Genomic DNA, 72,089 nt, shown 5'->3' with positions numbered 1-72,089 from the left:
CTCTTATTATTTTTTAGCAAATTTTTATAAGATTTTGTGCTTGGTACCTTGGGTTTTTATTAGAAGTTTCGTAAGTATCGCTATAAGTTTCATGCACTGTGTTGTAACCATTCCAACCTGTTTTTCATTCCATTTAGCTTACCATTGAAAAATGACATTCACTGGAATTGGCCTTGTTTAATTCATTGTTGTGTTGTGCACTTAGCTATTGTTTTGGACGTACTTGAATTTGCATTTGAGTACAGCATCAAAAGTAATTGAGAAATCAGATTTGCTTGTGTGCTTTGTTACACTTTACTTGCTACGATACTTTGCCATTGGAAGATAGAATATCTTTTGTTCTGTTTGCTTAACCTAATTACGGGTGGAAAAACAACTATAGAAGGATTAAAGTTGGGCAAAGTAACGTTTGGATACCCTAAACACGAGTAAGTTCTACGATGCATGTTCCTCGGTCTTTAAGCTCTCTGCCATAGGAAGCGGTATATGGGCCTTGTCATTCCCTTAGTAACAGTCTGAGTGAGTCTGTTAAGAAAATAGGATGTCACTCTAGCCTAACCTAAGGAAAGAGTATTGTTATTTTTAGCAAATATTTTTAGTCGATGAATATCCAACGGGTCCATGTTTAGATGAAGATCCCATATGATCTAAACCTTCGACATGACTTCTTAAGGCTCTGAAGGGCCCAATTTTTAATCAATTCAGCCAAGATTTATGTTTGTGATACTTTCTTATGATTATCAGAGAGCAGAGAAAATGGAGGACATGTTGAGGTTTTTGATGAAAACGCATTTTCTACAGGATACGACGGGACTCACGGAGACCCCGGAATCTTGGAATAATGACGTTAGTCGAAGGCTTATAATTACAGAAGGAAGCCTTCAAACCATTTATGTCACCCGAACCTGATGGAATATTTCCGGCGTTACTACAGAAGGAGGCCGACTATCTGGTGCCTCATCTGGCCACTATTTTCACAGCGTACCTAGGACTTGCATATACTCCGAAAGCCTGGCAGGAGGCAAGGGTGGTATTTATACCTAATCCCGGCAAGGCAAGTTATGAGACACCAAAGTCCTACTGACCTGTAAGCCTTACGTCCTTAGTAATCAAAACTATGGAACGTATTGTATTGGGTTGCCCAAAAAGTAATTGCGGATTTTTCATATAGTCGGCGTTGACAAATTTTTTCACAGCTTGTGACTCTGTAATTGCATTCTTTCTTCTGTCAGTTATCAGCTGTTACTTTTAGCTTGCTTTAAAAAAAAAGTGTAAAAAAAGTATATTCGATTAAAGTTCATTCTAAGTTTTATTAAAAATGCATTTACTTTTTTTAAAAAATCCGCAATTACTTTTTGGGCAACCCAACCCAATAGATACCATGATAATGAGTAGGACATCCAGCGAACTGCTCAGATACCAACAGCATGCCTATGCCAAGCGAAGGTCGGTGGAGACTGCCCTACACGAGGGTGTGCATAAAATAGAAGAATCCTTCGATGCCAAAACCTACACACATTCCGCCCGTGTGTAGACCTCGAGGGGGCTATTAACAATGTGCAGATCTACACACTGATCAAATCCTTAGACCAGCATCGGGTGGACCCGGTCCTTAGAGACTGGATAAACCATATGCTAAGGAACAGGTGGATAAATTGTAGGTCTCATGTCACAAATATAAGAGAGAAAGTGGAACAGGGCACGCCACAGGGGGGCATTTTATCGCCACTCCTATGGGTGATCACCATAAATGACTTATTACGGATGCTCACTGAGGAGAGATTTGAGCCCGTCTGCAACGCAGACTATGTTATGATACTTCTAAGGGGTAAGGATCCGAACGAGCTATGCAGAAGGGCCGAAAGGGTCTTGCATATGGCATATCACTGGGCCACCATAAATGACCTTTTACGGATGCTCACTGAGGAGGGATTTGAGCCCGTCTGCAACGCAGACTAAGTTATGATACTTCTAAGGGGTAAGGATCCGATCGAGCTATGCAGAAGGGCCGAAAGGGTCTTGCATATGGCATATCACTGGGCTAGACCCAGAGGTCGCAATGTTGACCCAGAGAAGACTGAAATATGCCTGTTCACGAAGAAGACGAAAGCGGGCAAATTGGCCGCACCACGTTTCCTCAATATAACGATTTCGATATCTGACAAGGTCAAATACTTGGATTTTGGACCGGAAATTAAATTGGAATTCTCACATTTAAGAGAGTACTGAGAAGACTCACAGATGTTGGGGCACTATGTAGACGGTTCATAGGCTCGAAATGGGGCTTGAATCAAAGGATAGTCCACTGGCTCCATAGGAGTGGTTTGGTGGACTGCGATGGAGGAAAAGTGCAATGTAAGGATAATACAACAGGTTTAGAGAATAAGTTGTCTTGGCATAGGCGGAGCGATGAGGAGCAAGCCTATCAGGGAGACAATTCTAGATATCCGACCCATTGACATACAGATTAAGTGCGAGGCAGCCACAGCGGCCAAGAGACTTAAGGCGATGTGAGAAAGGATAGAGGATAGGTGCAGGTCATACCATCGCGGTATAATCGAGGATTAAGGATTAAGGACTGTAAACTAACCATCAGGGTAATAACAACCTGGACGGTAAGGTCACGAAACAGTCTTCCAGATGTTGGTCACGAAACAGTCTTTCGGTGAAAATATTGGGTTGCCCAAAAAGTAATTGCGGATTTTTTAAAAGAAAGTAAATGCATTTTTAATAAAACTTAGAATGAACTTTAATCAAATATACTTTTTTTACACTTTTTTTCTAAAGCAAGCTAAAAGTAACAGCTGATAACTGACAGAAGAAAAAATGCAATTACAGAGTCACAAGCTGTGAAAAAATTTGTCAACGCCGACTATATGAAAAATCCGCAATTACTTTTTGTGCAACCCAATAGGAGATTAACGCCTTCTCTGAGGATGTCACAATCCACATCTTTTTGTTGCCGGTTAATAGCGGGGTAAGGTGGAATGAAAGAGCAGACGATTTGGCAGTGAAGGACAGAGGACTGCCATCAATAAACTTGGTTAACCCTCTTCGGGTTTACGCAGTCCGAGTTAAGGGCGTGGTCGTGGAACAGCGAAATCGTCGGTAGGACGGCGAAAATCCTAAGCGTAGATCCGGAACCGATCGAGATCATTAATAAAAGGAAGTAAGAAGGAGGGCAGTATAGAATCGGTATTATAACGGGGCACATAGGATTACGAACTCACTTATGCAACATCTGTGCGGCAAGTGGAAGCATATGTAAAGCATACGGGGAAGATGATGAAACATTGGAGCATTTCCTATGCCATTGCTCTGCTTTTTCGGCTTATAGACATCGGCACTTAGGTTGGGACACAATACCAGACATGAATCAGCTTAAGGGCGTGGTATGGAAAACAATGAACGATTTTGTTAATAGCACGGAATTCCTAACTTTGATTTTCTTTTTCGAGATTACTTTATAGTGTTTAGAGCGCACAACAAGCCGAATATTGTATTAGGTGTATGCCCATGATGGCATGGGGCGGATTAACATCCGCAACCTCCTTTCAATCTAACGTCACCTATGAGTATCCGTGCCAAAAGAAGTTACAATCGGTATAACATCAAAATGACCAAAAATATATACATTTTATGCAAATTTGAAGATTCCATTAAGAAACAGCAGGAACAGTCCTATACAAGTTCTGGCTCAATGACATCGTCATTATCAACATCATCGAACGGACCGAATCTTATATACCCTCCTCCATGGATCGCATTTGCCAAGTTCTTTGTTTGGTATCGCTTTAAAGGCAAACGTGGTAATGGATTAGAATTGCTATTCTATTGAGGCTGTATCAGGTTATGGACCAATACGGGTCATACTTTGTTTGGATGTTGAAGATCATTGTACAAACGATTGTGCTAAGTTTTGGATAAGAAGTGCACACTCTGGAAGCTCCAGACGTATAATCAGAAGATTTATATGGGAGCTACATCAGGTTTTGGAACGATTCAGGTCATACGTGGCACATGAAATAGAAAACGTCACAGCACAAAATTTCAGCCAAATCGGATAAGAATTTCGCTTTATTGTGGCTCAAGAATTAAATTTGGTTTATATGGGAGCTATATCAAAACAGAGACCAATATGGCCCATTTACAATCCTTACCGACCTACAAAAGGAAGTATTAATGCAAAATTACAAGCGGCTAGCTCGTCTACTTCAAAAGTTAGCTCGGACGGACAGACATGACTAGATCGACTAAGAATGTCTTACTTTATAGACTCTCTGGTCAATATTTTGAGGTTTTACAAATGGAATGATGGTGGGTATAATAAAAAATACTTCAAAGTGTTGCAAACGGAAAGTCGAGATCACTATACCGCATCATATAATGTTGGGTATAACAATTAACACTCTAAGGCAAAAGGGTCCATGACTCTAAATTCGAATGAAATTAATTTTTTCATTTACGAGCATGTAGTATAAGTAACATTCGTTGCAAATATCGCATAGAAAAGTTGCCTGGAGATGTATTTCGATTGTTTTCTTTTTTGGCATGCCACAGCAATCGATGTCAATTGTCGACACGAGTTCGCTAATGTAAAGTCAACAGTTTTAATTAAACCCAAACAATCCCATTAACAATTAACAATGATTTGTAGCAAATTGACCCACATTCAAGTTGAAATGTGCTTGATCTAGAAGATAGCTGTTAAATTTTAAAATTTTCCAATTTGTTGACAATTTTCTAACAATGTGATTTGGAAAATTAAATTTAAATATTTACCATATGTATGTAGTTTTAAACTAGTATAGAAAGGTAAACGTAGGGCGGTGACCGACATGAATCGACTTAGGGGCGTGGAATAGAAAACAATTAGGAATATTGTAATCAGCGCGGAATTCCTGGCTTAGATGTTCTCCTTCGAGGTTACTTTTTATACCCTCCACCATAGGATGGGGCTATATTAATTTCGTCATTCTGTTTATAACACCTCGAAATATGCGTTTGAGACTCAATAAAGTGTATATGTTGTTGATCGTCATGTCATTTTAAGTCCATCTAGCCTTCCGTCCGCCTGTCCGTCTGCCTGTCCGCCCGTCTGTCTTTCGAAAGCACACTAACATTCGAAGCAGTAAATCTAGCCGCTTGAAATTTTGCACAGATATCGGCCTATGTTTTACTATAGCTGCCATATAAACCGATCTTGGGTCTTGATTTCTTGAGCTTCTAGAGTGCGCAGTTCTCGCCCAATTCGACTGAAATTTTGCACATGGTGTTTTGGTATCACTTCCAACGACTGTGATTAGTATTGGTGCATAACCTGATATAGCTGCCATATAAACGGATCATGTGTCTTGATTTCTTCAGCTTTTAGGGGCGCAATTTTTATCCGATTTGGCTGTAATTTCGCACGAAATATTTTGTTATGACTTTCAATAACTGTGCTAAATATGGTTCATAACCTGGTATAGCTGCCATATAAACCGATCTTGGTTCTTGACTTATTGAGCTGCTAGAGGGCGCAACTCTCATCCGATTTGGCCAAAAATTTTGCATGAGGTCTTTTGTTATGTCTTCCAAGAACTGTGCTTAGTATGGCGCAAATCGGAACATAACTTGATATAGCTGTTATATAAACCGATCGCGGGTCTTGACTTCTTCATCTTTTAGCGGACACAATTGATATCTGATTTGACTGTTGTTTTACACGTTGTGTTTTGGTATCACTTTCAACAACTGTGCTAAGTATGGTTCAAATCGGTTCATAACCTGGTATAGCTGCATATAAACCGATCTGGGTTCTTGACTTCTTGAGCCTCTAGAGGGAGCAATTCTCATTAGATTTGGCAGAAACTTTGTACAACGACTTCTCCCATGACCTTCAATAATACCCTGCACCTACCCTATAAGTACAATGTGGGAACTATATCCAATTCTGAACCAATTTTGATGGACCTCGGCGAGCAAATATGTTCAAACTATAATAACTACAGTGGACAAATGACAACATTATTGCAAATTACCCAAAATCTGACGACCATATATATGGGAGCTATATCTAATTCTGAACCGATTTTGAGCAAACTTCTTAATAATGTGGTAGTCGAGGGAGAAAGTGTTTTGCAAAATTTTGGCAAGATTGATCAAACAATGCGCTTGCAGTGACTCTTGGGGTGAAAATCAAGCGATATACATATATGACAGCTATACTTAAATCTGGGCCGATTTCTATGAAATTCACCAGTAATATCGAAAGTCATAAGAAAATCCTTCCGGTAAAATTACCTGCAAAATTTCGAGAACATCGGTTAAAAAATGACCATATTATTGCATTATTTATCAAAACCGAACTAACATATATATGGGAGCTATATCTAATTTTGAACCGATTTCGAGCAAACTTCTCGAGGAAAGCGTTGTGCAAGATGGGTCAATAAATGAGCTTGATGTGACTCTAGAAGTTAAGATCTGGCGATAATATATATGACAGCTATATCTTAATCTGGGCCGATTTCCATGAAATTCACCTTTAATGTCGATAGTCAAGAGCAAATCGGTCCTGCCAAATTTCGAGAGAATCGGGTAACAAATTACCATATTATTGCAATATTTCTCAAAATCGGACTAACATATATATGGGAGCTATACCTAAATATGAACCGATTTCGAGCAAACTTCCCGGATACTGTGGCAGTCACCGAGGAAAGCGTTGTGCAAAATTTTGGCAAGATGGGTCAATAAATGCGCTTGATGTGACTCTAGAGATTAAAATCGGGCGATAACATATATGACAGCTATATCTTAATCTTGGCCGATTTCTATGAAACTCACCAATATTATCGGGAGCCGTAAAAAATCCTTCCTGCTAAATTTCGAGAGAATCGGTTAACAATTGAACATATTATTGCATTATTACTGAAATTCGGACGAACATATATATGGGAGCTATAGCTAATTCTGAACCGATTTCGAGAAAACTTCTCGGATACTGTGGCAGTCATCGAAGAAAGCGTTGTGCAAAATTTTGGCAAGATGGGTCAATAAATGAGCTTGATGTGACTCTAGAAGTTAAAATCGGGCGATAACATATATGACAGCTATATCTTAATCTGGGCCGATTTCCATGAAACTCATCTTTAATATCGAGAGTCAAGAGCAAATCGTTCCTGCCAAATTTCGAGAGAATCGGTTAACAAATGACCATATTACTGCATTATTACTGAAAATCAGACAAACATATATATGGGAGCTATATCCAAATCTGAACCGATTTCGAGCAAACTTCTCAGATACTGTGACAGCCGTCGAGGAAAGCGTTGTACTGGGAAGTTTGGTCAATAAATGCGCTTGCAGTGGCTCTAGGAGTAAAAATCGGGCGATGTATATATATGAGAGCTATATCTAAATCTGAACCGATTTCTATAAAATTCACCAATAATAAGGGGAGCCGTAAAAAAATCCTTCCTGCCAAATTTCGAGAGAATCGGTTAACAAATAACCATTTTATTGCATTATTATTGGAAATCGGACGAACATATATATGGGAGCTATATCCAAATCTGAACCGATTTTTTCCAATTTCAATAGGCTTCGTCTCTAGACCGAAAATCATGTCTGTACCAAATTTGAAGACGATCGGATGAAAACTGCGACCTGTACTTTGTACACAAATAACATGGACAGACGGATAGACAGGCAGACGGACGGACAGAAAGACAGACGGACATAGCTAAATCGAATCAGAAAGTGATTCTGAGTCGATCGGTATACTTATCAATGGGTCTATCTCTCTTCCTTTTGGGTGTTTCAAACTAAGTAATAATACCCTGTACGACAGCGGTGGTGTAGGGTATAAATATGTCATTCATTGTACTATGAAACGAACTCATTTTCAACGAGCAACACTAGCAAATATGCATTTTTGACGAAAATCTTTTTGGTGGTATATTTTGTTAAACCCAGTTGGGTTTTTCATCTTTTCTTGAGCATTATAGCCTATTGAAAAGAAAATCTTCCAAATGGTGCTGCAACAGAAAGCCAAACTAATCCTTATTATTGATATATTCGTATATTGCCATTACAAAATATTTGAACTTATTATGAAAATACAATGAAATCGCTTTGATTTCATAATTTTGCCATAGATTTTTTGTATTTGCCAATCTGCATGTGTATGTGTTTATGCGCATATGCATACGCTTTTTATGGGCTATTGATTTTTATTTTATTTCGTAAAAATGCTACACAAACGGAAAATAAATGTGAAAGTTCCAACCTATTTATAGGCCATTATCTATGTACCATAAATTTTTAATAATTTTTGACTGGTGTGCCCGGCAAAGGGGGGAGGGGAGTACTGCAGTTAGGCGAATAATGTTTTCTCAATCGTGATATGGAGCGTTGTGCAAATGGCAGGTCTGCTGCTGCTCTGCATAAATCTTTTGTAAAGCATATTGTTCAGCAAAAGTTTGCATGCTTTGAAAATGCTGGGCAAGTAGGGCTTTATCAAGAATTCGACAAAACTAACGTAGGAGGGAAGAGATAATAGTGGGGTACTATGATAATTTCTCTTACAAGGGCCTCAAACATTTTGAATGTGTTTTTAGGCAACCTAGATGGGGCATTTTAAATACTTTTTAGGTTTAAAATGTCAAAGCATGAGAGGTCACAGCGAGTGTTGGCTATGTATATCTATTTACAACAGCGTATGCTTAATACAAACGGTTGCTAAAATTTGCTAAAAGATTTGTTCTTTTCTATTGAGAATTTAAAATGGCGGTAAAAAAAAAACAGAACGCAGTTTTTCAGCCTTGGGGCTTAGAAAGCGGAATGTTATACAGAAACCAATTTGGTTCACAAACACCATGGAGAGAATTTAACTAAAGTTTGGTACGTGATTTAACTAAATTTTGGTACAACAAGTAAAAAGGCGTTAAGTTCGGCCGGGCCGAACTTTGGATACCCACCACCTCGAGTATATATGTAAACCACCTTTCATCAAAATTCGGTGAAAATTTCATACTTTATATCCCAAAGCAGTTATATCAAAATATGTTCCAATTTGGATCAAATACTAATAAATATAGTAGCTAACTGTAAAAATATACCGATCTGAACCATATACGACACGGATGTCGAAAAGCCTGACATAAGTCCCTGTGTCAAATTTCAGTGAAATCGGATTATAAATGGCCCCATAGCCAAGATTTTAAATCGAGATATCGGACTAAATGGCAGCTATATCCAAATCTGGACCGGTTTGGACCAAGTTGCAGAAAAATGTCGAAGAGCCTAGCACAAAGCACTGTCCCTAATTCCGATCTGGGCAAAATTGAAGAAGAATGTCGAAGGGCTCAACACAACTCACTGTCCCAAATTTTGGCAACATCGGGGTCTTTTATGGCCCCAAAACCTAAAACTGAGAAATCGGTCTATATGGCAGCTATATCCAAATCTGGACCGATCTGTGCGATATTTCTGAAGTATGTCAAGGGGATTAACCTAACCTAACCGAATTTCGGCGATATCGGACAATAAATGCGACTTTATGGGCCCAAAACCTTAAATCGAGAGATCGGTCTATATGGCAGCTATATTCACATCGGGACCGATTTGGGCAAAATTGAAGAATAATGTCGAAGGGCTCAACACAACTCACAGTCCCAAATTTTGGCAACATCGGACAATAAATGTGGCTTTTATGGCCCCAAAACCTGAAACCGAGAAATCGGTCTATATGGCAGCTATATCCAAATCTGGACCGATATGTGCGATATTTCTGAAGTATGTCAAGGGGATTAACCTAACTCACTGGCCCAAATTTCGGCGAAATCGGACAATAAATGCGCCTTTTATGGCCCCAAGACCTTAAATCGAGAAATCCGTCTGTATGGCAGCTATATCCAAATCTGAACCTATCAAGGCCAAATTGTCGAAATATGTCGAAGGGCCTAAGACAACTTACTATCTCAAATTTCAGCAAAATCGGATAATAAATTTGACTTTTATGGGCCTAAGACCCTGAATCGGAAGATCGGTCTATATAACAGCTACATCCAAATCTAGAGCGATCTGGGCCAAATTGACGGAGCAAGTCGAAGGACCTAACACAATTCACTGTCCCAAATTTCAGCCAAATCGGATAATAAATGTGGCTTTTATGGGCCTAAAACCGTAAATCGGAGGACCAGTCTATATGGCAGCTATATCCAAATCTGAACCGATCTGAGCCAAATTGACGGAGAAAGTCGAAGGGCCTAACACAATTCACTGTCCCAAATTTCAGTCAAATTTAATAATAAATGTGGATTTTATGGGCCTAAAACCATAAATCGGAGGATCAGTCTATATGGTAGCTATATCCAAATCTGAACCGATCTGAGCCAAATTGACGGAAAAAGTCGAAGGGCCTAACACAACTTACTGTCCAAAATGGGCCTAAGACCCTGAATCGGAAGATCGGTCTATATAACAGCTACATCCAAATCTAGAGCGATCTGGGCCAAATTGACGGAGCAAGTCGAAGGACCTAACACAATTCACTGTCCCAAATTTCAGCAAAATCGGATAATAAATGTGGCTTTTATGGGCTTAAGACCCTAAATCGGTGGATCGGTCTATATGGGGGCTATATCAAGATATAGTCCGATATAGCCCATCTTCGTACTTAACCTGCTCATGGACAAAAAAAGAATCTGTGCAAAGTTTCAGCTCAATATCTTTATTTTTTAAGACTGTATCGTGATTTCAATAGACGGACAGACGGACGGACATGTCTAGATCGTCTTAGATTTTTACGCTGATCAAGAATATATATACTTTATAGGGTCGGAAATGGATATTTCGATGTGTTGCAAACGGAATGACAAAATGAATATACCCCCATCCTTCGGTGGGGATATATTCATTCTTCTCACAATAGTTGAAAGTCATAACAGAACACTATGTGCAAAATTTCAGCCAAATCGGATAAAATTGAGGCTTCCAGGGGCTCAAAAAGTCAAATCGGGAGATCGGTTTATATGTGACCTATATCAGGTTATAGACTGATTCAGACCGTTCTTGGTTTGAAATTATAAAATAACACTATGGGCAAAATTTTAGCCAAATCGGTTAAAAATTGAGGCTTCCATTGGCTCAAAAATTCAAATCGGGAGATCGGTTTATATTGGAGCTATATCATATTCTTGACCGATTTAGACCGTACTTGACGAAGTTATAACAGAACACTTTGCGCAAAATCATCAAACATGCCAACTTTGGGACTGTGAGCCACCCGGAAAGTCCTCGAATACTCCCGATGGAATATTAAAACCAGCGCCACCACGATCATTCGACAAGGACGGAAAGGATCGCTCCCCCATGGAAGCCGCATACGTAATACCAGCAATGCTGCTGGAGCTAGCTGCCACTTTAGCACCGAATTCATTCCTCCGCTTCTCGTGCTGCGCAACAATTGCCGACCAACCTGGATACTCCCTCGAACCGGCCGAACGACCCAGAACATCGCAATTCACACAGCAAACCTTCCTAGATACCACGCCCGAAGCATCCCCGTCCTCCTGCCGAATCTGATAATCAACAAGATCGCGCGGCCCACCACAAATAGCACACCTGAACGGTATGTTGCAATTCCTAGACACGTGACCGAATCGCTGGCACCTATAAGAAAGCGTGGCACCCTGTAGCGCATCCCTTTTAAATCTCACTTTACAGCGCAGCATCCTATCCATGTTAGTAGACCTGACGAGCCTGAGGACCCATTTATTCGTCGCAACATTACGAACGCCAACCACATTGACAACAAAATCAAACTGAGAAATGAGGTACTCCTCAACCACCGAACAAATTCCTTTGACAAATCCTCAACCACGACAGCATATGGGACTATAGCCCGAGGCATATATGTATGACAAGAGTAACCCCTTTCAATAAAGAGATAACAAGCCCTAGTGTAACCATCAAGCCCCCTGAATCTAACATTCAATACGTTCTTACCAACCGACTTAATGGCGAAGTCTCTTCTTCCCTCGCTGGAGTTCTCGGCAGCCTTGGAATCAGTCATACCTTTCTCCTTCATGGAGTTAAGCTTCGGAACAGCTCCAGTCTCCTTGCCCAGTGCAGCATTAGGCAAACTCTTCGATGTTGTAGCTTTTTCAGCATCCCCAATAGATTTGATTTCGTATCGTTCGGCTTGGCCGCCAAGGAAATCGACTTCTTGCCGCTGCGGAATGGTAGTCTTCAACGGCACATCCTTCTTCACAGTAACGGGGTTTTCGGCTATCCCGCCCTCCTTCTTGTTCTCATTTGTCACTTCTGTGACACTATTCGCTACTTTCATGGCAATATCATTATTGACGTTGATATTGCCAGGCAAGCAAGAATCAGTTTCCTTCTTCAAAAGCTTTTGAAGTGTCTTCCGCAGCTCGGTATTTTCGATATTGTTTCGGCTTTCTAAAGTCAGAGGGATCCAATTTGGGGAAGTTATTACTATCGGTTTTGGGAAAGTTATTTGAGATCGTCATTTTGGAATGGGTGAATGAGGCCATTGAGGAGGGGGATGTCATTGGGTGGCATCATTTTGGGGGGTACCTCCACCAGGCATGCGCTGATGGTGCTGGCGTCAAAGGTGTCTGATGGTTTAAGAAGGCGCAAAGGGACGTTAGCTGTAAGTCTGGCCTTTGAACGGGCGTTTGATACGGTAAGGCATCGGGGTCTCATTATGAATCTAGAGGGTTATGGTTTTAAACGAGAGTTGACGAGGGTGGATGCGAGTTATTTTCACGGTAGTAGCTTCCAGGTTATGGAGGAGGGTTCGGTGTCTAGAAGGAGAGTTGTTACGACAGGGGGTCTCTCTGGAGTCGGTGCTGCGACCCGTGCTTTACAATCTGTATTTGGAGGATATGTCTCTGCCACTGGGGGGAGGATTTGGCTATGGCCTACGCCTATAATGTGGCGAAAGGGCTTCGGCCACCTCGAGGGCATTTCATCCCCATTAAGGAGAACAACAGTAATATAAGTACAAGAAGCTTTGCTAATATCGCTAAGGACGGATATATATATGAGACCTCAATTAGTTGCAGCTGAAGGTCTATAGAACCCACCGCTTCTATAGACGTTGGAAATCAGGGGGAGACACAGCAGTCGTTGCCAATTGTTTGACGAACTATCTATCTAATCTCTAAGGTCTGGCGTATTGCGAGAGACCGAAATTCCCCCTACAAAGATCAAAACAGGAGAGAAAGGTGTCGGGACGGGACACGACAAGCCCCGTGTGAGTGGGTCATCCGGTTGAGTTGGACTCAAGCTGTGCGTCAGCGGGGAAGGACACAACTCAAAAGGTACTTCGATAGCGGCAGCTGGTGAAGCATCTATAGAGGAATCGTTCACACCGCAAGTATCCTGGGAAATAGTGATTCCACTACTTTCTCAACGGCCCCCTGGATGCGTAAGGAAACTCATCATGTCAAGATCAAACGAATCTTGCGAAAATAAATTCTGAACAGTGGTGGAAAATCGGAATCATGACTATGGTCCGGTTCCGTAGAAAAATCTCCACAATTGTAAGGCCGTTACGGCGGCACTTGGTATATACTGCAGTTGTCAGACCTATAATGTTATATGGTGTTGTAGTCTAGTGGACTGCACTTCACCAAGTCCACCTATTTTTCAATACTCAGCTGGATCCAAAGGATGGTTTGTGCTTGGATGGATTATTTGTGCATCAAAGCAGCACTGAAGACGACACCATCTTGGTTCACTGTATTTAATGGTACACCTTCTGCCCCTGGATATTGTGGCTAGAGAAATTGGTGCAACTACTGCTGTTAGGCTAAGGGAGCTTTCCTTTTGGTCATGCGGACATTGTGTTATCCTTGATACAATGTACAATGTTCCAGGCTGTTTCTGCTGAACAAAAAAACTTTCTAAACAATTCTTATAGAAATACTAACGTTGGAGATCAGTAATGCATCAGAAAACAAGTAATAAAAAGGCAATTAGTTTGGCCTGGAAGAATTTCGGATATATATATGAACCAACTTTCGTCATAATTCCCTGAAACATTCATCATTTTTGAACCCATAGCAGCTATGACTAAATGTAGTCCGATCTCCTCCATATTCAGGAAGGCTATGTAATGGTCTAATACAAATTGTTGCACTAAATTCGTCGGTTAAAAAATTCAACTTTTATGGGCTTAATAACATCTATATCCAAGCATAGGCCGATCTGAACCATATTGGAAGAATCTAACACAGCCCACTGTGTCAAATTTCACAAAAATCGAGTTATTAACGTGCTTTTATTGTTCTAAGAAATTTAATCGGAAGATAGGTATATATGGCAGCTATATCCAAATATACGGTACGAATCTCGAAGGATCTAACAGAACATTGTGCCAAATTTCAGCGAAATCGGTTAAGAAATGCACTTTTTTTGGGCCTTCAAATTTGGGACAATGATTTAATTGAGCCCTCTCGACAACTTTCTGCAATATGGCACAGATCGGTTCAGATTTGGATATAGCTGCCATATAGACCGATCTCTCAATTTAAGGCCTTGGGCCCATAAAAGTAGCATTTATTTTCCGATTTCACCAAAATTTGGTACAATGAGTTGTGTTATACCCCTCGACATCCTTCTTTAATTTGGCCCAGATCGGTCTAGATTTGGATATAGCTGCGATATAGACCGATCCGCCGATTTAAGGTCTTGGGCCCATGAAAGGCGCATTTATGGTACGACGTCGCCGTAATTCGGGACAGTGAGTTGTGTTAGGCCTTTCGACATGCATCTTGTTTTTGGACCAGATCGGTTCAGATTTAGATATAGCTGCCATATAGACCGATCTCTCGATTTAAGGTTTTGGGTCCATAAAAGGAGCATTTGTTGTCCGATTGCGCCGAAATTTGGGACAGTGAGTTATGGTAGGCCCTTCAACATTATTCTTCAATTCGGCTCAGATCGGTCCGCATTTGGTTATAGCTGCCATATAGACCGATCTCTCGATATAAGGTATTGGGCTCATAAAAGGCGCATTTGTTGTCCGATTTCGCCGAAATTTGGGACAGTGAGTTGTGTTAGGCTTTTCGTTATCCGTGCCGTATATGGTTCAGATCGGTATATATTTGGATATGACTACCAAAAAACCAATATTTTGTTCAGCAAAATTGAACAATTACTTGTACTTATTAGACCACTCAATATCAATTAAGCGATTTTTACCGGATTCTGACGAAAGGTGGTTTATATATATACCCGAGGTGGTGGGTATCCAAAGTTCGGCTCGGCCGAACTTAACGCCTTTTTTACTTGTTTCCGTAGCCCTTTGTAATAACCCAGTTCATGCAAATGATTTCCCTTTATCGCCAAGTTGCACTTGGTGGGTATATGTGAAGCAAAATCTAAACATATTTACTTGCATTGTCTTTTGCATAACTCTACGAGTATTTCTTAGAAGATTTCCAGTTTGTGAGCTTTGTTTTTGCTGCCTTCTTTCATCGCATGGGCTTTTGACTTCACTCGTATTCTCTTGGATGACATTAGATAGCATTTAAATGCTATAAATTGTTGCTGTTGTTAAATGGTCTAGCAATCCTTGCATCTTTGGGCACTGGCTCTTTCTTTCTCGCTCTATGCTGGAAGGCGCTGATACATCTGTGTTGGATGCCTGCAAGTATTGATTCCTTTACATAGTTTTATTCGTTCTTTTTGTTTCTGCATGCAAACTTTTATTGCCTTGATGCTGGTGATATTGTTTTTCGATTTTTTGTTTCACAATATCATTGCAGACCTATATTTCATTGGCGCCCCCAACGCATATCTGTGTAGCAGTCATAGATCATTGCTGTGGGCTTTAAGGCGGGCGAGGCTGATGCAACAGCAAAACCAATAATATGGTATTGCAATATGTTGTGGTTTAAATGGGTGTAAAAATATCGCCATTTGTTATTAAATCCTCGATGTTTATTTTTAAAAGGTCTTAACAGTAGTGCATTTTAAATGTAAAATGGATATGTGGTTTTGTGGTTCCATTCAAACTGATGCTCATTACGAAAATAGCAATTGAACAATAAATCAATTTGGTTATTCAAATAACATGTTGGGCTTGGAACAGATGACTTTCAGGCTCTGCATTATATCTTAAGATTAAATATTTTTAACAACCCATCCGGGGGAGGAAGTCTTATCTCGACCCTATAGTTCCATTGAAATCGTAATCACTCTTTGCTTCATATATCCCCAGCATTGTTTCTTGCCTGAAACCATTTTTGAAACAAATTCGTTCTTCGAGTTTCTCTTATGTTGGCAGTGGGGTTCAAGTAGTATTTAAGTTTAAACTTCAAGGTCTTAAAGTCAACAAGTTTATCATATTGGTCTTTTTCACATAAGGAGAGACAAAAGTCGAGCGGGGCTGACACATATAACTAAAGCTCACATCACCGTTTTGCCTACCTTACCTACAATAATTGGATATGACAGAAGATTTGTTTCACTAGCCGAACGTAGAACAGCGTTCCAAGCGCCTCGATCTTTTGCGCTCATTCTAAAATCTCTGAGATGTCTTCAACCACTTTATCTTTCCGTCGGGCTTTTGGTTTTCCCGGTTTGCGTGTACCACCGTGTTTGCCTTCAACGGACTTCTCTGCTGGAACTTCTTCATCCATTCCGACAACATGACATAGACAACGCAGCCGTTGTATTTTTATACGTGCAACTATGCTATCGTCGCCGTACTGCTCATACAGCTCGGGGTTTATACGATGCCTATATTCTCCATTAACGCAAACTGGTCCGTATATTTTACGAAGAATCCTTCTCTCAAATACTCCAAGCACTGCCTCACCTGCTTTCACAAGTACCCATGCTTCAGAAACATATAACAGCATGGGTAGTATCAGAGTCTTCTATAGTCTAATATTCGACTGTCTGGAGACGGCCTTGTTTCTAAACAGCTTACTTAGTCCAAAGTAGCATCTGTTTGCCAGTAGTATTCTTCGCTTTATCTCAAAATTGGTGTCATTCATTTCGGTTACGGCGGTGCCGAGGTAGATAAAGTTACTGACTGTCTTAAAGTTGTGGTTCCCAACTTTATCAATTTACTTTATCTGCTTGGTTGTACCAGGCGATTTTGGAGATAAAACCATCCATATCGTCTTATCTCCATTTACTTCCAGACCCATTTTCACTACCTCTCTTACGATTCATTCAAAGGATGCAGTTACTACTTCAGGTGACCGACCTATGATATCAATGTCGTCGGCAAAGGCGAGTAACATGTGTTCTCTTGTGATTAATGTTCCATATCTATTCACATCTCCATCTCGTATAATCTTTTTCAGCAGGATATTAAAGGGATCACACGATAAGCTGTCTCCTTGTCCGAAACCTCATTCAATGTTGAATGGTTCGGAAAGATTCTTTCTTATTCTTACTGCGGAACGCGTATCAGCAAGTATCATCCTGCAGAGTCTTGTTAATTTTGCAGGGATACCAAACTCAGACATGGCTTGAAATACCTTTGAACGTAAAGGAATATCGAAGGCGGTTTTGTAGTCAACAAAGAGATGGTAGGTGTTAATTTGTCCTTCTCGGGTCTTTTCCAGGAATCCACGATTATACTAATCGGGTCTTTTATAATCGTAGTTAAAAACAGAATGACGAAATTAGTATACCCCCATTCTATGGTGGAGGGTATAAAAAGGCGTTAAGGCCGAACTTTGGATACCCAACTCCTCGGGTATATGTGTAAAACACTTTTCGTCATAATCCGGTGAAAAATCCCCATAGCACCTGTATCGGAATGTGGTGAGGCTTGGACCAAATTCGGCACGGACATTAAATGGTCTTATAAGTACGACTCTTTGCTCAATTTTGTAGAACAAAAAACTGGTCTTTTTGGTAGCTATATCCAAAATATAGACCGACATGGATGTTCAAAAGCCTAACTGAAGAAACTGTGTCAAATTTCAGCAAAATCGGATTATAAATGCGCTTTTTACAGGGCCAAGACTTTTAATCGAGAGATCCCTCTATATGGCAGCTATATCCAAATCTGGACCGTTCTGGGCCAAACTCGCTGTCCCAAATTTCGGTGAAATCGGACAATAAATGTGCCTTTTATGAGCCCAACACCTTAAATCGAGAGACCGGTCTATAGACAGCTATATCTAAATCTGAACCGATTTGGGTCAAACTTAAGAAGGATGTCGAGTGGTCCAACAAAACTCTCGGTTCCATATTTCGGCTAAATTTGACAATAAATGTTCCTTTTATGGGCACAAGACCCTAAATCTAGAGATCGGTCTATATGGCAGCTATATCCAAATCTGAACCGATCTAAGCCAAATTGCCTAAGGATATCGAAGGGCCCAACACAACTCATTGTCTCAAATTTCAGCAAAATCGGATAATAAATGTGGCTTTTATGGGCCTGAGACCCTAAATCGGCCGATCGGTCTATATGGGGGCTATATCAAGATATAGTCCAATATAGCCCATCTTCGAACTTAACCTGGTTTCAGCTCAATATCTCTATTTTTAACAACTGTAGCGTGATTTCAACAGACAGACGGACAGACGGACTGACATGTCTTGATCGTCTATATATAAAAAGAAAATCTAATTTAGGAACTCCGTGCTACTTACAAAATCCTTAATTGTTTTCCATGCCACGCCCGTAAGTTGATTTATGGTTTTGTGTCCCACCTTAGTGCCGGTATATGTTAGAATCGAACGCCGGGCAATGACAAAGGAAATGCTCTATCGTCTCATCATCTTCCCCGCATGCCCTACACATGACATCACCAGCCAGACCGATTTTGCATAAGTGAGCTCGTAGTCCTATGTGTCCCGTTATGACACCAAAAGCTATACTGACCTCCTTCTTAATTCCTCTCAGTAATAGCCTCGTCTTCTCACGATCTGTATCCTCCCATAGGATTTTCTCCATCCTACCGACCATTTCGCTGTTCCACAGGGTTGCAGGCGTATTTATTGCCCACTTCTTTAACTCGGACTGCTTCGACCCGAAAGGCTTTGGGTTAACCAAGTTTATTGACGGCAGTCCTCTGGCCTTCACCTCCAATTCGTCTGCCCTTTCATTCCCCCCCACTCCGTTCAACAAAGACACATAGAAATGTGTGATTATATTTTTCATAATTTGTTGAACACTGTTTATTGCCTGGACAATTAAGATCAATAATCAGGATAAAATAAAATGTTGTCTAAATAGTTTGTGGTCAAGACTGTTCACATTGCAACAGATTGCATTGCAAACACAAAAGAAGATAGCAAATCATTCAAATATGTAACAATTTAAATATTGCAAACTATGTAAACATACATGAAGTGTTTGCAGATGAGTTTTAAAGGTGTGATTATTTACATTCTAACACACTCACTAAAGCAAACTTAACATAAATATAAGTAGTGATAGCTTTGATTTAATTTGCATACGAATAAAAATATGCTGACATTTAACTTAACTTTCGGATGAATGCTTTTAGAATACAGAATCTTGGGCCCAGGGATTGACTATGGGTAATGAAATTTTTTCACCTGGGGTGCGCAAAATTTGTTCTGCCTGCTAAAATTAAAACAATATTACGGGGTAAAATTGTAATGAACTTATTGTACGAGTCGAATACCCAAACTACCGATTACTTTCTTAACATAAACCAGTAAGGAAGGGCAAAAATGGGGCGCTGCTGACTGTATAATATCCTACACGTACCCTATAAGTGTAAAGTGGGAGCTATATCCAACTCTGAAACAATTTTGATGGACCTCGTTGGATGTTTTCAGATGGGTTATTAAACAATCCTTATCAAATTTGGTGCAAATTTTTTCAATATGAAATAACTACGGTTGATAAATGGCTTATGTATAGGAGCTATATCTAAATCTGAACCGATTTCGAGTAAACTCAGATATTGCGGTAGTCGTCGAGGCATTTTGGCAGGTTCGATCAATAAATGCGCTATAGGGGTCAATATCCGGCGATATAAATATATGGCAGCTATATCTATTGGGTTGCCCCAAAAGTAATTGCGGATTTTTCATATAGTCGGCGTTGACAAACTTTGTCACAGCTTGTGACTCTGTAATTGCATTCTTTCTTCTGTCAGTTATCAGCTGCTACTTTTAGCTTGCTTTAGAAAAAAAGTGTAAAAAAGTATATTTGATTAAAGTTCATTCTAAGTTTTATTAAAAATGCATTAACCTTCTTTTAAAAAATCCGCAATTACTTTTTGGGCAACCAATAAATCTTGTTGTTGTTGTAGCCGTTTATTGTGTTCTATCTTTCGTCTGCTTGATTCTGTTGAAAACTCTGCGACTAAGATGGGGTGCGTCCACAGGGATCTGGGTCTGAGTCGAGTGGGTCTGGCCGGTCATTTAAATAGGTGACGTGTATCGTGCGGTCCCTGGTTACAATCGGGACATACATCTTGCACATCGGCATCAATCCTAGCTCTGTAGGAATTGAAGCGGCCGCATCTGCCGGAACGTAGTAGACCCATAACTACACTGGTTTGGCGGGGAAGGTCGATTTTTTCAGGTGCAATGGGTGGCGGTCATTCTCCAAGGACTACATTCACCCGGTAGCCAATTACCGCATCTGCTACCGTGTCTGCATGAATGTTGTTTAGACCTGCTTGATATGCCGCTTGATCTAGAGGTTTTCTCTTGTAGCGCTGAACCTCACGCTCCAGATCGTGTAGATCTACCTTAAGGCTTCTGGGCGGTGAATATCTATCCACAAGATGATGGTTTGGATGGTTTCTGCGATAACAGCCCAAAAGGTATTGCTTGGACAGCATGTAGTTATATCTTCCCACTGTTAGGATATTTGTCTGCTGATGGAGGTGGTCCACATGAGAACTGAGGAGACAGCCCGTTGCAGTTCGAAGGGCGGCATTCTGACAGATCTGAATATTATTCCACTGCGTGTCACAAAGTTGAAGAGACCACACTAGCGCTGCATAACTTACCAGAGAGCGGCCCATTGCTTTTTATGTGGTCAACAAGGTTTCTTTGTCTGCACCCCAAGTTCTGCCAGCAAGTGACTTGAGGACCTTGTTTCTACTTTTGACTTTATCGTAGATTGCTGTGGCATGTGGGGAGAAAGTGTAAGAGCTGTCAAATGTGACGCCAATTATTTTAGGACACTTGATGGTCGGAATAATTTCTCCATCGACCATTACAGTCAGCTCAGTATTCACCTCACTCGTATTTGTAGTGAACAGTGTGGCTGAAGATTTGGTGGCGAATATCTTCAGATTTCTTGCAGCGAAATAGGAGGCAAGCTCGTTGAGGTAGACGTTCAACCTATCGCAGATGTCATCAATGGGTGGGGGGCCTGATGCCATGATCGTACAATCGTCCGCATATGATACGATCTCTATGCCGTCTGGAGGGGGTGGAATGGAGGATAGGTAGAGGTTAAACAGTGCCCGAGATATCACCCCACCTTGGGGAACTCCCTGTTTCACTCTAAGGTGTTTCGACTACTTATCCCTAAATTCCACAAATGACTGGCGACCACACAGATAATTTGCGACCCATCGTTTCAGGCATGGCTGGAGGGACGTGTTGGCGATGTCCTCAAATAATTTGGCATGGCATGGTGTCGAATGCCTTAGATAGGTCCAGTGCTACGAGGACCGTCCTATCACATGGCCGGGGCTGATTGAAGCGACGGCAAATGTGTGCGGTGATGGCATGCAAAGCTCTTGTTGTGCTGTGCAGTCTTCGAAATCCATGTTGATGCTCGGCGAATGGAAATTCTCCTACGAGGCTCGGGAGGAGTAATGCCTCAAGCGTCTTTGCCACTGGTGAGAGAAGTGAGATCGGTCTGTACGACTCCCCCAAACTCGGGTCTTTTCCAGGCTTCAGTAGCGGGATCACTCTGCCCATTTTCCAGACATCGGAAACAATAAGAGTGTTCAAAGACAGGTTGAGGACAGTGGTAAGGTACTCAACTCCAGGTGAATCCAGATTCTTCAACATTAATGTAGAGATTCTGTCGGGGCCCAACGCCATAGATTATTTGTAGCCACGGATGACATTCGTAACTTCGCCCACGGTAAATTGTGATGGCTGTTCATCGGTTCGGATACCACGAATACGGCGAATGTCTCTCCTCCTTGCCCTGTCTCTCTCGGGATGCGCAATAAATTGACGGTTGAACAACCTGGCGCATCTCTTCGGATCAGTCACGGTTATTTCGCCAAAAGTGACTGAGGTCCTGTCATCTCGTCTCCCGAGGTTCGAGAGTGACTTAACAGTAGACCACAGTTTGACTACACCGGTGCCTAAGTTACATTGCTCCAAGTATTCCAGCTACAAATTCCGCTTATGTTCGTTGACTACCCTGTTTATTTCCAGATTCAGCTCGCTGATTCTGGGGTTAGCGGGGTCCATAGCACGAATCCTATCACGCTCGTCTACGAGTACCACTGCTTGCGTCGGGAAATTGGGTCGCACTTGCGGTATTCGACCGGCTGGTATAAAGCGAGTAGCTGATGCGTTAATGATGTCTCGGAATTTCCTCTCGGCCACAAGCACATCAGAGGGGGGTGGCAGTTCACTGAAGCGGCGATTAGTATACTCTCTGTCCAATCGGCCTTCTTATGATTGATAAACGTCAGAGGTTATGAAGTCGGGTGGTCGGTCGATGGTGAGAATTATGAGGAGGTGGTCTGATCCCCAAAACGGCTTGCCAGTATACATCACTCAGGAGAAGCAATGGAGATGTCTGGCGAGCTGCTGCACCTCCTCGTAATCCTAGTGGGGGCATCCTAATTCACCGTGGAAAACGTGGAGCTTTCAATCTGCTCTGTCAAAGCTATGCCACGCTGGTCGTTACCTAGGGGAGAATGCCATGAATTGTGATGAGCATTAAAGTGCCCTAGAACCAGACGATTATGGCCAGATAGCAACCCACTTATGTCGGGGTTGTAAGCCTGGCCATTAATCGGGACACAACTACCAACCGGCGGTATGTACACGTTGTATAGCTCTATCTCGGCAGTACCAAACCTGACTGCTATCCCCATGCATTCCATGTAGGGGTCACTAGCGTCATGCGCAGGCAAGATAGGTCTACATTGCACGGAATGTTGTATTACGAAGGCCAATCCCCCACCTCCATTCCTTGAGCGATCCTTACGTAGCACATTATAACCGTGACAACTGTGCAAGCTGCAGGTGTTGGTCAGCTTTGTCTCCTGGATCTCTGCGACCAATATGCTCTTCCGAATCATGAAATCTACAATCTCATCGATATTGCCACGAAGTCCGTTGCAGTTTAACTGCAAAAACGATACAGTTCCCGGCACTGGCCTGGCAATATTTGGGCTGGGATGCTGCCGTTGCGTATATTGCCGCACGGGAGAGGCAGGGGGAGGGGGGCACATAGTCCGACGACGAGGACGCCGAAGGCGACGACGACGACGATTGTGATCCATTACTGACTATGTTCGCACAGCACCTTGCGACATAACCAGTATGATTATACTCCCGTAGTGAAGTGAGGCCAGAGAAAGATCGGAAATGTTCCCACTCCATGCACCGGTTACACCTCACCGACACCGACCGATGATGGAGGCAGTTCTGGCAAACCGAACAGAACCAGGGTCCGGGGTTCTTTCAATCCCGGCACGGACCAGAAGCGATCGAAGAAGGCATTCAGGGATGTGTCTCTCCCATGACGAAAAAAAAAACGAACACGTACACAGAGGTGGCAGCCCTTGCCGATGAGGATTCCATCGGGTCATCCCGGTGCGTATCATGGGATTGAATATAAATCTTGGCCGATTTCTATGAAATTCACCAGTATTGTCAAAAGTCATGAGGAAATCCTCTCTGCTAAATTCGAGGGAATCGGTTAACAATGAACACTTTATTCTAATATTTTTCAAAATCGGACGAACATATATATATGGCAACTATATCAAAATCTGAAACGATTTCGAGCAAACTTCTCATGTATTGTGGTAGTCGTCGAGGAAAGCGTTGTACAAAAATATGGGAAGATTGGTCAATAAATGCCCTTGCATTGATTTTAGGAGTGAAAATCGGGCGATATATATATTTGAGAGCTATATCTAAATCTGAACCGATGTCTACGAATATCAAAAGAAACGTTGAAAATTTTCAAGAGAATCGGTTAACAAATGACCATTTTATTGCAATATTACTGCAAATCGGACGAACATATATATGGGAGCTATAAATAAATCTGAACCGATAACGAGAAAAATTTTTAAATAATACAAAGTTTTGGGAAGATTGGTAAATAAATGCGCTTGCAGTGACCAAAGAAGTAAATATCGGGCGATATATATATGAGAGTTATATATAAATCTGAACCGATTTCTATGAAGTTCACCAGTATTATCGAAAGTCAAGAGAAAATCCTTCCTACCAAATTTCAAGAGTATCGGTTAACAAATGAAAATTGTATTGCATTATTACTGCAAATCGGACGAATATATATATGGGAGCTGTATCTTAATCTGAACCGATTTTTATACCCTCCACCATAGCATGGGGGTAATTTCGTCATTTTGTTTGTGACTCCTCGAAATAAGCGTCTGAGACCCCAAAAAGTATATATTGGGTTGCCCAAAAAGTAATTGCGGATTTTTCATATAGTCGGCGCTGACAATTTTTTTCACAGCTTGTGACTCTGTAATTGCATTCTTTCTTCTGTCAGTTATCAGCTGTTACTTTTAGCTTGCTTTAGAAAAAAAGTGTAAAAAAAGTATATTTGATTAAAGTTCATTCTAAGTTTTATTAAAAATGCATTTACTTTATTTTAAAAAATCCGCAATTACTTTTTGGGCAACACATATATATAAGCAATTTTGATAATTATTTCCACATCAAAATGATATTTAATGAAGTTAAATGCATCACCACCTCATTTTGAATAGAGTTCAAGTTTGGGCATTCCTAAAAACATATAGATGGATTGACAAGGGTTGACACTGATTAAGCGACATAAAAAAAAACTCAACACATAATACATTTCTTTTTAATTGGTGTTCGGGCCAACCATGCTAGTGCTTTGCCTGTTTCGTGCCAATATTTTATTCATGTTTTCTGAATTATTTCTTTTTATTTTAAAGCCTTCCATCGAGACTCTTCATTTGCATTCCTAATTGTTTCATTGGTAGTTGGAAAGAATGATGCCGTCATGGGATTAAAGTGCACATTTAATTGTTGGCAAATGACGGAAGCACAGGCAAAGAGGATCGTTTGATAATCACTTTTCTCCAAGTATCAATTACATCAATAAGAGCGTAAGCATAACAACCTTGCCTTAATCAAGCAATTCATGCAAATTGGGTCGAAAAAAGTGAAAGACCAGAAAGGAGAAGAGATGAAAAGTACGTAGGCGTTGTCCGATTATTCGTTGGAATTATTTAATTAAGAAAAAAAAAGAAATGTTGGCAAGTATACCAAAGGATGTGCAGAGAACACTTTAGCAAAAACGATAGTAAAATAACTGTGACAAGGAAACCTTTAAACCGATCCTTGGCGAGGATATAGGGTGTATACTAGAATTAAGTCAAAATAATAACAATCAGGCCAAAGAATAATAAGGCAGCAGGAGTCGATGGGTTGCCAGTTAATCCTTTTAAGATAGAACGTGAACCGCTCGAAAGATGTATACCTCAGCTTTTAAGTAGAATCAGAAACATAGAAAAGATATTTCCAAACTGATTCCTTTTGAGAATTAAGATTAGAATTTTTGAGAATTAAGAGAATTTAAGTGTATCTCATAATAGGAGCAAAAACAAGTAAAGGCGTGCTAAGTTCGGCCGGGCCGAACTTTATATACCCTCCACCATGGATTGCATTTGTCAAGTTCTTTGAATGACTTTTTCAAAGAGAAAAACACTAGTCAAAGAAAAACACCACCTTCAAAATTTCAGTCAAATCGAGTAATAATTGCGCCTTCCAGAGGCTATATCGATCGGCTTATATGGCAGCTATATCAGGTTATATAGCGAATTAGATCATACTTGAAACAGCTGTTGAAAGTCATACCAAAACGACATATGCAAAATTTCAAGCATATTGTATAAGAATTGCGCCCTCTAGAAACCCAAGTAGTCTAATAGTGAAATCGGTTTATATGACGGCTATATAAAGTAGTGGACTGATTTAGATCATACTTGACACAGTTGTTGAAAGTCAAAATAAAAAACTTCATTCAAAATTTCGGCCAAATCGGATAAGAATTGCGCCCACTTATAATGCAGCTATATCCGGTTATGGATCGATTTCAACCATTCTTAGCACAATTATTGGAAGTCATACCAGAATACTTTATGCAAAGTTTCAGACAAATCTGATAGGAATTGTGCCTTCTAAATTCTCAAGAAGTCAAATCGGGAGACCGGTTTATATGGCGGCTACATGGGGTTATTGAGTGATTTGAACCATACTTGACACATTTATTGGGAGTCACACCATAACACTTCATGCTATATTTCAGCCAAATCGGACAAAAATTGCGCCCTCTAGAAGCTCAAGAAGTCTAGAACCAAGGTCGGTTTATACGGCAGCTATATCAGGTTATCGACCGATTTAAACCATACTTGGCACAGTTATTGGAAGTAATACAAAAACACCACGTGCAAAGTTTCAGCCAAATCAGATAAGAATTGCGCCCTCTAAAAGCTCAAGAAGTCAAGACCACAGATTGGTTTATATGCCAGCTATTGGGTTGCCAAAAAAGTAATTGCGGATTTTTCATATAGTCGGCGTTGACAAATTTTTTACAGCTTGTGACTCTGTAATTGCATTCTTTCTTCTGTCAGTTATCAGCTGTTACTTTTAGCTTGCTTTAGAAAAAAAGTGTAAAAAAGTATATTTGAATAAAGTTCATTCTAAGTTTTATTAAAAATGCATTTACTTTCTTTTAAAAAATCCGCAATTACTTTTTGGGCAACCCAATATCTCAAAACATGGACCGATATGGCTCATTTACCTATGGCTCATTGGACCTACACCAATAAGAAGTATTAGTGAAAAATGACGCTGAACGAGTTCGAATCCTGGCGAGAACATCGGACAAAGCGGTGTATATCCCCTCTTAATGTTGGCGACGTTTGCAAGGTACAATGCCATTCATGGTCATTTAAAAAATTTTTTCCCAAACACTGCGGGACGACGTTCGGACTCGGCTACAAATAAAGGTTTCTTACATTGAGTTTAAACTTGAATCGGAAACCACTCATTGATGTGTGAGTATTTGCCCCGTCTCGGTTCCTGGTGGTAATGTTCTTCGTAAGGGTAATATTCTCATTAGGGGAGAGATGGCACCTCAGACATTTCGACTCAAATATGAATATCAAATTCGTGCTGTACTTCCAAATCCCTTTAATTTGGGCCCCATATTGCCATGGCCGGTAAATATGAACCGTTTAGAGGGTGTTTCGGAGCTGGTGCGGCCACCGGCACTTTGCATTGAAAATATATATCAAATTCGTTCTTTATACCCAACGGAAATGGAATTCAGTTCAAGGGATGCTGTAGGGCGTACGCCAAAACACTTGGCTCCAAAATTGCATATCAAATTCGTTTTCTACTCTCAAATACCTTTCATATTGTCATAATGGTTTAAGTTACCCATTTGACGTATCTTTAGGAGGAAAAGCGCCACCTAGACTTGAAGGCAAATTTTAATGTCATATTAGTAATCAACTTCCTTGTACCTTTCATTTGAGCCTCACATAGCCATGGTCGGCGTAGATGCCCATTTGGGGGTATTTGCGGGTGGGCGTCCACTCATCACTTTGACCAAATATTTTACGCCATATTTGTAATCTAATGCCTTATACTTTTCACTTGAGTCCCATATTGACATGAACTTCAAATATATCTGTTTAGAGGAGTTTTGGGGTTGGGTGGCCGCTGGGTACTTGGACCCAAATTTTAATTCCATATTCGTTTTCTGGTCTTCAATACCTTTCATTTGATACCCTTATTCTGCCCATCGGACCACTGTCGTTTTTGGGCTAAGGGGGAGGGTCCGCCTTCATCAGATATCTCAAAATTATATAGCCTATGTTTCCTTCCAGATAAACGTAGAAAATCTATGTAAATGTTAAGAAAATCTGTTCAGCCAAGTATAATTTAGTCATAATGGGTCTATTGGCGTTTTTGAGGAGTGGTGTGACCACCTATACTTCGATCTGATTTTGTATGCCAGATTCGAAATCCACTCCAGAATATATTTCATTTGAGCCTCATTTTGAAATGAACGTCCAATATGTCTGTTTGGGGTTGGGGCGGCCCCATGGGAACTTAGACTCAAATTTTAACACCATTCACCAATACCTTTCATTTGATACCTATATTGTCCCGATCGATCGACTTTTGATTTTGGGTGTTTTTGGCATAATGGGAAGGGTCCGTCCTCCTTCCGATAACGAAAAGTTATATAGCCTATGTTTCCTTTCAGACGAACCTACACAATATGCGAAAATTTCAAGAAAATTGGTTCTGCCTTTTCTCAGTTTATGCGGAACAAACAAACCGAGTCCCATATATCCGTGATTGGATAATGTGCCCTTTTGTAGGGGTGGGGTAACCCCTTATAAAAATCAATTTGTGTTTGTTTGTTTGTTTGTATGTTTGTGTGTTCCTTATATACTCAGAAACGGCTTAACCTTTTTACTTTAAAGTTTTACAGATGATGCAAAATGATCCCGTGGTGAAAATAGGGTACTAAATTTTTTGATATCTAAAGGGGAGGCGGACCCTCCTCCTTACCCTAATTTTCAGAAACGCCAGATCTCGGAGATGGGTGGTGCGATTTAAGCGAAATTTTGTGTGCTCTCATATAGTACCCTAAAAATAAAAATTTGGTATCCAAATATTGGGTGGGGTTCCTAGGGGGGCTGCCCCACCCTAAAACCTACCAAACATATTTAGACCAATCACGACAATATGGGACCATGGCAATATGCGACTGAAATTAGAGGTATTTGCTATTAGAATAGGAATCTAATATCCAAATGTGGGACCACGTTTCTGGGGGTCCACCCCTTTCCCAAAACACCCCCCAAACTGGACTTATTTATTGGCCGTGGGAATATGGGGCTTAAATAAAAGGTATTTGAATGTAGAATACGAATCTGATATCCAAATATGGGACCAAAAACATCCCCCAAAGGGGACAAATTTATGACCATAGCAATATGGGGCTCAAATGAAAGGTCTTTGGGAGTAAAGCACGACTTTGATATCAATATTCGGGAAAAGTGTCTATGGGGCCACGCCACCCCCACAACACCACCCAAATAGTAAGTATTTTCTGACTATTGCAATATGAGGCTCAAATAAGAGGGTTTTTAAATTGGAAAACGAATCCGATATATATTTTCAACGCCAAGTCCCTGAGTGCCCGCCCATCTCCCAAAACATCCCCAAGCCGGTCACGTTTGCCGACTATGGAAATATGGGGCTCAAATTAAAGATATGTAGGAGTAGACCACGTATCTGATATCAACATTAGGGGCCAACTGTCTAGCGGACATTCTACCACCATAACAACCCCCAAAAAGGACGTATTTGTTCACCAAGACAATTTGGGTCTTAAAGAGTGACAAATTTGCTGACTTTTGCAATAAGGAGTTTAAATGAGATTAGAGAACGAATTTGATATCCAATTTTGAGGGCAATGACAATATGGGGTTCAAATAAATTATATATAGATATATGAGAATAGAGCTCGTTGCTGATATATTTTCTGGGCTTAGTGTTTGGCGGACCACCCCACTCGCAAAACACCCCTAAATCGGGCATATTTACCGACCATGTCAATGTGGAGCTTAAAATAAAGGTATTGGGGAATAGAGCAAGAATTGATACCCATTTTCGGGACCAATTTTCTGGGGGTCTACCACTTTTCCAAAATACTCCACAAACAGCAATTTTTTAGTGACCATCGCAATGTGGGGCTCTAATTAAGGTATTTGGGAGTGGAATACGAATTTGATATCCAAATGTAGGACCATGTATTTAGGGCATCACCCCTTTCCCAAAATAACCCCAAAGAGAAAAAATTTTTCGACCCTATCAATATATGGCTCAGAAGGCGCAGCGGAGCGGGCCCGGGTCAGCTAGTAAATTATAAAGCCTATTCCTACTTCCTCACCATATTCGTAATCTACTACCGAATACCTTTCATTTGAGTCGTATATTGTTATGATCGTCAAATAACCCTATTTCAAAGGGTTTTGGGGCTGGGCCGGGCCCCCAGGAATATGGACCTTTTATTATGAAATTCGTACTCTACTCTTGAATACATTTCAGTTGAGTCCCATATTGTCCCGATCGGTACACTTTTATTTTTGGGTAGTACTTTTGGGGTAAGGGGGAGGATCCCGATATCAAAACATTATATAGTCTATGTTTCCTTCCAGACCAACCTACACAATCTGTGAAGGTATTCTGTTCAGTCGTTTTGTCAAACAAAAATTCGGCCCGGTCAAACATAGCTCGCTTTTACTGTTCTTTATGTTGTCAGGTTGTACTGACCCCTTTTTTTCATGTTGGCTATGTTCACATTGTTGTTGTTTGGATCCGTATCAGAAGCATGACCTGTATTCAAAACCTGAGGTTGATATTCTAAGAATTTTATACATTTTACGCACTGATTGTTAAGTGCACAACATAGTCAGCTTCATCAGACAGTTACTTTTCAAGGTTTTCCTACTAAAAGTTTGTGATTATTTCCTTAGGTATGCTTCATTCAATGCTCAGCAATATTAAGCATTAATTTGTTGGCTATCGATATGTGAGGACTGATTTGGTAAATCCTTGATATGTTTCAGTTGATCAAATTGCAGTTAATGAACTTTTTGCATTTGTGTTTTTTTTTATTGCGAAAACCAGTAAGGAAGTGGTGTAATAAATTGAATATCCTGATAGTACTGGAAAAGTTTACTAATATTACAAGTGGTCAATGCCAAGCGCTGTCCTTATCAAAAACTTTTCTATATATCAAGGGCACAGTCAAACTACGAAAAAAAAGAATCCAATGACTGGTTACCAATAAATGTTTGGTAATTTAGCAATATCATGCTTTTTCATATGACTTTGTATTGGAAAAGTTTTAGATGAGTAATGTTCGGTTGAAAAAGTTATCAATATGAGTTAATTGCACATATATCAGTTTCTATCGAATAAGTTATTACTCATCATGTCAATAAATCGAAATGCTTGAAGGTATTTACAATATTTTCAAACAATGTATTGACGTATTCAAATCAAATGAAATGAAATGTAATAGAGATGTTCGACAAACTGTTCCAATTTAGATTTCAATAAATCATAAAAATTTTTGAAGAGTTACATCACAATGGATATGTGTAGATGTAAAACAACAAAGTTAGACGAATAATTAGTACAGATTGGGTATAAACTTTTATGGAAGTATTTCTATATGGGGTAGATGATGAGGCGTTGGAGCATTTCTTTTGTCATTGCTCGGCTTTCGCGTCTAACAGATATCGGCACTTAGTTGTGGACACAATACCAGACATGAACCAACTAAGGAGAGTGGTATTGAAAATAATAAAGGATTTTGTAAGTAGCACGGAATTCCTAACTTGAAATTTTCTTTCTAGAGGTTACTTTATAGTTTTTAGAGCGCACAACAAACCGATTACTGGCTTAAATGTATGTCCATAGTGGCATGGGGCGGATTAATATCTGCACCCTCTTTTCAACTTCTTTACAAGACTCGTTAAATATTATGAAAGGTTGAGAAATAGCAGTTGAAAAAGCGATGGCATCATGTTTCCTTAGGATGCTGAACAAATAAGGTGTAGGCTATTTTTCTTAAACTGCTTCCCCAGTTGCTGTTGAAGTGCATTTTCGTTTTGTCACTTACTGCTAGCGATTAATTCGAACACGGCTTATTGGACCCCGAATCGGAAATTTTCTCTCCGCTTTCAATCGAGGTAAGGAGGTTTTCCGTTATACACAAATTATCCATTACAACTGCCGAATCGTCTCCGGAGTCCCTAATTGCATCTCTTCTTTAAACCTTTAGTCGCATATTGTTGAATCCGTAAGACACAAACCTTTTAAACTAGTTGAGGTCTCTAAGGCAACTAGGGTTTAACAAGAAAACAGTATATCTCCGGTTCCTATCAGCTTCAATAAATCTACCAATCTTCCAGTCGATCGCTGAAGATTGCGATTGCGGTCGACCACATATAGAGATTGGAGGAAAACGGACATCTTTCTTCTTGACCGTATCGAATGCTGCTCCAGGCCAAATTTTCACCAATCTTTTTATACCCTCCACCATAAGATGGGGGGTATACTAATTTCGTCATTCTGATTGTAACTACTCGAAATATTCGTCTGAGACCCTATAAAGTATATATATTCTTGATCGTCGTGAAATTTTATGTCGATCTAGCCATGTCCGTTCGTCCGTCCGTCTGTCCGTCCGTCCATCCGTCCGCCTGTCTGTAGAAAGCATGCTAACTTTTGAAGGAGTAGAGCTAGCCGCTTAAAATTTTGCACAAATGCTTCTTATAGGTGTAGGTAGGTCGGGATTGAAATGGGCCAAATCGGTCCATGTTTTGATATAGCTGCCATATGAACCGATCTAGGGTCTTGATTTCTTGAAACTCAGTTCTCGTCCGATTTGAATGAAATTTTGCACATAGTGTTTTGATGTCACTTCCAACAACTGTGCTAAGTATGATTCAAATCGGTTCATAACCTGATATAGCTGCCATATAAACCGATCTTGGGTCTTGACTTCTTGAGCTTTTAGAAGGCGCATTCCTATCCGATTTGTCTATAATTTTGTACGTGGCGTTTTGGTGTCACTTCCAACATTTATGCGAAGTATGGTCCAAATCGGTACATACCCTGATATAGCTGCTATATAAACCGATCTGGGATCTTGGGTTCTTGAGCTTCTAGAGAGCGCAATTCTCATCGGACTTGGCACAAATTTTGTACAACGGCTTCTCCCATGGCCTTCAACATACGTGTGCAATATGGTCTGAGTCGATCTATAGCTTGACACAGCTCCCATATGAACCGATCTCCCGATTTTACTTCATGAGCCCCGCATCGGACTATAACTTGATATAGCCCCTCCTCCTCCTCCTCCGTCCATATTAATTTTTCTTTGTTTGCCTAAAAAGAGATACTACGCAAAGAAGGTGGAGGGTATATAAGATTCGGCCCGGCCGAACTCAGCACACTCTTACCTGTTTTTTTTTTTTGTTTGTTCCGTAGAATCAAAAACAGCTGAACCGATTTTCTTACAATTTTCACAGATTGCGTAAGTTTGTCTGGAAGGAAACATAGGCTTTATAACTTTTAGATATCAAATGAGGGCGGTCCCTCCCCCTTACCCCAACTAAGCCATCCAAAACCAAAAGTGGACCGATGGGCACAATATGGGTATTAAATGAAAGTTTTTGGAGACTAAAAAACGAATATCGTATTAAAATTTGGGTCCAAGTACCCAGCGGGCCTCCCTAACCCAAAAACTCCACTAAACTGATATATTCGACGTTCATGTCAATATGGGCCTCAAATGAAAAGTATTCGACAGTAGATTACAAATACGACATAAAAAATTAGGTTTAAGTAATAGGAGGTCGTCCCACCCCCAAGTACCCCCAAATGGGCATATTAGCCGACCATGTCTATATGAGACTCAAATGAAAGGTATTTGAGAATAGATTGCGAATATGACATTAAAATTTGTGTTCAAGTCTAGGTGGCGGCTTTTTCTTCCAAAAATAAGTCAAATAGGTTGATTGACCCATTATGATAATATGGGACTCAAATGAAAGGTAATTGAGAGTCGAAAATGAATTTGAGATCCAATTTTGGAGACAAGTGTTTGGAGGTACACCCTAAACTGAACTTTATTTTCGATTTTGGCAATATGGAGCTCAAATTAATGGTATTTGAGAGTAAAGACCGAATTTAATATCTATTTTCAGGGCAAAGTGCCGGTGGCCGCCCCAGCCTAAAAACACCCTCCAAACATTTCATACTTACTGACCATGGCAATATGGGGCTCATATTAAATGGATTTGGGAGTGCAGCAGGAATTTGATATGCATATTTGAGTCCAAATGTCTGAGTGCCATCCATCCCCTAAAAAGCTCTTCTCATTCCCCTTATTTTCAAAAACACCATATCTCGGAGATTGGTAATGCGATTTGTTCGAAATCATTTTGTACTCTCACAGTCAAAACAAACATGGTTTCTATTGTTTTGGTCGGGTGCCAACCAATATACCAAATTGGTATATAGACCAATCACAAAAATATAGAGCTCAAGTCGAAAGGTGCTTGGGAGAAAAAAACGAATTTGATATCCAATTGAAGAGCCATGTGTTTGGGGAACTGCCCCACCTGAAATCACCTCCATATTATAAACAAGTAAAAAGGCGTTAAGTGTGGCCGGGCCGAACTTTGGATACCCACCACCTCGGGTATATATGTAAACCACCTTTCTTCAAAATTCGGTGAAAATTTCATACCTTATACTCATATACCTCATACCGATCTGAACTATATACGACACGGATGTCGAAAAGCCGAATATAAGTCACTGTGTCAAATCTCAGTGAAATCGGATTATAAATGCGCCTTTTATGGGGCCAAGACTTTAAATCGAGATATCGGTCTACATGGCAGCTATACTCAAATCTGGACCGATCTGATCCAAATTGAAAGAGGAAGTCGAAGGGCTTAACCTAACTCACTGCCCCGAATTTCGGCAACATCGGACAAAAAATGCGCCTTCTTCTATAAATCGAGACATCGGTCTATATGGCAGCTATATTCAAATCTGAACCGATATGTGCCATATTGCAGAAGTATACCGAGAGGCTTAACTTAACTCACTGACCCGAATTTCGGCAACATCGGACATTAAATGCGTCTTTTATCGACCCAAAACCTCAAATCAAAAGATCGGTCTGTATGGCAGCTATATCCAAATCTGGACCGATCGGAGCCAAATTGAAAAAAGGATGTCGAAGGGCCTACCACAACTCACTGTACCAAATTTCAGCAAAATCGGATAATAAATGTGGCTTTTATGGGCCTAAGACACTATATGGGGGCTATATCAAGATAAAGCTCGATATAGCCTATCTTTGAATTTAACCTGCTTATGGACAAAAAAAGATTCTGTGCAATGTTTCAGCTCAATATTTCTATTTTTAAAGACTGTAGCGAGATTTCAACATACAGACGGACAGACGGACGGTCATGGTTAGATCGTCTTTACTTTACTTTATAGGGTCGGAAATGGATATTTCGATGTGTTGCAAACGGAATGACAAAATGAATATACCCCCATCCTTCGTTGGTGGGTATAAAAAGAACTCGACAAATGCGATCCTTGGCGAAGGGTATAGAAGATTCAGCCCGCTGACCTTGGCACGCTCTTTCTTGTTACTATTCCTTTGTTTCAAATAGTGATGCCCATAGTTTTCGGGGGCATGTTACTAACCCAGCGCCCCAACCGCATGGGTTGGTAGCCTTTCGCTCCAAGATTCGATGCTCGCCTCTAGCCTCCCCTAACCTGGGAACAGACGCTGATGTTGGCCATTCGATATTTGGTGGCGCCAATAACTCGCCTTTTCATCTCGAGTATCATTGGCACTCAGTATTTAATTAAGAGCCAGTGCCACCTGACTCCTCTCTAAGACTCTCCTCTTGAAAATCGCTGACTGCTCTCGGCCGCATTTGCAGCTACTCCGTACAAAAACGGAGATTTCCACCATCCGCAACCTGTGGACGCCAGGTGGCTTTCAACTAAGCTTCCCGAGATAATGATGGACACCACACAAGTGGGAGCCCAAGTTCCAGTCAGGGTGGTGCTCATAGTTATCCCGTGTCGGCCAGGCTAATATATAAAATATTCATACTAATAAACGGACCTTTAACCCGATCATAACATTTTGGGTTCAAATAAAGTCATTTAGAAGGGAAGACATTTTGGATCAGGCATCAGTAGAGTGCGAATGCGAGGTGTGGTTTATGATTAGCCATAAACAAATTATAAGAATGCAGAGCTAGAAGAACCTATAAAGGCTTTAAAATATTTAGTCTTTAACCAAGAGAAATACGTTTTTTTGATATTTCCAAATACTCTTTGCTAATTTGATAATAAAATTTTTTAACATTGCAGGAAGCAGTTTCAACGTTTTGAACTTCTAAACAATAATTAAGGCATTTCCTACATATTAATGTTTCAATGTTCTGCGAATAAGTTTTAATGGATTTAAAATCTATAAACTAAAATGCACAAAAAATGATCCCTTGTAAATTTTCACATGAAATTTTTCATTTTTCATATCAAATGTATAACGACAAAATGTATGAGACATTCCAACCGATAGCTTTATGTTATCTGTATTGAAAAATGCAACATTTGCATCTAACAATGCAAAGCAATCAACAGCCACTTGACTACATAGATGATGCATGTGGTGCAACACCAGTTACTTGTGCCACAAAACCGCACAAAATAATCCTACTTTACCACTGAACCTGGCCAGCTCGCATGCTCTCGACTACCGTCTATTGCAAGCAAACACACGACACCGAACACTATCACCAAAAGACATGAAGGGCTTCCTGGTTTCGCGCATTCACTAAAAAACCAGTGCGGCCGTGCCGAATCTTTTTTACCCTCCACCATGGATCGCATTTGTTTCTTCCCCGGTATCTCTTTATAGGCAAAAAAAAGGATAATGTCTAAGAATTGCCATTATCCTTGCCATACTTGGTTTGGATGTTGGAGCCCATAGTAGAAATCATTGTGCAAAATTTCAGGAAATCGGATAAGAATTCCGCTCTATAGGGGCTCAAGAAGTCAAGAGCCATGATCGGCTTATATGACAGCTATATAAAAACATGGACCGATATGGCCAATTTACAATCCCAACTGACCTACACTAATGGGAAGTATTCGCGCAAAATATCAAGAGCCTAGCTTTACTTCTTCAAAAGTTTGCGTACTTTTGACAGATGAACGGACGGACGGACGGACAGACAGACGAACAAACACAGCTAAATCGCCTTAGAAGGTCAAGACGAACAAGAATATATATACATTGTTGGATCTCAGATCAATATTTCGATGTGTTACAAATGGAATGACGAAATTAGTACACACCCTTCCTATGGTATGAAAAAGAGTTATTGTGCAACTGCAAAAGTGTAGATTTGTGGAAAGGAGGTTTTTGCATTTACATTAAATACATCGTTTTTTTCCATCAGCTAGCTCATGGTGTGCTTTTGTGGTTTATTGGGTTATTTTAGGCACTATAAATCTCAATATCGTCACAAGAGTTTTTCGAAGCCAGAATATTGGCTGTACATTTAACGCAGTCGAGGTTGTATGTGGTGCAGTAATACTTGGTGTTATGGTTATTGTCGCATTCTTTACGCAGTTGTGCTCAAAAAAATAGCAAACGAAATGGAATATGGAACACAGTGGCTGATATAGCATACTAGCTAGACAGGGCCCGCTGCGCTGCGACTTCTTTTACTTTATTTGGAACCAAATTACCCTCTGAATATTTATTTTTGACAATTAAAGAGCTTTGAGTGAGATACCATGCTACGAAAATAGTATGTGTATATAGCTTGGGAAACAGTATGAATTACATATGATCATATTCGTCTATGAATTCGCTCGGAAGGTTTATGGTCATTTAAGTTTAGATGTTCAAGACTTATTTTAGCTTAAAAGAATTTATTGGAGCCCGATATTCTCATATGGATTTTGGTAGTGGGAAGTGCCCCAAGATGGTGGTTGGTGGGTTAAGGGGGTGATGTGGACCCCCAGAAACGTGGTCCCATAAGTGGGTATGAATTTCGTGTCCTACTCCCAAATAACTTCCATTTGAGCCCCAAATTGCCAAGATCGGCAGATATGTATGTCCAATTTTGGGATGTTTTGTGGGGTGAGGTGTCCCCCAGACACATGGCCCCAAATTGCTTATTAAATTCGTTTTTAAATCTCAAATACCTTTCATTAGAGCCACATATAACCATGGTCGGCAAATTTTTACTATTTGGGGGGTGCTTTGGGGGAAGGGGCGGTGCCCCAAATAAATGTCCCACTTTCGGAAATCAGATTCGTATTAAACTCCCAAATACCTTTATTTGAGGCCCATTTTGCGTCGTTCAGTAAATTGTTGTTTGTGGGTTGTTTTTGGGAAAAGGGTAGACAGCCAGAAAATTGGTTCCGAAAGTGGGTACCAAGTTCGTGCTCTACTTCTCAATACTTTTCACTTAAGCCCCACATTGACATGGTCGGTAAATATGTCCGATTTAGGGGAGTTTTGAGGACACTTAGCCCTGGAGATATATCAGCATCTTGCTCTACTCTCAAATATCATTTATTTGAACCCCATATTGCCCTTGGCCTCAAACTTGGATATCAAATACGTTTGCTAATCTCAAATATCTTTTATTTAAACCCCTTACAGCAAATATGTCCGGTTTGTGGTATGGACCTTGAAAACTATCAATAACGAGCTCCAATCTCTTAAAGACCCAAATTGTCATGGTGAGCAAATAAGTCCTATTTGCAGGTGGGACGTCGGTTAGACAGTTGGTCCCGAATGTTGATATCACATTCATAGTCTACTCCCAATTACCTTTCATTTGAGCCCCATATTTCCACAGTCGGCAAACATGACCGGTTTCAAGGGTGTTTTGAGGGATGGGACGGCCACTCAGTGACTTGGCCCTGAAATCTTATATAAGATTCTTGTTCTACTCTAAAATACCTTTTATTTGAGCCCCATGGTCAGCAAATACGTCCATTTGGGTGGCTTTATGGGGTTGGGGTGGCCCATAAACACTTTTTCCCGAATATTGATATCACATTCGTGCTTTACTCCCAAAGACTTTTCGTTTGAGCCCCATATTGCAATGGTCATAAATTTGTCCCATTTTGGGGGTGTTTTGGGGAATGCGTGGACCCCCAGAAACTTGGTCCCAAATTTGGATATCAGATTCGTATTTTACACTCAAAAACCTTTGGGGGTGTTTTGGGGAAGGGGTGGTCCCCCAGAAACTTGGTCCCACATTTGAATATCGGATTCGTATTTTACTCGCAAATACCTTTCATTTGAGTCCCATATTGCCATAGTCAGTAAATATGTCCGATTTTGGGGTGTTTTGGGAGTTGGGGTGGTCCCCCTAGCACTTGCTCCGACAATTGGATATCAGATTCGTTTTTATACCCTCCGCCATAGAATGGGGGGTATACTAATTTCGTCAATCTGTTTGTAACTACTCGAAATATTCGTCTGAGACACCATAAAGTACATATGGTAGCCCAAAAAGTAATTGCGGATTTTTCATATAGTCGGCGTTGACAAATTTTTCACAGCTTGTGACTCTGTAATTGCATTCTTTCTTCTGTCAGTTATCAGCTGTTACTTTTAGCTTTCATTAGAAAGCACGCTAACTTCCGAAGGAGTAAAGCTAGCCACTTGAAATTTTGCATAAATACTTCTTATTAGTGTAGGTCAGTTGGTATTGTAAATGGGCCATATCGGTCCACGTTTTGATATAGCTGCCATATTAACCGATCTTGGGTCTTGAGTTCTTAAGTTCTAGAGTGCGCAATTCTTATCCGATTGGAATGAAATTTTGCACAACGTGTTTTATTATGATATCCATTAACTGTGCTAAGTATGGTTCAAATCGGTCCATAACCTGATATAGCTGCCATATAAACCGATCTTGGGTCTTGACTTCTTGAGCCTCTAGAGGCCGTAATTCTTATCCGATTGGAATGACATTTTGCACAACGTGTTTTTTTGTGATATCCAACAACTGTGCCAAGTATAGTTCAAATCGGTCCTTAACCTCTTATAGCTGCCATATAAACCGATCTTGGGTCTTTAGTTCTTAAGCCTCTAGAGTGCGCAATTCTTATCCGATTGAAATGAAATTTTGTACGACGGATCCTCTTATAACCATCAACATACGTGTTTATTAAGGCTTGAATCGGTCTATAGACCGATACAGCTCCCATATAAATCGATCCCTCTATTTTACTTCTTGAGCCCCCAAAGGGCGCAATTCTTATTCGAATTGGCTGACATTTTACACAGGCCTCCAACATATAATTTAATTGTGGTCTAAACCGGATCATATCTTGATATCGCTCTAATAGCAGAGAAAATCTTTTCCTATATCATTTTTTGCCTAAGAAGATATGCCGGGAAAAGAACTCGTCAAATGCGCTCCATGGTGGAGGGTATATAAGGTTTGGCCCGGCCGAACTTAGCACGCTTATACTTGTTTAATCTTAAATACCTTTCATTTGAGCCCCATATTGTCGTGATTGGTGTATATAAATATATGGTAGGTTTTGGTGGTGAGGCGCCTCCCCTAGGTACCCCATCCGAAATTTGGATACCAAATTTTTGTTTGTAGGTTACTATAAGAGATCACACAGAATTTCGCTTAAATCGCACCATCCATTTCCGAGATCTGGCGTTTCTGAAAATTAGAGAAAGGGGGAGGGGGCGCCTCCCTGCAGATATCAAAAAATTTAGTACCCTAATTTCACCACGGGATCATTATGCACCATCTGTGAACATTTCAAGAAAATCGGTTCAGCCGTTTCTGAGTCTATAACCATCACACAAACAAACAAACACAAATTGATTTTTATATATAAGAAAATATTATTGATCGTCTTGACATTCTAAGTCGATCTAGCTTGGAATTTTACACAGATACTTTTTATTGTTGCAGGTCGTTGGGGATTGCAAATAGGTCACATCGGTTCAGATTTGCATATAGCTCTCATATAAACTAATCTCCCAATTTGATTTGACTCTGAAGCCCTTACAAACCACAATTTTTGTCCGATTTAGACTAAATCATGGTGTTCTGTTACGACTTCCTACAACTGCGCCAAGTACGGTCTAAATTGGGCTATTATCTGATGAAGCACCCTTATAAACCGATCTCCGATCGATTTCCGGTCTTGAGCCCCTGGAAGCCGTAATTTCTGTTACAGCTTACAATAACTGTGGCAAGAACGGTCCTAATTGGTGCCTAGCCTGATATAGTACCCATATTGACCGATATTTCGATTATCCTTGTTCGGTTGCCAGAAGCTTTAATTAGTATGGTTCAAATCGGTCCATAACCTGATATAACTGCCATATAAACCGATCTTGGGTCTTGAATTCTTGAGCCTCTATAGTGCGCAATTCTTATCCGATTGGAATGAAATTTTGCACGACGTGTTTTGTTTTGATATCCAACAACTGTGCCAAGTATGGTTAAAATCGGACCATAACCTGATATAGCTGCCATATAAACCGATCTTGGGTCTTGATTTCTTGAGCCTCTAAAGGGCGCAATTCTTATCCGATTGGAATGAAATTTTGGACGACGTGTTTTGTTTTGATATCCAACATCTTTGCCAAGTATGCTTCAAATCGGTCCATGATCTGATATAGCTGTCATATAAACTGATCTTGGGTCTTGACTTCTTGAGCCTCTAGAGCAATTCTTATCCGATTTGAATGAATTTTTGCACGAAGTATTTTGTTATGACATTCAACAACTGTGCCAAGTATGGTTCAAATCGGTCCATAATCTGATATAGGTGTCATATAAACAGATCTGGGGACTTGACTTCTTGAGCTTCTAGAGGGCGCAATTCCTATCCGATTTGGCTGAAATTATGCATGACTTATTTGATTCTTACTTTCAACAACTGTGTCAAATGAGGTTCAAATCTGTTCAGAACCTGATATAGCTGTCATATAAACCGATCTGGGATCTTGACTTCTTAAGCCTCTAGAGGTTGCAATTATTATCCGATTTGCCTGACATTTTGTACGACGGATCCTCTCATGGCCATCAACATACGTGTTTATTATGATCTGAATCGGTCTATAGCCCGGTCTTGAGCCCCCAAAGGGCGCAATTCTTATTCGAATTGGCTGACATTTTACACAGGTCTCTAACATATAATTTAATTGTGGTCTAAACCGGATCATATTGATATCGCTCTAATAGCAAAGCAAATTTTTTCTTATATCCTTTTTTGCCAAAGAAAAGATGCCGGGAACGTTCTTACTTGTTGTGTAGAATGTAATGATACACCCTTTGCCATTTTCAATAATATATTTGCCTGCTATATTAATACACTTCGCTGTATTGGGAGTGGTTTGCCTCAAACATTATGTGAAATGGGCTGCTGTCATTGCAAAATCTAGACGGTGTTGACTCTTGGAAGTTATTGATAGATCATAGTTGAACAACTTCATAGATTTGATTGGTGTATTTTGAATAGTTTGTCAACTGAATCACTGCCTCTGTTTGCTTTTCACAATGTCGTCAAAAATGTTTATCACAACTTGTCTCACCAGTATAAAAGCGAACACCGATAAAATCAGTTGCAAACATTTTTGCGCAACGAAAATTTTGTTTACTCAACAACTTTTAGTTTGCGATTTATTTTTCGTTGAGTTTTTGAAGTAACTTTTTTTTTACAGTGAAATATTATTTTAAGTTAAATGGTGTGTGAATAATTTGTTTTAAGCATAGTGGGAAAAATGCAAACAGATATATTAAAAGATTTTTATTCACTAAACTCAATTAAAGTTTTTATTGCGTTAATTTTGTTAAATATTTAAGTAAATATAAAAATTGGTATTTTAAATATCATGTGCAGTTTCATGTTTATATTGTAGGTAAACTTGTTGAAACAAGCTTGCGTTAGGCTAAAATTTTCGCACAAATTTCCACAGAAGACACATTATGAAACACATACAACACATACACAGAAAGCGATTCGAAATAAATACAAGTAAAAAGGCACTAAGTTCGGCCGAGCCGAATCCTATATACCCTCCACCATGGATCGCATTTGTCGAGTTCTTTTCCCCGCATCTCTTCTAAGGCAAAAAAGGATAAAAGAAAAGAGTTGCTCTGCTATTAGAGCGATATCAAGATATGGTTCGGTTCGGACCACAACTAAGTTATATGTTGGAGACCTGTATAAAATGTCAGCCAATTCGAATAAGAATTTCGCCCTTTGGGGGCTCAAAAAGTAAAATAGAGAGATCGATTTATATGGGAGCTGTATCAGGTTATGGACCGATTTGAACCATACTTGGCACAGTTATTGGAAGTCGTAATAAAATACGTCGTGCAAAATTCCATTTCAATTGGATAAGAATTGCGCCCTCTAGAGACTCAATAAGTCAAGACCCAAGATCGGTTTATATGGCAGCTTTATCAAAACATGGACCGATTTGGCCCATTTACAAGCCCAACCGACCTACACTAATGAGAAGTATTTGTGCAAAATTTCAAGCGCCTAGCTTTACTCCTTCGAAATTTAGCGTGTTTTCGACAGACAGACGGACGGACGGACGGACCGACGGGCGGACATAGCTAGATCGACTTCAAATGACATGACGATCAAGAATATATATACTTTTTGGGGTCTCGGACGCATATTTCGAGGTGTTACAAAAAGAATGACGAAATTAGTATACCCCATCCTATGATGGAGGGTATAATTATATGATACAGCTGCTATGGGTTCAAAATCTTAAATTAACCAGATTTTAGCGAAATGTTGTAATGACCTTTCACTTGTTTACATTGTTATCATGTCCTTAACGGTGGACAGTAGCACAACATTTTGTAGTATCCTAGAAACAAGTATAGCATGCGAGTTCATTATAGAGCCAAGTCTGAGCACACAGGAAAGTGTTTCACAACCTGTGCATCGGGGGGGTCTCAGAACTAGACTTTGTCCAGGCTACGTCATCTCTCTCTCTATGCTCTAAAGGGGTTTTGGGGTCCTTTGAAAGCATCCTGCGGAACATGGAGAACTCGTTCAACCCCTTTATCGATTTGCAAAAAGAGAAAAATTATTTCAACTGTCTCTTGTACTTAGTTAGTCGCTGTATGTACACCCTCGGAGCCTTGCTAAAGCCTCCGAGCCACCAAACTGTCTGAGATCTGTTACCCCTATACAACAGTTTTGCTCATAACTAATCAACATGGCCAGCAAGTTCTCGGCCGATTCTCCTACTACAATAAGTGTGGTGCATATGGTTCAAAGCTTCTCATCGGTTCCACTTCGTCCTTATGAGTTGCCTATTGGGAGATAGTTGACTGTGATCATCATCAGATTGAAAGATCTAGATTTCAATCTTTGGTTCGCAAAGGTATTCTATATTACAAAGGGTATGGCTGAGCAGCAAGGTATCTGGTTAATTTAAAAACTTAATTATAGGCAATCTTCGTTTGGTGATGTATAACGTTTTAAATTTAAATTTTCCTCTTTTATCTGTTTAAACAAATCTGCAAAAGTGTACGTTTATGTTATTGCTTAATGACCCGTTTAAATTTCAGCACCGATATCCGCAATGAAGTGAACAATGCAATCCATAACAGTTGAAAGTTAATTAAGCATAAGATTTAAATGTTTCATAATATCATCGCTTTTTAAGTGTCTCCTCTAGTATGTGAGACATATAAACAGCATGAAATGGACACTGCAATCACAATCATGGAACGGTTGTTATAGTGACCCATAAATCTGTGATGAGCTCTTCATTGGTTTCATTAGAACTTTTATGAGACCTATCTGCCATAGAGAGCAACGACTATCATGCCAGCAATGTAAACATTCATGGCATTGCTACAGTCTGACAGTATCATCGCCTTAAGCTTGCCAGATGTCAATCCGTTGTCATTAATGTCCTTCTATGAATGACCCATCATTCGGATGTTTCCTGCAAGAAAAACGCAGCCACTACAACAAACAGCAATAAATATCCTTTGCTACAAATGTCTGGAAAACAACACAATGTTACCCATGGCTTGTCAAAGGAAAAACTGATAAAGTACAACGACAAGCAACAAATGTTATATGTAGATAGACAGTTAAACTGAAACAGCATTGTAAATTTCTTATTGCATTTGTCAACTATAGCCGATTGCAGTATTGGCCATCAAGGAGAAGGATAGAAGACAATTCAATCGTCCTGCTGCCCAGCTTTATGGCATTCGGAAGAAGCCAATACAATTGTCAGGATGTATTCATAACGAGATGAGCATGAAGCAAAAGATTAAGGAAGAAAAGGCTGTAGGAAAGAATACCAAAACAAAAATTAATACTTGGAATTCATTGAGCAGACCTAAAAAGGCAAACATGATAATCATCTTCATTATACCCACCATCATGGGATGTGGGTATACTAATTTATTCATTCCGTTTGTAACACCTAGAAATAATTCTTTAAGACCCCATCAAGTATATATATTTTTGATCATCTCTACATTCTGAGTCGATATAGCCATGTCCGTCCGTCCGTCTGTCGAAATCCAGATAGCGGTCGAACGCGTAAAGCTAGCCGCTTGAAATTTTGTACAGATACTTAATATATCGGTTCAGATTTAGATTTAGCTCCCATATAAACCGATTTTCCGATATGACTTCTTAAGCCCTTACAAGCTGCAATTTTCTTCCAATTTGGCTGATGTAGTGTTCCGCTATGACTTCCAACAACTATGCCAAATACGATCTAAATCTATCCATAATCTGATATAGCCCCCAAATAAACCGATCTTTCGACTTGACTTCTTGAGCCCTTACAAGCTGCAATTTTCTTCCGAATTGGCTGATGTAGTGTTCCGCTATGACTACCAACAACTCTGCCAAATACGATCTAAATCTGTCCATAATCTGATATAGCCCCCATATAAACCGATCTCCCGATTTGACTTCTTGAGCCCTTACAAGCTGCAATTTTCTTCCGAATTGGCTGATGTAGAGTTCCGCTATGACTTCCTACAACTATGCCAAATACGGTCTAAATTTGTCCATAATCTGATATAGCCCCCATATAAACCGATCTCCCGATTTGATTTCTAGAGCCCTTACAAGCCGCAAGTTTTGCCCGATTTGGCTGAAATTTTGCATGTAGTGTTCCGTTATGAATTCCAACATTTGTTGCAAAGTTCTGTATAAATCGGTCTATAACCTGATGTAGCTCCCATCTAAAGCGCCCTCTCGATCATGCTTGTTCGATTCCAGTAAGCTTTAACTATACCCTCCACCATAGGATGGGGGTTGACTAATTTTGTCATTCTGTTTGTAACTACTCGAAATATTCGTCTGAGACCCTATAAAGCATATATATTCTTGATCGTCGCGAAATTTTATTTCGATCTAGCCATGTCCGTCCGTCTGTTTGTCGAAAGCACGCTAACTTCCGAAGGAGTAAGGCAAGCCGCTTGAAATTTTGCACAAATACTTCTTATTAGTGTAGGTCAGTTGGTATTGTTTATTTTGTTTATTTATTTGTTTATTTGATAAAAATGTAATGATAGTACAACAAGCATTACTTATAAATTACAGTACTATCCGATATATGTCAATAACTAATAGTTTCACAAAAATAATACTATTACATAGGTATTTAAGTATAAACAAAGAAATTAATGATTAAAGAATTATACAGAAGATAAATAATTATTAGTGTAATTTGATGTATATATTAATAAATGTGAGCTAATATTTAAAGGGTCAAAATTAAATTACTTCCTAAGTGAGATGATGTTTTAGCTTAAGTTTAAAGTTCTTTTCATTAGGACTATTTCTTAAATTGATTGGGAGGGCGTTCCAGAGACGAATGGTGTAAACAAAAAATTGTCTGTCACATACCAAGTAGTTACTTTGCAGTGGAACCATGCAATTGGTTCGAGAAGATCGTGAGATTTCCAACCGGTCGTAAAGATATTTGGGTTCATGTGTATAAATTAAGCGATGCATGAAAGTCAGTGCACGAAATTTCAAAAAATTTTCAAATTCCATCCCATAAAACTGTCTAGAAGCCGATGATATACTATCCGCACGTCTGATACTATAAACAAATCGTGTAATGTCATTCGAAACTACTTTTAATTTACGCTTATGGACGTAGTCACATTCTGCGTATATCTCACAACAATACAAAAGTTTAGGTAGTAAATAGGCATGAGCAATTGCGTGACGCACACTGAATGGAATATATTGGTGAATAGACCAAAGAGTCCGTAACATACCATAAATCTGTCCTATAGCCAACTCAATATGCCTATTCCAGGACAGAGTATTGTCAAATAATACCCCTAAATTCCTTGCAGTCTGCACATACTCTATGGTCTTGTCACCTAAGGCAAGCCTAGGCAAAGACAATGTATCTATAGACTTTCTCGAGATAACAATGCACTTCGTCTTATCAGGATTCAACTTCAAGCCATTCTTGGTTGCCCAATCACTGATGGCAATTAACTGCAAATTAATCCACGCCACATATGACCTTGTATCACTCGTCCTGCAAGAGAAACACAATTGCACATCATCAGCGTATATGTGTATGTCATATCCATCAGGTATGCTTGCAATATCATTGACATATAATGAAAATAATAGTGGTCCCAGCACAGAACCCTGAGGAATACCACGAGTAAGCTCCAAGAAATCAGACATCATACCGTTAGAGTAACAGCCTGTGTGCGCCTGTCCAGATATGATGCAATAAACCGAACTGCTGTGTCGTCAAAATTAAACAAGGTTGTAAGTTTAGATGCCAATATCGTGTGATCCACGGAATCGAATGCCTTAGAGTGGTCTAATAGGACAAGAAAGCTTACGTGGTTATCATTAATATTGCGTCTAATATTTTCGACTACATCAATAAGTGCAGTCGTACAACTACGGCGTTTACGAAACCCAGATTGCCTATCTGATAAAAGGAAATTCCTGTTTAAAAATGTATTTATCTGATCATACACAATATTCTCAAATGCCTTAGACAAGAATGGCAAGATCGCAATTGGTCTAAATCATTATTGGACTTAGGTACCGGAATAACCTTTGCCCTCTTCCAGCCACTGGGAAAGATCGATGACAGAAGTATATAGTTAAATATATGTGTAATAAATGGTAAAAGATTCGGTAATATTGGTTTCAGAAAGCTAGGGTCAATACCATCGACACCTGTGGCATTGGATTTTATCCTCAAAATTGACTCCAGAACGTCACATTGATCAACAAGTCGAAATCTGAATTGCTCGTCAATGCCATTCACGTCAGTCTGCAATCCGCCCAAGTAAACATTACCTTGCGCAAACGGTACATTAATGGCCAAAAATTGCCGGTTCATATCATCGAGTTCGGGTTTGGAAAGATTCGCATCTTCGCCAGTCTTCTTTCCAATTCCGATACCAATGTCTCTGATCACGCCCCATTTTTGCCTGCAAGTGACAGCAGAGTTGTACCTTTCACCATAGAACGACATCTTGTTCTCCCGGATCTCCTTTACAACCTGATTCCTGAGTGTTCTATATTCGTCATGGAGTCTTTCAGTCCTGACCTCTTCCACCTACTGTAAGCCCGATTTCTTTTAGAAATCAATTCAGTCACTCGTCCGGTTATCCAGGGCTGCTGCCTTGATTTGACAACCCTACGTTTCAAAGGCACGTATCTCTCGTAGAGGCGGATCACATTCTCTTCAAGAAATCTTACTTTCTCGTTCACATCCACGTAGTGGTATATCGCACTCCATTCCACTGAGAGCAGATCCGTCAGTAAGTTCTCGTTGTCTACATGTCTAAAGTCTCTATACCAAATAGTTTTATCCTCGTATTCCATAGTAAAATTATAATTTAAGAAAATAATGTCATGCCTGGAGAAACAACTAGCAGAAAGTTGGTCATAAAGCAGCACCTTATCCACTGACCCAACAAGAAAAAGATCCAATAGAGTCTCAGATGTATTTGTATAATGAGTTGGAGTATCCGAATTAACAGAATGTAAGCCATATGTATTAAAGTCACTAATCAAGTTATTATCTAAAAGCAAATTCGAGTTGAAATCACCTGTGATGATAATTTCATTGAACGACATAGAAACCTCATGTATTTTCTCCATCAGTTCATCCGTGCGAACCAATTTATTCGGCCTATAGACATTACCGATCAAAAGCGTTTTATTGTCTCTTCCGACTGAAATAAATATATATTCCATATTATCCTGCGGGTCTGAAACAAGTCGTATCCTAGAAGCAATACCATTCCTAACATATATGGCCACACCCCCTGCATGTCCTTGTCTATCAACCCGGTATAAATAGTAACCATCAAGCTTAGCCAATTCGTCAGGCATGTCGCTTCTGAACCATGTCTCGGTCACGCATATAAAATCAACATTGGATCCGACAAAAATAAAGCGAAATTCATCAATCTTCTTTAGTAGGCTCTGGGCATTCAAATGTATTATATTCATACCATTTTTCATTTTAGCCAAAACTCTAATCATGGCATGCAAATTATCTCTGGAACTCCTGTTATTACTATTAGCACTCATCATTGAATGCATAATTAACGATCATCTCACCTAGACTGAAAAAATATTTAATGAGGAAATGGTCAGCATTAGAAGTGACAAAGCGCGTATGAAATAAAATATATAATGCACAAATTGTCAATAAACATAGTGTTGCATTGTTTAAATAATAGGAAATGTATGTATCTTTTAAATTAAACACAAATATAAAACAATATTGATCAAAGCCTGAATTAGCGAAAAAGTCTATTTAGTTCCTCAAAAGTTCTAATGCATAAAGGTTCATCTGAATCATGTATTTTTATATAAACTATTCCACGTAATGTATAAACTGCCTTAATTCTATTCTCCTTTTTGATTTTTAATGCCGATGAAAAGATTTTATGATTGAAAGGCGTGAGGTTTTCATTGATGTAGAAAGGCACATCTCCATCAATACCAATTTGTTGAAGTTTCAAATGTCCTTTTATATTCCGCTTATACTCAGCGACTACTTTAAGTAGAAAGTTTTTTTCATATGGCGTTTGTAATTTAGCTACAATGGCTCCATCTTTTATGCCACGTATATTCCTTATATTTTTTACGCGATATATTGAAATAAGGTGTATATTGGATATATTGAGATACTTGCATATATTGTCAAAAATAACTGGCAGATTTTCGTTTTCATACTCTGGTATACCATTAATACGCACATCGTTGGCTACAATCAAATTCTCTTGTTGTAAGAGGCGCAAGTTTAAATCGTTGACAGCCGATTTTAAGTTAGCATTCTCGATACTTGCCAATTCAAGTTTCTCTATTCGCTCTTCAAAACTAGAGATTTTTGTAGTCAGTTTATCAATGACTGATTTGAATTCATTTTTTAACTCGTTTTTTACCTCTTGAATAATGTCATGTTTAACGTGACTTAACCGATTATTCATTTCATTTAGAATACGTTGCTCCATTTTTTCCATCAAAAATTGTATTTCTTCGTGCTGTTTGTCAAACCTTTTTTGAATAATATTTATAATTCGAGTTGGTGACTCATAGCTTGCCAGCTTCGGGGTTTTAGAAAGGTTTTCACTTAGAGGGGCCATATTGGTCCATGTTTTGATATAGCTGCCATATAAACCGATCTTGGGTCTTGACTTCTTTAGCCTCTATAGGGCGCAATTCTTATCCGATTGGAATGAAATTTTGCACGACGTGTTTCGTTATGATATCCAACAACTGTGACAAGTATGGTTCAAATCGGTCCATAACCTGATATAGCTGCCATATAAACCGATCTTGGGTCTTGACTTCTTGAGCCTCTAGAGTGCGCAATTTTTAACCGATTGGAATGACATTTTGCACGAAGTGTTTGGTTATGATATCCAACAGCTGTGCCAAGTATAGTTCAAATCGGTCAATAACTAGATATAGCTGTCATATAAACCGATCTTGGATCTTGACTTCTTGAACCTCTAGAATGCGCAATTCTTATCCGATTTTATTGAAATTTTGCACGTAGTGTTTTGGCATTACTTCCAACAACTACGCTAAGTATGGTTTAAATCGATCCATGTTTTGATAAAGCTGCCACATAAACCCATCTGGGGTCTTGACTTCTTGAGCCTCTAGAGGGCGCAATTCTCATCTAATTTGGCTGAAATTTTGTATATCGCCTTCTCTCGTGACCTTCAACATACGTGTCTAATATGGTATGAATCGATCAATAGCTTGATACAGCTCCCATATAAACCGATCTTCCGATTTTTCTTATTGAGCCCCTACAAGGTGCAATCATTATCCGAGTGGACTGTATTATTACACAACGACTTCTACAATGTTTAGCATTCAATTCATTCATGGTACGAATCGGACTACAACTTGATATACCTCTAATAGCATAAAAATTCTTATTCAGTACTTTTTATTTGTCTAAAAAGAGATACCGCTCAAAGAACTCGACAAATGCTTTCCATGGTGGAGGGTATATAAGATTCGGCCCGGCCGAACTTAGCACGCTATTACTTGTTAAACCTACCACCGTAGGATAGGGGGCATATTCATTTAGTCATTCCGTTTGCAACACATCGAAATATCAATTTCCGACCCTACAAAGTATATATATTTCGGATCGTCGTAAAATTCTAAGTCGATTTAACGATGTCCGTGTGTCTCTCCGTCTGTCCGTCCGTCTGTTGTAATCACTCTAGAGCCTTCAAATATTGAGATATTGAGCTGAAATTTGGCACGGACACTCCTTTTCGATGCACGCTGGTTAACTTCTTGAACGGGCTTAATCGGACCATATTTGGATATAGGTGCTATATAGACCGATTTTCCGGGAAAGGGTCTAATGTCCATGAATGCTTTATTTTTCATCCGATTTCGATGAAATTTGAAACAGTGAGTAGTTTAAGGCTTTCCGACAACTGACCCAAGAGTGGTTCAGATCGGACTATATTTAGATATAGCTACCATATAGACCGCTCTCCCGATAAAGGGTCTGAAGACCATAAAAGCTTTATTTATTACCCGATTTCGGTGTAATTTTCAACAGTGAGTTTTTCAGAGCCTCAGAATATTTGACCTTAATATGGTTGAGATTGGTTTATATTTGGATATATCTGCCATAAAGACGGATATTTTGTTCTACAAAATTGAATAGTGATATATATATATATATATATATATATATATATATTAGACTCAATGTTCCTGCCGAATATGGGTGCTTAAGTTATCCAATTTTCACCGGATTGTGACGAAATGGGTTTTACATATATACCCGGGGTGGTTGGTATCCAAAGTTCGGCCCGACCGAACTTAATGCCTTTTAACTTGTTTTTAGTTTAGATTTTAATTGGGAGAAATCGGCTCAGATTTAGATATATGTAACTGCCATATATATGCATATGGAGGCCCTCGCAGCGCAGATGTTAGCATGTCTACCAATGACGTTGAACGCCTCGGTTCGAATCTAGGCGAGATGCTGGCCACATTTCTGCTGGCGGCATTTGTGATTTAGTGTACCATTTGGTTTGGCAGCCATATAAAGACTCTCCACAAAGAGGTGCCCAATGCGGCACGCCGTTCGGACTCGGCTATAAAGAATAGGCCCCCTATCATTGAGCTTAAAAACTTGAATCGGACTGCACTCATTGATATGTGAGAAGTTTGCCCCAGTTCCTTAGTGGAATGTTCATGGGCAAAATTTGCAATTCGCAATAGGGGAATTGCCAAATTTCCTCGTATTAGGCAGTCTTAGGGTGGTATATAGTCAGCACCGCCCGACTTTTCCCTTTCTCTACTTTTTAATTTCGTTTACATTTTCGTTTGATAATAAAAATACAAAAGCTTGCTTCACCTAAGCTTCATCATATATGCGTATCGTACATGCTTTAGTTATCTTTAAAATATAATCTATTGCAGAGATAGGTTCAAAGCACAGACTTCTTTCTATGCTAATGGTTGCATTTATATGATGCGCTTCCACACGAAATTCATACCAATCTCACTTTGTCTGTCACTCTATTGTCCTGACAGCAAAATGCATGGAAATGTTTGTGACAACGAAACCCTCTACAAAGTCGAATGGAACGAATGCATGGCTTTTTGGCATCTACAGGCAACAGGCATTTTTATACTTTAAAGGATTCCATGATGTTCGCTTAAGCTAACTATGACATCACCAGTGATTTCACTTCACTTTTCTCTTAAATATGTCACATATATAATTTAACCATATTCTTAGCGTATACCTCTGATGCATACCTGAACGAGTATGGTACAGCTTGTCTACCAAAGATTTTCTTTGAGTCCTTTGATGGCATCACAGATGCACAAACATTGTACGAATGTGGGCTGAATATAAAATGACATTTCATTTTGTGTGACAAATTTTGTGTAGATTATGGCTGGCATGAACAACGGTGTAACTGCAAGATGGGTAAGCAGTTGCATCACTTTGTCTGAAATTTCAAAAATACTGCTGTCATTTCTTTGGCTTTTGCAAAATGTTTGACATATTACACAGAGCCTGAATGAAGCGATCATGAATGTGTAGCTATGGAAGAGATACAAGTGAAATAGCCGTTAGTTTTGATAGGCCGAAATACTTATAAGGAACTAACATGCATGGAAGCTGTGAGGACATCAAAGAAAAAGAGACAATAGAACACCTTCTGTTGTGTGTCCCGCACTAACAGTCAGAAGGAGTTCCACTTTAGGTTCTCATTTCTTTGAAAACCCGTCTGATTTAGCGGATGTGAACATTCGCAAGTTATTGGGCTTTTTAAAGCGATCTGGATGGTTGAACGGTGGGAACTACAAGGCATCTTCCTTCTTCTGTTTCTGTGGACGAAAAATAGATTGAATGTGCCAAATTTTTTAACCCACCACCATTGGAGGCCACCGTAGCGCAGAGGTAATCATGACCGCCTATGACGCTGAACGTCTGGGTTCGAATCCTGGCGAGACCATCTGAAAAAATTTTCAGCGGTGGTTTTCCCCTCCTAATGCTGGCAACATTTGTGAGGTACTATGCCATGTAAAACTTCTCTCCAAAGAGGTGTCGCACTGTGGCACGCCGTTCGGACTCGGCTATAAAAAGGAGGCCCCTCATCATTGAGCTTAAAACTTGAATCGGACTGCACTCATTGATATGTGAGAAGTTTGCCCCTGTTCCTTAGCTGTTTATGGAATGCCTATGACAGAAGACATGCCAGAGACCCTACCTACTTTTCGCTACTTAACAAGGCGTTTCAAAAATATAAGACCTTCCCTTCTCATATTCAAAGGTAGGTCTTACAGAAGACCTATGCAGAAAGAGGCTTTGAAGGTGTAGAACCATAAAAACAAGTAAAGATGCATAAAGTTCAGCTGGGCCGAACTTTGGATACCCACCAACTCGGATATATATAAACCACCTTTCGTCATAATACGGTAAAAAAAATCATCATGTTTGAACCCATAGCAGCATTGTCCAAATATAACCTGCTCTCCACTATATTCAGGAAGGCTATGTAAGGGTCTAATACAAATTATCATACCAAATTCATCGGTAAAAAAAGCACCTTTTATGTGTCAAAGGAAGCTATATCTATATATAGACCGATGTGAACCATATCGAACAGGAATATCGAACAGGTATATCGAAAAGCCTAATACAGCCCACTGTGTCAAATTTCAGCAAAATCGAGTTAGGTTGCGGATGTTATCGGCAGTAATCGGCTTGGTGTGCGCTCTAATTACAAAAAAAAAGAAAACAAGTGAGGGCGTGCAAAGTTCGGCCTGTCCGTATCTTATATACCCTCCACCATGGATCTCATTTGTCGAGTTCTATGCGCGGTATTATTCAAAGAATATTGAATAAGAACTGTTATGCTATTGCAGATATATCAAGTTATAGTCCAATTCGGACCACAACATTGTAGAAGTCATTCATTCTCTATATTAGATACGTAAAATGAAGGTCATGAGAGAAGCCATTGTACAAAATTTCTGCCAAATCGGATGCGAATTGCGGCCTCTAGAGGCTCAAGACGTTAAGATCCCAGATGGGTTTATATGGCAGTAATATCAGGTTATGTACCGACTTGCGCCATTCATAGCACAGTTATTGGAAATCATAGCAAAACACCTCATGCTAAATTTCAGCCAAATCGGATGAGAATTGCGGGCTCTATTGGCTCAAGAAGTCAAGATCCCAGATCGGTTTATATGACAGCTATACCAGATTATGAACCGATTTGAATCATACTTAACACAGTTGTTGGATGTGATACTAAAACATTATTTGCAAAATTTCAAATGTCAAATCGGACGAGAGTTGCGTCCTCTAGAGGCTCAAAAAGTCAAGACTTTGTGGGGTCTCTGACCATATTTCGGGGTGTTACATACAGAATGACGAAATTAGTATACCCCCATCCTATGGTGGAGGGTATAATAACCTCGAAAAAGAAAATCTAAGTTAGGAATTCCGTGCTACTAACAAAATCCTAAATTGTTTTCCATGCAACGCCCCTAAGTTTGTTCATGTCAGGTTTTTCGTCCCCACCTATGTAACGGTATCTGTTAGACGCGAAAGCCGGACAATGACAAAGGAAATGCTCCAACGTCTCATCATCTTCCACGCATGCCCTACACATGCTATCACTTGGCGCACCGATTTTACATAAGTGAGCTCGTAGTCCTATGTGTCCCGTTATGATACTAATAGCTATACTGACCTCCTTCTTACTTCCTTTAAGTAATAGCCTCGTTTTCTCAAGATCTGGATCCCCCATAGGGCTTCCCCCCATAGGTCCTATCGACCGCTTCGCTGTTCCACAGAGTTGCATGCGCATTAGTAGCCCACGCCCTAAACTCGGACTGGGTCGACCCCAAAGACTTCGGGTTAACCAAGTTTATTGACGACAGTCATCTGACATTCTCCTCCAAATCGTCTGCAATTTAATTCCCCTTACTCCGTTATGGAGCGGCAGCCATAACGGAGAGAGGGTGAATGAAAGGACAGACGATTTGGCGGTGAAGGCCAGAGAACTGCCGTCGAGTTATAAACGTGCTTTTATTGTCTCAAGAAATTAGATAGGGAGATCGGTATATATGGCAGCTGTATTGAAATATAGCCCGATCTTGACCACACTCGGTACAAATGACGAAGGGTCTAACAGAACTCATTATAATAAATTTTTTATTATAATGAGTTCCAATCTTCCGAGTTATATTTAACTCGGAAGATTGGAATGTATGGCAGCTGTATCTAAATGTGGAAAGATTTGGGCTGTATTGACCAAGGTTGTTGAGGAACCTAATGTCACTCGCTATACCAAATTTCAGCGAAATCAGATAATAAATACGCCTGTTATGGGCCCAACACTCTAATTAAAAGATCGGTCTATATGGCAGTCACATCGAAATATGAACCGATCTTACCCATACTCACAACGAATTTCGAGGTGCCTACCGCAACTCATTATGCCTAATTTGAGCAAACTCGGTTAATAAATTCACCTGTTATGAGCCTTAAACCTTATATCAGAAAATCGTGCCGTATTGAGCCTAACGCAACAACAAATTTTAGCGAACTCAGACAATAAATGCGCATATTATGGGCCCATGACTATAAATCGAGAGATTGGTCTAAATGGCAGCTATACCCAAATCTGGACCGATCTGGTCGAAATAAGACAAGTTAAAGCGTACTAATTTTGGCCGGGATGAATCTTGAAAACCCACCATCCAATTTAGTTGGAGGGCATCCATTTATTTTATAGTCAAATCTTTTGTCAAACCACCAAATATTAAAGCTCCTAGGAACCGAAAAATGATAATTGAGAAACCGGTTTATATGGCGGTTATATGAGGTTATAGATTGATTTTGACCGTACTGGGCACAGTTGTTCGAAGTCGTAACAGAACAACGCATGCAAAATTTCGGCCAAACCGGACATCAATTGCCGCTTGTAAGAACTCAAGAAATCAAACAAGGAGATCGGTTAATATAGGAGCTATATGCAAATCTGAACCGATATGGCTCATTTACAATCCCCAACGACCAATATTAAAAGTAAGTATCTGTGCAAAATTTCATGCGGCTGGCTTTACGCCTTCGACCGCCACTATCGTAATTTCAACAGACGGACAGACGGGCATGACTAGATCGACCCACAATGTCGAGACGATCACGAATATATATACTTAGGTCAATATTTCGAGGTGTACCAAACGGTATAACTAGATTAGTATAACCAATCCTATGGTGGTGGGTACAACAAGGATTTTGAGAGGCGTTACATAATTTACTCTCTCAAATTTTAGGGCAATCGGATAATAAATGCGCATTTTAAAGGCCCAAGACCTTAAATCAAAAGATCAGTCTATAAAGCACCTATATCTAAATCTGAACCGATCTGGTTCGAATTGAACAAGAATGCCTAGAGGCTTAACTCGACACACTGTCCCTAATTTTAATGAAATCGGATAACAAATGTGGCTTTAATTAGCCCAAGAACTTAAATCGAGAGATCGGTGTATATGGCAGCTATATCTAAATCTGAACCGTTCTAAGCCATTTTGATCAAGGATGTCGTGAGATCTAACACAACTCACTGTACCTAAATTCAGCGAAAACGGATTATAAATGTGGCGTTAATGGGCCCAAGAACAAAAATCGAGAGATCGGTGCATATGGCAGCTATAACTAAATCTGAACCGATATAGGCCATATGGAACAACACAACTCACTGCACCAAATTTTAGATCGCACAGAATCTTTTTTGTCCATAGGCAGGTTAAGTTCGAAGATAAGCTATATCGGACTATACTTTATAAATCTTCCATATAGACCGATCCGCTGATTAAAGGTCTAAGGCCCACTAAAGCCACATTTATTATCCGATCTCGCAGAAATTTGGTACTGTGACTTGTGTTAGGTCTTTTGTAAGTCTCGTTCAATATAGCCCAGATCGGTTCAGGTTAAGGTATAGCTGCCATATAGACTTCACGTCACATTACAAAATTTCAGCCATATCGGATAATAAAGGGTGATTTTTTTGAGGTTAGGATTTTCATGCATTAGTATTTGACAGATCACGTGGGATTTCAGACATGGTGTCAAAGAGAAAGATGCTCAGTATGCTTTGACATTTCATCATGAATAGACTTACTAACGAGCAACGCTTGCAAATCATTGAATTTTATTACCAAAATCAGTGTTCGGTTCGAAATGTGTTCAAATTTTGACAAATTTTGTTCAGCGATGAGGCTCATTTCTGGTTGAATGGCTACGTAAATAAGCAAAATTGCCGCATTTGGAGTGAAGAGCAACCAGAAGCCGTTCAATAACTGCCCATGCATCCCGAAAAATGCACTGTTTGGTGTGGTTTGTACGCTGGTGGAATCATTGAACCGTATTTTTTCAAAGATGCTGTTGGACGCAACGTTACGGTGAATGAACACATTTCGAACCGAACACTGATTTTGGTAATAAAATTCAATGATTTGCAAGCGTTGCTCGTTAGTAAGTCTATTCAGGATGAAATGTCAAAGCATACTGAGCATCTTTCTCTTTGACACCATGTCTGAAATCCCACGTGATCTGTCAAATACTAATGCATGAAAATCCTAACCTCAAAAAAATCACCCTTTAATTGCGTCCTCTGGAGGTTCAAGAATTCAAAGCGGGATATCGCTATATATGGGAGATGTATCAAACAATTGACCGATATTGCCTATTTAAAACCCCAGCCGACCTAGAAACCTAATAGGAACTGTCCAATCGGAAAACATACTGACAGACTGAAGGTTGCCAACAACGACTTTTGCAAAAGCTGTAGGGACATCCGAAGAAGAAGAGACTATAGAACACCTTCTGTATGTGTGTCTCGCACTAGCAGTTAGAAGGAGTTCCCCTTTAGGTTCTCATTTCTTTGAGAACCTGTCTGATTTAGCGGATGTGAACATTCGCAAGTTGTTGGGCTTTTTAAAGCGATCTGGATGGTTCAACGGTAGGAACTGGAAGGAATCTTTCTTCTTCTGTTCCTGTGGTATCACAATGGACGAAAACGTCTAAGTGAGTCTGATGCCGGAATGCCACTTAAACCTTTCCTAACCTATACTAATAGGAATTTCAAAATTTCAAAATGTACACCTCCGAATGTTGACGTTTTTTCCACAGACAGTTGGAATCGGGCTTAAACCTGATATAGCTTTCACATTAGCCGATCTTCCGATTTCACTTCATCAGCTCCTATATGACGCAATTTTTATTCGATTTGGCTAAAACTTTGCACAATGACATCTGCTATGGTCTGAAACCTCCCAGAATGACCCGAATCTAATAGCAAATCAAATTTTATCCATTATCCTTTGTTAGCTTATAATGAGTTACGGGCCAAAGAAGTTGACAAATGCTATCCATGGTGGATTCGACCCAGCCGAACATACCAAGCACTCTTTTACATGTTTAGTTTCTGTCTGTCAATTAGAACAAAAACTATGTACCGAACCATTTTAGCAGTTCGTGAGTTCTTTAAATCATTTTAATTGGTTTAACCTCCCTGTTCATGGTTGTGCTATTTTTTTTATCATAGCTGCTGTGCTAGCTAAACGCAACAGGTATGTGCCTAGCGGTCTGTCATGTAAAACACACACGCACTCATACCAACGTGCGTATATGCAGTCGCTGGGTACATACTTGTTTGTTGTTATTCAGCCAAACAAATGTTCATCGCCAACCACTGGCAGATGATATTCTTTTCTTTTTGGTAATTATTCGAAGTCAAGCTTAACTCCCGTACGCATATAAACCCCCGCGACCAAGAAAAAAAAGAACAACAAAAAGAACCTGTGAGCAGGGAAAAAGAAAGAAAAAGTGAAATTAAATTGTACACAGCAAAGAAATTAAGAACTGTTTGAAATGTGAAATTGTTTAAAAATACTTACCATCTAGAAAATAAACATACTTACCTATATTGTGAACCCTAAATACCTACCTTGAAATTAAAACAAAACAAAAACAAGAAGAATACTTACCTAAGGAAATTAGTGAAATAAAAATTGCAAGAAACACAAGAAAAATTATAAAATTACTAACTACTTATTATCTACACTGTTAAAATTTACCTACATATATTTTCTTAAAACCTAATTATTGCACAAAGTGTTTAAACTAATTTATACTGCACTTACCTTAATTTATATTGCACTTGCCTCGTTTTATATTGCACTTACCTAATTAAGCTTATACTACATTGTAAATATTGCACAGTGGAACAAAAAAAATACAAACCTGTGAAAATAAACAAATTGAATTGAAACAAAAAAAGCAATCTAGTCTTGTGGAAAAAAAAGGCAAAACCAAAGTTCGTAAAGAAACATTTTGGTCCATTCGGAGCCGAATTTGTGAAAAAAAAGTGTGGTTATTTCAAAAAATTTTTAAATTAAGTGGCCATTTCGAAAAGTGTGATTTTGGTGGTTCACAGACATTAGTTGTGTTACATCCCTTTGTGAAAAGCTAAAATACATTGGAAAAAGTAAAAAATTTTATTTTTTGTTTAAAAAAAAAAAAATAATAATAATAGAAAATAATCAAAATTGTACAAGAGACATTGTGAGCGTGCTGCAAGATCAATTAATCTACACAACAACAAAACAAAAGCTCGGTTCGGGGTCGCGTTACATAACAAGAGATTGATCCAGAAATCTTAAATCCGTTACGAGCATTCCAGCAATTCAGCCATAAGGTTTTGAGCGGACGGACATTGGAAGGCCGGCGTCTACAGACACACACACACACGTATACCTCTACACATACACTCAAACCTTACCTTCAAAGTGAGTACCCATTTACATGCGTATATAAAAGCACGACACAAGGAGAGAATACCAGGTGCCGCACTTCTTGACTCTCATTGTAATTATGTGGCAAAAAAATACTCGAAACCTGTGCATGACCCTGTATACTTACCTTTTGCGTGCTATAGACTAGTTCATGCGATAAATGCTTTGATGCCCAATGGAGTGAGTTTAGTGACCCGCCATTTTTTGACTCATATGAATTTTGTGACACACATATGCAAAGCGATCCACTGACCCTATATACGTTTGAAGAAGGGGACTCGACGGCCATTTTTGATTTTCAAAAAATTTATTAAGGAATTTCGGAAATATTTACGTCCATTTTGAATTTAATGTGAAAAGTGACCCAAATCGAATCTATGCCATTTTCATCCTGTTTTGTTTTAAATTTGTGCCTCGTTGATTAGATACGATCCTTGTGGTATAGAGGCCTAGTCAGAATTGAATTTGATTTTTGAATCACAGGGTCTTTGTTGTTGGCTCTTTATTAAGACGTGACTGTGTTTGCGATTTTTTTTTTTTTTTTTTTTTTTTTTGAAATTTTGTCGCTGGCTTAGATGAAATGATACGTTGTAGAGCAAAGTGACCTAAATCGATTGGGTAAAAAAAAGAAAAAATTGTCCCAACATTTTACAAATCGACAGAGATATTATCTGCTTTCTTGAAGACTGTCTATTGGGGCGCAAATACCACGTCCCTCGTATTGCAATTCGCCACGATTTATTGAAAGTGGGTTTCTGTTCGCCTTTCTCTGAAGCACTGAATTGATTGACCCGCTGCCTTGAGAGGAAATTTATTTGTTCTTCCATTATCATTAATCCGCCTCCACAGACGAACGAAGACTGTGCCATTTAGTTTGGGAATCCGCTTTGATAGTCGGCATCGGACCCTTCAAGGAAAATTGAGTTTTTTTGAATTTAGGTCCTGAACCGAGACAATTAAATAGTGTTTTGCTTGACCCTTCTCTGAAATTTTCTCGAATTGGAAAATTTTAGTAGCAAGGAATTTTTGGCAAAATGGAGAAAGCTATACGTGATAGATTTGCAAATAGCGTCAATGACTTGGTGGATTTCGACAGCACATTCGCCGCAGCGAGATCCGAGGATAATGTTCATAGCCTGGAGGCTCTAAGAGTGGAGCTGGATTCGCTTTGGAACAACGTTAAAAAATCATACTTAGAATGCCGCGATCATGTTGCAGCGGAGGGCGAAACACCCATGGATAGAAACAAGCTTCGATCTCATTACAAAGACGCTAGGGAAAGCTATATGCGAGTCATAGGTTCATTGAACGCGGATATTAATGCATTTAAAGAACAGGCGATCCAGGAGAAGGCAGAAAGAGAGTCGATACAGCAAGTAAGATCCGAGGAAAGGGATTTTATGCCAGTCTCTAGACTCCCCCCGTGTGATACAGACACTTTCAAGGGAGGATATACAGCTTGGCCAACATTCAGGGACCTTTTCACTGCAATTTATATTAGGAATCCAAGGCTAAGCAACGTTGAAAAACTTTTTCATTTGACACAAAAGACCGCAGGAGAGGCGAGGGAGATGATAAGCCACGTTCCTTTGACAAATGATGGATTTTTATTAGCTTGGTCCAATTTAACTGACAGATATGAGAATAAAAGAATGCAGGTCAACGAACAGCTAAAGATTCTTTTTAATCTGCCAAATGTTACGGTAGAATGTTCTCAGTCAGTTCAGAAGCTGCAGCGCACTGTTAATAGCTGTATACAAACTCTTGAAATACTTTGCGTGGATGTTACAAAATGGGACCCGATCTTGATCTACTTATGTTCGGCAAGGTTACCTAGACAATTTCTAGAGGAGTTTGAGAATTCGTTAAATGATTGCAAGACTCTTCCAACATGGGCGGAATTTGACAGATTTCTGACCCATAAGTTTAAGACCCTCGAGTCTGTAAGCAATATTAAACCAAGTTTTAGTAAGCCAAGTCACAATAAGCAGGACCAGAACAAAAAGTTTTTCAACAGCTTTCACACGAACATTTCACAAAAGACCCACAGTTCTGGTGCTAAGAATAATGCTAATGCAAGACAGCCTCCGGCAAAACCTACCCAAACGGCTCAAAGTTGCCAGATTTGTAAAGCAACGCATTTCATTCGGGATTGTCCGAAGTTTATTGAGAAAAATATCAATGATAGGATTCACATCGTGAAGGTTTCACACTTATGCTACAATTGCCTTTCATCTAATCACGGGGTAAAAGACTGCAAGAGCAAATTTTCATGTAGAGAATGCAACTTGAAGCATCACACAATGCTACACAAGGGAACGGAAACCCAAGCTAGTAGCCAAGACCCAGCCAGAGATGTAGCGCGACCCAGTACTAGTGCTACCGCTCTTACGACAATTATACAGTCCACTCCTGACACAAGACAAAGTAACATCACCACCCTGACCCTTCGGGATAAGCAAATTAGTGAGCGTCATCCTAGGGAAACTTTGCTATTTACTGCCGTAGTGCAGATAGAATCTAGAGGACAACTATTCGATGCCAGAGCTATTATTGACTCTGGATCGCAGTCCACCTTTATAACAGATAAACTCAAGAACAAATTGAGTCTTCCAACTAAGCGAAACTTGGTACACGTCACGGGGCTTAGCCAGATGGTAGCCGAAACTTCGAACAAAGCTTGTCTCTTTACTTTGCGTTCAAGCTTAGACCCTCGATTTGAGTTGGAGGTTTGGGCGCCTGTCTTGAAGGCCCTTCCTTCTAATTTACCACCACAAAACTTAGACCTAGCACAACTTCGGGATGTTGCCAACCTTGATTTGGCAGATCCAAAATTCTATATTAGCCAACCGGTTGACCTTCTAATAGGAATGGACATAGGACCCCTTATTTTTGACATTGGATCTCCTATGAAATCAGTCGGCACACTTTTGGCACAGAACACAGTTTTTGGATGGATCGTTGGTGGACCCATAGCACAAGGAACTACAGGGGGTAACCGAGTTTCTCTGCACAACACAATATCGATAGAGAAAATACTTACACGTTTTTGGGAGGTGGAGGAGACCCCCAAAAAGATTTTGAGGTCTGAAGAGGACATGGTTTGTGAACAAAACTTTAAGACAACCACTCGCCGAAACCAAAATGGAAGATACGTTGTGACCCTACCGTTTAAAAATTGCGAAGAACTAGGAAGTTCTAGAAACATCGCTTTAGCACAATTTTATCGAATGGAAAGGAAGCTGCAGGCAACGCCTGAAATAAAGGAACAATATGATAAAACTATTCTGGAATATCTGGAACTTGGACACATGAGGAGATTATCGGCCGAGGAGGTAACTAAGACTCCCAATTACTATTTGCCGCATCATGCTGTCATCAAGCCAGATCGACTCACAACGAAACTTAGAGTGGTTTTCAATGCGTCAAGTCCTTCTTCGAACAAAAGAAGCCTCAACGACAACCTGTTTGCTGGACCCATTCTTCAACAAGACCTTGTGTTACAAATTTTGAAGTGGAGATTCTTCAAATACGTATTCAATGCGGACGTAACGAAGATGTACCGGCAAATTCTCCTAGACCCTAATCAGACACAATTCCAAAGAATACTTTTTAGAAAATCTCCAAAGGACCAAGTCGAGGATTTTGAGCTCTTGACAGTCACGTTTGGAGTAAATTGCGCACCATTCCTTGCAATCCGAACACTTCTTCAACTTGCGGAAGACGTGGCGGACACATACCCCTTAGCATCAAAGATCATTCAAGAGAATCTGTATGTTGATGATGTTCTGGTCGGGGCTCACACAATTGAAGAAGCCATCCGATCTCGTAAAGAGTTAATCTCAGCCTTTGACTCGGCTGGATTTCAACTCATGAAATGGACAGCAAATGATCACAAAGTCATTCAAGACTTACCTGCCGATCAATTGCTGCCAGTAAATTGGCTTGAGCTCTCGGAGGACTCTTCAACCAAAACCCTTGGTATTCGGTGGAATATTTCTGGGGATTATTTCACATTCACACCACCATCATTAGAAGTCAGACCAACGTACACAAAAAGAGAGGTCTTATCATCCATTGCCAAATTGTTTGACCCTTGTGGTTGGTTGGCCCCAGTTATTGTAATCGCCAAGCTAGTCATGCAGCAAGTATGGCTTGACAAAATAGACTGGGATGACACGCTCAAAGCAATAGCATTAATAAACTGGCAAACCTTTGTAAAAAACTGTGGGGAAATTGAATCAGTAAAAGTTCCAAGATGGATTCAGTTTGTGCCTTCGTGTCAAGTTGAAGTTCACGGGTTTTGTGATGCGTCTGAGAGTGCGTACGGAGCAGCTCTTTACATAAGAGTGGAACATGAAGACCACAAGACAGAAACATATTTGCTCGCTGCTAAGACTCGTGTAGCCCCCATAAAGAAAATCTCGCTACCAAGGCTTGAGTTATGCGGGGCTGTTTTATTATCAAAGCTTGCGTCGTCAATTATAGCTAAGCTTCAAATTTCTAACTTCACAACTTACTACTGGACTGACTCAACAATTGTTCTAGCATGGCTCAAGAAACCACCTTGTGCTTGGAGCACATTTGTGGGAAATCGCGTCTCGGAGATATTGGAAAACGTCGGGGTTGAAAATTGGCTGCATATTGACTCCGAAAGTAACCCTGCGGATGTTGCCAGTCGAGGGTGCTCACCATCTGACTTGAAAGGTCATCATTTGTGGTGGCACGGACCCCTATGGTTAAAACTTCCGAAAGACAGGTGGCCAACGTACGAAGTTTTTAGTGACACGAGTTTAGAAGCGAAAGCAGTTAAAGTTTTTGCTACTACAACCTTTGAAGACCCTCTAGAAAGATTCTCTTCTTTGTCTCGAGCATATCGAGTTTTGTGTTATGTTTTAAGATTTTGGCGAAACACTAGCGCAGGTCGATCGCATCTTAGAATCTCGTCTGGGAAGATTACCGCTGAAGAAATACAAGACGTAAAGCAACGACTCTTAGTTATGACTCAGAAACAGTACTTTGCTTCCGAATACCACAATTTAGAACAGAAAACTAAATTGTCGCCCAGCAGTAGCCTTTTGTCATTGAACCCATTTTTAGACTCGAAAGGGGTTATGCGGTCCAATGGGCGTCTAGTCCAATCACCGGCACTGTCATACAATGAAAGGCATCCCATTCTCTTGCCATATGATGCAAGAATGACTCAACTTCTTGTCGAGTTTGCACACAAAATAACACTTCATGGAGGCAACCAGCTCATGACACGATTATTGCGATCAGAATTTTGGATATTTCGGTTAAAACCCCTTGTTAAGAAAGTTATACACAACTGCAAGACCTGTATTTTGTATAAAAAGCACTTGCAATCACAAATAATGGCGTCCCTTCCACCTGAGCGCACTTCACTCTCGAGACCCTTTACCAATACCGGGGTTGACTTTGCAGGACCCTTTAATATTAAAAACTATTCAGGTCGTGCTTGTCTGATTACCAAAGGGTACGTCTGTATCTTTGTTTGTTTTGCGACAAAAGCCATACACTTGGAGGCAACAACCGATCTTTCTACACAATCTTTTTTAGCGGCGTTTTCGCGTTTTATTGCTCGTAGAGGTTGTCCGGCCTGTATCTACTCCGATAATGGGAAAAACTTTGTGGGCGCCTCTGAATTACTTAAAAAGGATCGTCTAGAGTTCTTAAAGACTCTACAAAACCAAACGCTGCAGCAGAATGTTTATCAAAATCTAGTTTGGAAATTTATTCCTCCTGGTGCCCCTCACATGGGCGGCCTGTGGGAAGCGGGTGTCAAGTCTTTTAAATCCCACTTGCGCAAGTTTATTCCGAAAATGAACTTTACGTTCGAGGAATTGTCCACAATTTTGACTCGAATAGAGGCTTGCTTAAATTCCAGACCGCTGAGTCCAGCCAACGACGACCCCAATGACTTCTCGCCTTTGACTCCAGGCCACTTTCTTATTGGTACACCACTTCTGACCCCAGCGGAGCCTGATGTTTCAGATCAGGATGTCTCTTTTGCTAATAGGTGGAAAAGACTCAAAATAGTATCTCAATACTTTTGCCAACGATGGAAGTCGGAGTATTTGAAAGAATTGCACCGCAGATCCAAATGGAAATATCAGCAGGAAAATCTCGCAAAGGATGATTTAGTTGTAATCAGAGACGATAGGTTCCCTCCTACGGAATGGACAATGGGTCGCATTGAAAGGGCCTATCATGGTACAGATCAAAATATAAGAGTAGTAGATGTTAGAACGTCAAACGGAATAGTCACTAGACCCATTACTAAAATTGTCAAATTGTTTTCCGCATGACTAGTCGGGTACTCACGAACCTTAGAACACGGTACTCACAAGACTTTTCTTACAGGAATGGCGGCCTACTTACCCCGTGGAGATTGGCAAGAGGAGGAGGAAAGACCTCGCGAAAACAATCGTGGCGCACGACACAATGAAAGACGTGATGGCAATCGCCAGGAAAGAGGACATCCTGGAGCGGACCGGGACTTGCAACGTGGGCGTGGTCGTCCAAGTACATGGCAGTATTCATGTGGTCTTTGCCAAGATGACCACGCTCTTAACTCATGCCAGCGCTTTCGAGACAAAACCCCGTACCAACGGTACGAAACAGTGGAAAGGAGAGGCTATTGTAGAAATTGCCTGGCAAGAAGTCACCTAGCGCCAGACTGTACAAGCCTCACAGGGTGCCGCCGTTGTCATGATCGTCATCACACCCTACTCCATGGGGCCCCTCAACTCGAAGAGGCACCCCTCAATATAGACGTGCCTGTGACACCGCCCCGCTTCTTATGGGACATTGTTTTTGTGCCGACGGCCATTATACGCATAACCGGTGAAGACGTCGACAGTTGGGCTTCTGTGCGAGTCCTGGTAAGCCAGTCCTCTATAATGTCCAGAATCGCGTATGCGACGTTCCGCCGGCTTGGTCTTCGAACGTTTTTGTACCAAGGTAAACGATTTGCTAGCTTTAAAATTATGTCTCGCCAACCCACTAGCACTTGGGCGTTAAAGGTCAACGCGCTCATCACGGACGAGCTGCCAAGACAACCCTATTCCGACCCTCTTCTTCACGACCCGACCCGTGATTTAACTGATAGCTCACTAGCTGACCCGGACCCGAGAAGCAATGTTCCTATCGATCTAGAGCTTGGTGCAGATACATACTCTGCAATACATAGAGAAGGTCGCATATTTACCGGACTTGGTGACGTCAACGCCTATAGGACGGTACTGGGATACATCATATCCGGCCCTATTCGGAATCTAAATCAATAAGGCTTCCATCGTCATACTTACTTAGCCCTTAAAATCTTGGAATGTAACACTTGGTCATGGGGGGCGGAATGTTCATGGTTGTGCTATTTTTTTTATCATAGCTGCTGTGCTAGCTAAACGCAACAGGTATGTGCCTAGCGGTCTGTCATGTAAAACACACACGCACTCATACCAACGTGCGTATATGCAGTCGCTGGGTACATACTTGTTTGTTGTTATTCAGCCAAACAAATGTTCATCGCCAACCACTGGCAGATGATATTCTTTTCTTTTTGGTAATTATTCGAAGTCAAGCTTAACTCCCGTACGCATATAAACCCCCGCGACCAAGAAAAAAAAGAACAACAAAAAGAACCTGTGAGCAGGGAAAAAGAAAGAAAAAGTGAAATTAAATTGTACACAGCAAAGAAATTAAGAACTGTTTGAAATGTGAAATTGTTTAAAAATACTTACCATCTAGAAAATAAACATACTTACCTATATTGTGAACCCTAAATACCTACCTTGAAATTAAAACAAAACAAAAACAAGAAGAATACTTACCTAAGGAAATTAGTGAAATAAAAATTGCAAGAAACACAAGAAAAATTATAAAATTACTAACTACTTATTATCTACACTGTTAAAATTTACCTACATATATTTTCTTAAAACCTAATTATTGCACAAAGTGTTTAAACTAATTTATACTGCACTTACCTTAATTTATATTGCACTTGCCTCGTTTTATATTGCACTTACCTAATTAAGCTTATACTACATTGTAAATATTGCACAGTGGAACAAAAAAAATACAAACCTGTGAAAATAAACAAATTGAATTGAAACAAAAAAAGCAATCTAGTCTTGTGGAAAAAAAAGGCAAAACCAAAGTTCGTAAAGAAACACTCCCTTTTTGGAAACTTAAAAACTTATCCGTCTACTCGGCGGAGTGACCAAAAAGAGCCATCAAAAAGTGGTGTCACTCTTAGTTTTGTGTATTCATTCATCAGCAAAGTAAACACCAACAAAAACTGAATGTTGTTGACTTTTTTAGATGTCCAGTTCGGTACAATGTCTTTGTACATCACATATCAATCACCACAAGAAAGTCATTTTGGTAATTTTTCTTTATCCCTGCTTCAACAAAGGATTTCGATTCTTTTGCTAGCTTTGTCTCCCATGTGAGGCAGCAAATTGTTGTTTGTTTTTCATCATTCCCTGACTAAGGGCCTTAACTTTTTTGTCCGACATTGTTCATTTATCAGCAAATGGTGGACAAATTTCATTTGCTTCTGTCATTCAATGTAACGACGAAATGGTTAGCAATTTTGAAGACGTGAAAGCGCAACAAAAATGTTTGTATTGGACAATTTTTTTTTTTTTGGAGAGCGTTATTTCTGTTTAAAAATTCTATCGTTTAAAATTGTTTTGAGACATTTTCGAGATTTTGAATTATTTTTGGCGCTACAACTTATATAAAAACAAAATTCGCTAGTTCGACTGGGCCGAGGCTAAGATGTTCACTATTTTGGATTCTAAGGAGGAAAAAAATTGTTTTTTTTTTTTACCCATCACCGAAGGAAAGTGGGTATAAAAGCGGGTATATTCATTCTGTCATTCCGTTTCCAACACATCGAAATAACAATTTCTGACCATATAAAGTATATATATTCTTGATCAGCGTAAAAATAGCCTTGTCCGTCCGTCTGTCTGTTGAAATCACGCTACAGTCTTTAAAAATAGAGATATTGAGCTGAAACTTTGCACATATTCTTTTTTTAACCATAAGCAGGTTAAGTTCGAAGATTCGCTATATCGGACTATATCTTGATATAGCCCCCATATAGACCGATCCACCGATTTAGGGTCTTAGGCCAATAAAAGCCACATTTATTATCCAATTTTGCTGAAATTTGGGACAGTGAGTTGTGTTAACCCCTTCGACATCTTTCGTGAATTTGGCTCAGATCGGTTCAGATTTGGAAATAGCTGCCATATAGACCGATCCGCCGATTTAGGGTCTTAGGCCCCTAAAAGCCATATTTATTATCCGATTTTGCTTACATTTGGGACAGTGAGTTGTGTTATGCCCTTCCATATATCTCTTCAATTTGCCTTAGATATGTCCAGATTTGGATATAGCAACCATATAGACCCATCTCTCGAATGAAGGTTTTGAGCCCATAAAAGGCGCATTCATTGTCCGATTTCGCTGAAATTTTGTTAGACTCTTCGACATTTTTCTGCAACTTGGCCCTGAAATCGCGCCACACTTCTGCGATATCTGGCGTTGCTGAAAATAAGGTTAAGGGGGAGCGTCCGTTCCCCCTTAAGATATCAAAAAATGAAGTATCCTATTTTCACCGCGGGATCATTAAGCACCTTCAGTGAAAAGTTTAAGAAAATCGATTCAGCCGTTTCTGAGTGTATAAGGTACACATAAACAAACAAACAAACCTACAAACAAACACAAATCAATTTTTATATATAAGAAGATATCAAGGCTTATGAGGATTTGAGAATAGGTATGACTATGATTCGGGTGGAAATTCGTGTCCAGTTTGTACCCAAATCATGTTCTCATTAAACTCTTGTAAACGCATTTGTATTATTCGGAAAAGAAATTAAACAATTTGTGAACCCGCCAAAATTATGTGACTTAATCTAGACTTGCAGACGTCTACCGTTCTGCTGTCGCTGGCTAGAACAGACGTCTCAGTCATTGTGTCTGCCATGACAGGGCCACTGTCTAATCGGAAAACATGCTGACAGACTGATGGTTGGCAGCAACGACTTTTGCAGAAGCTGTGAAGGGGCCGAGGAAGAAGAGACTATAGGACATCTTCGCACTGGCAGTCAGAAGGAGTTCCACTTGAGGTTCATATTTCTTTGAGAACTTGTCTAATTAAGCTGATGTGCACATTCGCAAGTTGTGACACTATTCAAAGCGATATGGATAGTTCAACGGTAGGAACTATAAGGCATCTTCCTTCTCCTGTTCCTGTGTTATCGCAATGGACGAAAGCGTTTTAGTGAGTCTGATGACATATTGCCACTTAAACCTATATGCCCACCTTTTAAAGCTACATGAGAGCACACTGATAGGAAAAACAAGTAAAAAGGCGTTAAGTTCGGCCGGGCCGAACTTTGGATACCCACCACCTCGGGTATATATGTAAACCACCTTTCTTCAAAATTCGGTGAAAATTTCATACCTTATACTCATATACCTCATACCGATCTGAACTAAAGGGTGATTTTTTTGAGGTTAGGATTTTCATGCATTAGTATTTGACAGATCACGTGGGATTTCAGACATGGTGTCAAAGAGAAAGATGCTCAGTATGCTTTGACATTTCATCATGAATAGACTTACTAACGAGCAACGCTTGCAAATCATTGAATTTTATTACCAAAATCAGTGTTCGGTTCGAAATGTGTTCATTCACCGTAACGTTGCGTCCAACAGCATCTTTGAAAAAATACGGTCCAATGATTCCACCAGCGTACAAACCACACCAAACAGTGCATTTTTCGGGATGCATGGGCAGTTCTTGAACGGCTTCTGGTTGCTCTTCACTCCAAATGCGGCAATTTTGCTTATTTACGTAGCCATTCAACCAGAAATGAGCCTCATCGCTGAACAAAATTTGTCAAAATTTGAACACATTTCGAACCGAACACTGATTTTGGTAATAAAATTCAATGATTTGCAAGCGTTGCTCGTTAGTAAGTCTATTCATGATGAAATGTCAAAGCATACTGAGCATCTTTCTCTTTGACACCATGTCTGAAATCCCACGTGATCTGTCAAATACTAATGCATGAAAATCCTAACCTCAAAAAAATCACCCTTTATATACGACACGGATGTCGAAAAGCCGAACATAAGTCACTGTGTCAAATTTCAGTGAAATCGGATTATAAATGCGCCTTTTATGGGCCCTAAACCTTAAATCGTGAGATCGGTCTTTATTGCAGCTATACTCTAATCTGAACCGATCTGGGCAAAATTGAAGAAGGACGTCGAAGGGCCTAACCAAA

The 72,089-nt window shown here is 39.9% G+C and overlaps 2 protein-coding genes across 2 annotated transcripts; both read left to right on the top strand.

Moving 5' to 3' along the window:
• Positions 1-59,783: 59,783 nt before the first annotated feature.
• On the top strand, positions 59,784-68,397 carry LOC131995922 (uncharacterized). Its single transcript, XM_059365234.1, has 2 exons — positions 59,784-60,747; positions 67,138-68,397. The coding sequence occupies exon 2, from the start codon at positions 67,140-67,142 to the stop codon at positions 68,061-68,063; it is 924 nt and encodes a 307-aa protein (XP_059221217.1). The 5' UTR covers positions 59,784-60,747; positions 67,138-67,139; the 3' UTR covers positions 68,064-68,397.
• Positions 63,057-67,082, top strand: LOC131996056 (uncharacterized). Its single transcript, XM_059365493.1, has one exon. It carries the CDS (start codon positions 63,057-63,059, stop codon positions 67,080-67,082), a length of 4,026 nt encoding a protein of 1,341 aa, XP_059221476.1.
• Positions 68,398-72,089: the final 3,692 nt, after the last annotated feature.

This window comes from Stomoxys calcitrans, chromosome 3, assembly GCF_963082655.1.
Source record: "Stomoxys calcitrans chromosome 3, idStoCalc2.1, whole genome shotgun sequence".
NCBI classification, from domain to species: domain Eukaryota; kingdom Metazoa; phylum Arthropoda; class Insecta; order Diptera; family Muscidae; genus Stomoxys; species Stomoxys calcitrans.
This window is presented reverse-complemented; position numbering and strand designations above follow the sequence as displayed.

Bases quoted from the DNA above. Each gene is read 5' to 3' on its own strand.
- LOC131996056 (XM_059365493.1), top strand. From the start codon at position 63,057: ATGCTACACAAGGGAACGGAAACCCAAGCTAGTAGCCAAGACCCAGCC.
- LOC131995922 (XM_059365234.1), top strand. From the start codon at position 67,140: ATGGCGGCCTACTTACCCCGTGGAGATTGGCAAGAGGAGGAGGAAAGA.